Source organism: Pistacia vera, unplaced genomic scaffold (assembly GCF_008641045.1).
Source record: "Pistacia vera cultivar Batoury unplaced genomic scaffold, PisVer_v2 Contig85, whole genome shotgun sequence".
NCBI classification, from domain to species: Eukaryota; Viridiplantae; Streptophyta; class Magnoliopsida; order Sapindales; family Anacardiaceae; genus Pistacia; species Pistacia vera.
In genome coordinates, this window is record NW_022196723.1 from 538801 (window position 1) to 610889 (window position 72089).

Below are 72089 nucleotides of genomic sequence, written 5' to 3' on the forward strand. Positions count from 1 at the left end.
TCAACAACCACCTGCATTACATATCTAGCTTTGGAAGTGGGTTTTGAGTTAAAATCTGGATTGATCCATTTGCTCCCAACTTTTCGTGGTCTTGAGAATGAAGATCCTCATAAACATCTAAAGGAATTCCACGTGGTGTGTTCAAGCATAAATCCATAAGAAGTGACCGAAGAACAAATCAAATTACGTGCTTTTCCATTCTCGCTGACTGAAAAAGCAAAGGATTGGTTATTTTATTTGCCCCTTGGCTCTATAACCACATGTACGGAGATGGTGAGATTGTTTCTTGATAAATTTTTCCCTGCCTCACGAGCTGCTGGCATTAGAAGGGAGATATGTGGAATCAAACAGAAAGATACAGAGACCCTTCATGAGTATTAGGAAAGATTTAAGTAACTTTGTGCAAGCTGTCCACAACATGGAATTTCTGAACAGCTCCTCATTCAATATTTCTATGAAGGACTCCTACCCATGGAAAGGAAGATGATGGATGCAGTGAGTGGAGGTGCCATAGTGAACAAAACTCCTCGTGACGCTAGAGATTTAATCTCCATCATGGCCGCTAACTCACAACAATTTGGATTCAGGCAAGACACATCCAATAAGGGTGAATGAGGTAAGTATATCTTCCCTTGAAAATCAAATTTCCAATCTAACTTCTATTGTTCAACAGTTAGCTATAGGAAATATGCAACAAGTGAAAGCTTGTGGAATTTGTGCTACCACCAGTCATCCAACTAACATGTGCCCTACACTTCGAGATGATTCCTATGAGCATGCTAATGTAGCTGGAGGATTTCCAGGCCCACCACAAAGGAAATATGGTCCCTATTCAAATACCTACAACCCAGGATGGAGGGATCATCCCAATTTCAGCTATGGAACAAGACCACCATTCCAACACTTTCAGCCTAGACCATCTGCTCCACCACAACAAATCTCCACAAGTTCAGGTATGTCTCTAGAAGAAATTATTAAATCACATGCAACTAACATGCAGCAATTTCAACAGGAGACAAGAACAAGCACTCAACAATTTCAATAGGATACAAGAACAAGCATTCAACAATTGGAGAATCAAATGAGCCAACTGGCATCTTCTATGAACAGATTGGAATCTCAAGGTAAATTGCCCTTAGAAACTGTTGTTAACCCAAAACAAAATGCTAGTGCAATTACCTTGAGAAGCGGGAAGGAGTTGAAGGAACCTAATAAGGCAGCACGTGGAGAAGAAATTGAAAAAGAAGTAGTTGCTCCTCAACCTCAAACTGACTAGCCTGGAGGACTCGATAGTGAACAACCAAAGGCATTGGTGACAAATCCTCCCTTTCCTACTAGATTGACTAAATCCAAGAAAGAAGAGGAAGAGAAGGAAATTCTTGAAACTTTTCGCAAGGTTGAGGTAAATATTCCCTTACTTGATGCAATTAAGCAAATGCCTCGATATGCTAAATTTCTCAAGGAGTTATGCACCAACAAGAGGAAGTTGAAAGGGAATGAGAAGATAAGTATGGGGGAAAATGTTTCAACCATCCTCCAGAAAAAATTACCTCCAAAATGCAAGGACCCAGGTATGTTTACTATCCCTTGCAAACTAGGTGATGTTAGAATTGAGTAAGCAATGCTAGATCTAGGAGCTTCAATAAATGTCACGCCTCTCTCTATTTATTCATCTTTGAATATTGGTCCATTAAAAAAAACATGTGTGATTATTCAACTTGCTGATAGATCTAATGTATATCCTGAAGGAGTCTTGGAGGATGTCTTAGTACAAGTTAATGGGTTGGTCTTTCCTGTTGATTTTTATGTTCTTGACATGGAAGAAGATGACTCTTTTAATTCAACACTAATGTTATTAGGAAGGCCATTTCTAAAAACATCTAGGACAAAAATTGATGTGCATGATGGTACACTCACAATGGAATTTGATGGTGAAATTATTAAATTTAATATTTATGATGCCATGAGGTACCCTAATGACGTGTCTTCAATTTTTGGAATGTCTGACTTATGGCGATTAAGAGGTGGTAACGTCTAGCCAAAGACGTTAAAGAATGGCGCTTTTGGGAGGCAACCCAACTTTTTGTCTTCCTTTCCTTGTTTTCTTTATTTTATTTAGATTATTTTTAGTTTTTTTTATCATTTTTCAGAGTGCATTTGATTTTCTTTCCAATTTTTTTGGCAGAAGATGATTTTCGTAACCCATGGGCACACCTTATGGAAAATCTTGAATCATGGAATTGGGCAACAAACCAGACGAGATCTTTGAATACAACGTGCCCACGCCTTATTCCAATTGTTCTCTTGGTTGAAAGTCCGCCTCCTTCACCCAGCTTAACAGCACACCACCTTCACCCCCAAGCATGTTACTGATATCTTGGTTGATGCTCAACATTTTCAAGGGAGTTTTCTAATTACTCTTGTTCTTTTATAGTATTTGAGCATCTATTTTTTATACATTGCGGACAATGTATGGATTAAGTGTGGGAGAGGGTCTTTAACATATGAATTTGATATTGCTTTGAACTTCACTTTTAGCTCCCTTTTGATCAATTTTTGCATCATTTTCCAAGAAAATTTTCAAAAATCCAAGTGATACTTTAGTTCTTGTTTGTGATCTTTCTCTTCTAATTTCTAGATTCTGTCGATGCTTGTCTTAAATGATCTGGATTATTGTGAATTATTGAGATAAATTGAGGCATAATAAGAGATTAGCGTGAATAGTTGAATTCTTATTTACTACACAGTGATTAATTGCTCTTGATGATTGATTGAATGAAAAATGTGTGGGATCTAATGCACATAACCCTTTTTGTGCGCTTTTGAGCCAATGTGCATTCATATTATATTATGCTCCATTTTCTTAATTGAGTGATTGTCATACATAGTTGATTTTTCTAGAACTTGCTTTGTTATGCATGTTAGGAGACTACATTGTTGAATTGGATGCATTGAATTAATAAGGGCATTTAGGTGGAGCCATTTAGCTTTCTTAAAAAGCCTACCTTGATTTTTACCTTAGAAAGCCAATTTTGAACCTTGGCCCTTTTGGTGGAAGTTAACCATGATATAAGCAATGTCAACCCATTCTTTTGTCGATTTCCCTCTTTTGAACCTTGAATTGAAGGATCGTACTAGCTGTTCACATGAAGCTTCAAATTATCTTTGAAAGGATTGAAAGATGTTGGGAATAAAGTGATTCAAGCAACAAGTGCCTTGGTTTTTTAAAACAAAAAAAAAAAAAAAAAAAATAGGGGGCTTGGAAGAAAGAAAAGTTGTGCAATTTTAATTGATTGAAGAAAACATTTGACGTTATTGAGTTGCGCTTTATGTGAAGAAGTTGGTATAATTCCTTTGATAAAAGTACCTAAAAATTCCTTCTCACCACACCTTACCTAAGCCTCGTTACAACCCAGTTAAGACCCTTAGATTTTTTTGCATTCAATTCAATCCATTGATGATAAAGATGTGATATATTAGCAAGCTTATGGTAAAGATCTTCTATGTTTTGACTTGAGAGTTCATTGATGCCCTAAACACTTTGAGCGTATTGAGTGAATACAATGAGAGGGTGTTAGATCCTATTGCATTTTGATTTCGAGAAGATCATTGAGGTGATTGTTCATGGGTGTGGTTTATAAGAATCTATTCTATGAAATTGCTTGTTTCTTATTTGTCTTTAGATTTAAATCTTTAAGGCATGATAATTTGGATTATAGAGGACGAGTAAAGGTAGAAGAAGGGACGATGATGAGAAAAGGTGATGAACTTGAGCTATTGTATGCTTGAGGACAAGCATTGTTTAAGTGTGGGGGAATTTGATAAGAATTCATAATATCTATATATTTGTTATAATTCCTCATGTTTTAATGGCTATAAATGCTTAAACCTTGGATTTTGATTATGTTTCGTATTTTGTGGAGTAGATTAAGGAGTTAAATCAAATTGAATTCAAAATCAAGAGATTTGAAGAGAAAAAATCGGAGCTCAAAAAGAGATACATTCCAGAAGCGGATTTTGATTAAAGCGTGAGCACGTCCTGTTTTCCCAGAATGTTCACAAAAGTAGTCAGCAAATAAAGGGTGGGCGCGTCTTACTAGATCCGAGATTTTTGACCTAGGGTTATGAATTTGTTGGAGAAAAAGATATGTATGACAGCTGGAAAGATTTATTTACCCATTCTTAATCTCTAGGATTTGCCAAGACTCTCTATTAAGGTGGGATTTGCTTTTTAATTAGTTTCCTGATCTAGATAGGGTAACTATTATTAGATGGAGTTATAAATAGGGAGATTATTCACAAGAAAAAGAGAGATCTATCTCTCACTCTACCTCTTCTATTTTCTTTAGGCATTCTTTTAATTATGAGTAGCTAAATACTTTTCTTCTAGCTGAAGGATAATTGAAGTTTTGGTTCTTCAAGAATTGTGAGAACTAAATAATTTTTAGTGTTATTTTATTTCTTCATTATTTATATATCTTCTATGTATATTAACAATTATTGTCTTGATTGATAGATGCAAAGGGCCCGTTGTTCAATTATCAGGTTAATAAATTGCCATTTAGGACTTTAAATCCGTAATTGTTTAAATGTTCTAATATTAGTGGTAAAATAACATAGTTGATTATAAAGGGATTTTCGATTTATGTTATGAAGATGTATAATCTAGTCTAAATGAATCGAGCTTGTGTATTTGTTGGCTAGAATTGGTAGTCTCTCTAATTATTAATGATGTCGATAGATTAAATCCTAAGAGCTTGTTTAGGGTTGTTTATTAATAAGGGAAGTAATCAAAGAGCTTGTTTTGGTTATCGAGAAAGTAAGGAGAGATAGGTTGTTAGAGCTTGTTAATAACCATAACCAATTTGGTGAAGAATAGAAGATTTTATCCTTGTATCTGTGATCAATTCTCTGAACCAATTCTGAAATTATACCTTTAATTGGATATTTGCCTGATATTGATTTCTCCTTAATTTTTAGTTGATTATAATTGCTTTTTTTTATTTCACTTCGAAATTTCAAAACCCCCTTTTCTTCGCTTTAATTTTCATTAAAATAAATCTACCCAATCTCTGTAGATACGACCTTGCTCATCACTATTACAATTTGTATTTTTCAGAGTGAGAATTTTATTATTTGTTGGATTCGACACCCACCAACAAACATATATACTCCATTATAACATGGACATATTTACTGCATTATGAGATATAAACATAATTACTACACTAAATACTAGCAAAACCATTCAATACTCATAATTAAAACATCCCTTCATGCTCATAGCGTCCCTCGGAATCCTCTCCCAACTCATAATTAAAACATCCCTTCATGCTCATAGCGTCCCTCAGAATCCTCTCCCAGCTTCATGCCTTAATCCTTACCTGCAAAACATTTTAAAACATTTCGTGGGGTGAGCGTTAATCGCTCAGTAAGGGAATATGACCATTTATAAACTATTAAGGTTCATTATACAAGTATATTACTTAGGACCTTATCTACCTACAAGACATGACCTTCATTCATTGACATTAACAATTTCATAAAACATGTCATACACTTTGGACTTTTCTCATAAACATAAGTCATAACATAACCATACATAAAATAACATGGGACATATATGACTTATGCAATATTCATAAACATGGCATGCCTATTTCTTTTGTCTTTGTACTTGATGTTTTCATTAGTCTTTATCATCCGATCGGATTCATTTGAACCATTACCTTGTTCTTGGTCATCACCTCCAAGGACTCATGGTTTCCATAAGATTTGTATTCCTCTGATCTTGGTTTATATCTCAAGAGACTCATAGAATTCATTCTTTAACATTTCATAAATTTTTCATAAGTCAACTAAATAAGCTATATGCATTACCATTATGAATGCAAACATATGGAATAACATCTCCCATGCTCAATCATACTATTCATTCATTTAACATGTACCCTTGGCCAATTGCACAACTCATCAATCAATTTAGCAAAACTCCATGACATGAATATTCTCCTACTAAATTCCTTAACTTAATTCATTCAATTTCTCATACAACACAAGGAATTTCAATAGTAAGATTATTTAGGGGTTTATTAGAATTAAAAAAAAAAGGGGGGGGGGGGGAATTTCCATTAAGAAGGTGGATGCCATATAGTTCGTCACTTTTCAAGCAATTTTTCCCCCATCTTCCAATTCGAATAGATTTTTGGCTAAAACATAAAAGTTTTAGGTCTATTTCTAAAATTTTTAATACTTCAGGAATCAACTCAATCAGACTTCTATAACTTTAGTTATGACTGATTCAATGAAGCATGTACAATATAAGTCTTAAAAAGCCAAATCCGAATTCTATTAATTTTAACCATGTCACCTTCATTTGCACATTCAAATCATTTGCCATATAATTCTAAGTGTAAAAGGCCATAAAAACCTCCCTTTTTATAGAACCAAAAAGTGCCAAAACATCGTCCAACTACAAATCTCTTAATTGGCATAATCATCCTCCATATGCACACATACACCAATCAACACACCCATTTAAACAATCCATAACCAAAACATAGCATCACACTCATATTAACATAAATAAATGTAAGTTTCATAAACCCTAGGTGTTATCAATTGTAGTCATAAGGGATATTTTTTCCTTACCTTAGTATTCAAAGCACAAAGACACTCCTTCTTAGCTTCAAAGGTTCACCCTTTCTACCTTACACACATAACCACTTATGAATTTCTCTTTTAACTAAAAATCAGAACAACTAGGGTTTTGTAACTCACCTTCAACTCTAAAATTGAAGTTCTTTAATTGTGGATGGTGATCTCCTTTGAAATTCACTTGAAAACCTATGAAAAATTAAGAGAGAGAGCTTGAATTTAAGCCTTTAATGGAGGAGAATGGGACTTGAAGAAGAGAGTTTGATTTTCTAAGAGTGTTGGCCAACTTAACCAAGGAATTATCTTATAAATATTTCACTTTTTTTTTAATTCCCAAATGGGATTGGCCATCAAAGTTAGAGATATGGGTCATTTGGTATAAATTTTGCATATAAGGGCATTTTGGTCATTTCTACTGCAACATAATGATTAGCACTTATTTAATGCCGTTTGACTTCTTTAAAACACTTACTAATTAAGCAATCCCCTTAGGTAAATGACTAAGTTACCCTTGGTGCACTTTTATGGATACTTAATTCATATGAATTTGTATGCAAATACCATTATACCCTTGGTTACCGTTTACGCCATTTAACCAAATCAATCAACTTTATGACCATTCTACCCTCTTTCTCTTCAATGATATCACCCCTTACACTTTATAATGGCCACATCTCGAAATACATGTAAATTGACCATTTTACCCTTCCATTCAAAAAAAGAAAATTACTTGAAAAAGTAAATTTCATATCTTGGGGCATCGGAATAACAACACGGGGTTTACACTAGAATAACTATAAAGTGGATTTAGAAGCTAAGAGATCATTAAGTTTTATGGAATTTGTTAGAGCCTTATAGATCGCGGTAACCTATCTCTAGCGTTCACTCAATCTATAGTTTTATTACTTTGGACTAATTAGGTTTCATCTCTCAATCTCAACCTAACCCATAAAAGCATTCAACTCTTGGGCCCATTAAGAATTGAAAGTATTAAATGCAATAATAAAACTTAGAACAAAACTTAATAAAAATTAACAACAAATTATTCAATGCATATTCATAAAACTAGGCTACATCTTAGCCCTAGAAAAGAATTCAGTTCATACTTTCAGTACTAAACACAACCATTGTATTGAATAACATGAGTACAAGAAAGAAAATAGAAAAACTTCTCTAGTTGGTGAACAAAAACTCCAACAATTCTGATCTCCCAATAGTGGCTGCTCTTCTCTCTTTCTTCTCTCACTCCAATCTCCTCTAAAACTAACTAAAGACTTTTTCTTATACTGCTAGGGTTTTTGGGTCAAATAGGAAAAAAATTAATATGGCTAAAACAAGTGAAATTCAGACCAGACTTTACATAGCCTATACAGGCCCAATCTCCATCGTTGCAACGACAGAATTGGTCGCTACAGTGATGGTTCTTCCCATCCAACGAGCCTGGTATATTTAGAATTTGATGAAGTCATCAATGAAAAATTGTAACTATCTGAATAAGCTTTCCAACGCCACAAGAATCGTTTAATTCCGAGGTCTATAGCTCAAGTTATGATCAAAACACTTAAGCATGTTCATCCTTGAAGAAATTCCAGGATCAAATTCCCATCTTCAACGCACAATAACTTTCTCGTTTCAACTCCAACTCTTGCACTGTTCATTCCTACTCATCGAAAATTCCATCGACATCATTCTTCTTCTTTGAATATCCTTTTTAGCCATTTTCAACCTAAAAACACTTAAAACAATCTCGTGATCCCATAAAAGATATTTATGAAATAATTAACTCAAATTCCACAATTTAAACCAATTTTCCCACAAATAGTCTAAATAAATCACTAAATAATCATGTATTTTCAAGCTTCTATCAAATACATTATTGTGACAAGTATTATAGAGTGTAAAATTAATTCTACGTCTACAATCACAGATACTCAAGAGTCGAGACTTTTCCAAAGTGCTTGAATCTTTGCTTCATCTTTAAGACACCATGGTTTAGGCCTTCAAAATGGAAAGTACACTATGACTCTCTGGTTTGCAAAATTGGCTAATTTCAATACTAGTGAATGGGAAATTTTTGGAAGGCATGTTTTTTATATATATGTTCAGGTATTTATTACATATTCATATTATTTAGCCAAATTCGCCTCACCTATACATCACATAGGTTTGTGTTGAGGTTGAAGCATGATGAATGACCTTAAATGTAATATGTTTCCTAATATGTTTCCTTTCAACTATTATTCATTTTTTTCAACATTTAAATCTGTTTATTCAAGGGAAATCTTGTTGAAAAAAGATTTTGACATAACAAGGGCAATGAGTGGAGTCCTTAGAAGAGCAACTCAAACAGAATAATGGAAATCCACTTGTTTTAGCCTGGGAAGGGGACTTGCTGTATTCCTGACTATGGTACATATGGACCCTCTAATTAGGACATCAGTGCTACCCTAGGTTCAATGAATAGCAACCTCCTTTTTTTTCCTTTTTCCACTTTCTGGTTGATTTCCTTCCATTATATAAGATATTGAGTCAATTACTGAGCTTGTTACTGATTTTGAGCCTACTGTAAGCCCTCCAAGTGGACCAAGTCAAACCACTGAGAAGAATATAATAGGCCTAATTTTGGGGATTGTTGTTGTTGTTGTTGTTGGGGATGTATTTCTGTTACTTGCAATTTTCTTCATTGTCCGAAGAAGAAAAAGGCCACAAACTGTTGATGATTGTAAATCAAAAGATCTTCGCTATCACTAACGTGTTATCTATCATATTTACTAGCTAGAAAATATTGTTGTTAGTCTGCATATGGGTCTAGTCTTTTATTTTGGTTAGCATCTCGGCCATATGCTGACTTAATCTTTTCTCGCTGGTTTTGTTGTTTCTTGTTGCCTAGGTTGTACCCAACTTTATGTAGATTAGGAGGTGGTGAAAATATGCAAGTTGTCATGTTTTTGGCGAGGTAGTCAAGACCATATTCGTGTCTTTGTGTAGGGTGTTAGAGTTGGTTAACTCACATTGGTGTTAGGTTACCTATTTTTAAGTGCAGCATAATATTTTTACCAAGTTGATTAGGAGATTTCAAATTTGAATATATCATCCACAAGTGCATAAAGTAAAGAACACAACCATATACATGGTTCAACAAAAATCCACTTTTAGCCTACATCCATAGGACCTTGTCCAAATCGAAGCAATCCACTAAGTTAAAAACACATTACAAGACAATGTTCAAAGTTGATCTAAGATACAGTAAAAAAAACTCCCTGTTCAATTTTACACTTAGCACCACAATATGAATCCTTAATGTGTTGAAACTCCTTGGATCTTCTTCACAATGGGAACACACCCGAGAACAGCTTGTGAACCACCAAGCTTTAAGCACCGATGCCACGCACTAGCATCAGCAAAGGAATCACGTTCTAGAAGCCATCAAAACAATGAAAGATATGGTGAGGTTTTGGCACAAAATGAATAGAAACTTTGAAGTGTAATATACTCTAAGGAAATTTCAAAGTACAAAGAAGAAGAAAAGATCAAAAGGTTATATTCATATACGCAAGAAGGATATTATATATTGTAGGGTTTCTTGTTCAACACTATTGTGCCACGTCAGCCAACAAAGGGCTGACCCATGTTTGTCCAAATAAGGAAAGTATTTCTTCTTTTGATTTAGACCACAAAACAAATCGGGAAAAGCATCTTTATTCCCTAAAACCACTTAAGGATAAAATGACACTTGTAAAAGGTCCTAAAAAGGAAGCAACAAATATAAACAAATATCTTTGCTTCTTTATCAGACATGCAACTTGTGTTGGGTTGCAAAAATCTGAAGCGAGTGTGCAAGGACAAACTATTATGCACACACACTCAATATGAAACACACAAGGTTGGTAGCCAGTGTGCACACATCATTGTTGTGCACACGCAAGTCATAAGTTTGACAAATATGAATATTCTACATAGGGTTGTATCTAGCCGTATACAAATTAGGAGGTGGCACAAAGATGTAGGTGTGGAAGTTGTCTAAGTTGGTATTTGGCGTTGTTGTGCGTGATGGCAGTGTGTTGTGTTCTTGCCATTGGAATTTTGAGCAGGCTTTGGTATTTTTGTCAAGGCAGCCAAGACCATATTCCTGCTTTTATGCAAGGTATTTTTGTGAAGCGTGATATGGGAAGTTGGTGGTGTCATTCTTTTTGTTGTTGGAATTTGGAGAATTGCTTGTATATCCTATGTAACTATTCTAGGAAGTGCAATTGTTGTTTTTTGTGCAGTTTTGTCTAGTATGGGCAGCGCTGTATAGACTTGTCCATATGGTCATTTTGCTGCCCATGTAAAGGGTTTAGATGCAGTGATTAGAAACCCGACCTGTGTAATGGCCTAGCCAGGCCACTGGGTCACAGGTTGAGCTATTTAACTGGTTTGACTGGCAGGTCAAACATGTGTTTGAATGTTTGAAATCTAACAAAACCACCCCTGAAAACTGTTGTAAGTCCCCATAGGTTTGAAATCTTGCAAAAACACCCCAAATACCACCGTCGACATTGGCAAATAGGGCATGTTTCCGACAACAACAACACTTCCCATTACCACGAAAACACTCCCCATCTCACCCCTCCCTGCTCACCTCCCCGATCATTGGCAACAGCAGGCTTTTTTCGGCAACATTGGTTTGCAATTTTGGTCGATTCACTCACTAGAAATTGATGTCATTGCCACCATTATATTCACAGGTCATTCCTCTTCAAAAGTCATAACATTGCAACCTTCAATTGTTCATAGATTGACGTCCTATTTTCTAGGGTTTTGAATGAATAGAAAAATTCGTAACCCAGCCTAGTAAAGGCGACGGGTCACGGTTAAACCAGCTCAACTATTTTGGATGTAGAGTGCCCAAGGATATTGTCCCGTTCCTTGTGGCCGCAATCTTTTTCTGATGTTTTTGTTAGGCTTGACCCTTGGGCTTGTCTAGGAGTCGGCTCGTTAAGGATGTCCCTTTATTAGGATGCATTGTTTATTCTTTATAAAATTACCAATTACCCAAGAAAATAAATATTGGAAAAAAAAAAATGTTTTAGAGTGTATTTGATTCAAAGCTTATGAAAATAATTATCCCAAATTTAAGGTAATTTTTGTAGCTTTATTTAAGTTTGTTTCTTGCTTCAAACATAGTTATCACACAATTTGACCAAATTGGACAAAAATGGAATATCATTAATTGATGAACGATTACATAATAACAATATTCCATCACAACTTAAGACGTTCTTATGTAAATTTTCTGAGGACTATACTTAAATATCATTGGATTTATCTGTAAATATATCAATACCACTAAATTGCCTCTTTCGTAACTAGTGAACTCTAAAACAATTACGAAGGACAAAAAATCCAACTATATAAATATATCGTCTCTACTTATAACTTGTTATATGGGTTGAATCCAACAACTTCACTTATTCTATAATTTTATTTTATTTATTTTTACCAGCTAGATTACTTATTTAACAGAATAGGTAAACAAAAAAACAATTAAAAAAGACTAGAAATGGAACACAATATTAAGATATTATCTCGACTTGTAACTTCTTGCCTGGATTGCGTCCAACAACTTCATGCATTATTCCAAAGAAAGAAAAAAGGTGAATTTAACTATTAATAGCATTGCAAATATTAACAATTTAAATTTAAATATGGAGTGAAAGTAATGTCTTTAAGGTTAAATTAATTAGGTTTATCACTTTCTCACCACTTTAAGACTTCAACAAATTAAAGTAATTGACTTGAAAATTTGGGTTGCTTTCATACATCTTTTAATCATGTAAAATGTGCTTGAGCTTGTTTTCTAAGTAAAATAAAATGATGAACAAAAAAGCATATTTATTTATAATATTTTTGTTGAATTGATTAGATAAAATAGTCACTAATTGATTCGAAAGTCTACAAACTTCATTACGACATATGTTTATCACATGAGATAAGACTATGATCCTAAAGTCTTGATTTCTAAGAGACTAGCAATATGTATACAATTTTTACCAGATTATATAGATAAAGCACTCTTTAAATTTGAATTTTATGAAGTATATAATTTAAAATAATCTGGTAATTTTAAAATTTTTTAAAATATTTAAAAAATCGTTAGGGGAAAAAACATGATTTGAGAAAATAGAAAATATGTTTTATATGTCGTTTTAGAGAAAATATAGAAATTTCTCGCTACTATTTCCATTATGAACTATAGAAAGTACCATCCATATTCTAATTTTTAGTTTATTTTATTTTTACGAAGAATACTAATTGAGAAACCGGTTTCATATAAAGACCTGGAATAAGTGAAAATTAGTAATAAATTAAAGAGATTATAGTCTATTTTATTTATTAAAAAAATAGTGGTTACTATTAAAAAAAAAAAAAAAAAAAAAAAGAGATTATAATGGATATTGTGAGAATCGTATAATAATAATAATATCACATCATTTTTATACAAGTAATGTTTAACTATAAATAAAGAAAATATTAATAGATTTAACTTCCCCACCCCCACCACCAACAATTACTTCTTTAGAAAAGGTCTTTAATTTGTTCTACATTAACTACTATAATAATTGGATTTTATGAAAAAAAAAATTACATATATGAACTTTTTTTATTGAATTAATACATTTATGATATATTAAAACTGTCTAAGAATTTGTCACTTCATGGCCCACATTCCTCCCTCTTGCAGGACAATAATTTAGGGAAGTAAATTATTAATTTAGAATCAATTATTATTATTTTTTTATCCCACAATATTAGTATTAAGTAAAGGTAAATTTTGATTTAAAAATCAATTATTAACACAAACTTTTATGTTTATGGGTTACTCTACCAAATAAAGATCTACTTTGATATAAAGTAAACAAGCTAATATCTGTAATGGTAACTAGGCAGCCAAGGATTACTATCTTTGAGTCAACTAAAAAACAATTAAAAAGACTAGAATGTAATAATATATTAAAATATTTACTCCACTAATAACTTTCTAAATGGGTCGAGTCATTGAGTCCCACAACTTTTCAGTATTTAGAAGAAAGCAAAAAAGGTGTAATTTAATTATTCATAACAATTACAATTTAAATGTATAAATGTAGAGTCAAGTTATAGCTTTTTGACTATGAGAATAAAAAGGAAAGAAAAAATAGCAAAAAGAATAAAAATTTGATAATATTTTCCCTTATTGAAGACATGGTCAACTATTGTGGACAGAAATCACTGTCTTGTTTCAAAGAAAAATGAGTGTCATAGAAGTTCTTTTGACTCAAGGAAATAAAATAATTTACGAGGCTTTAATAAAAATGTACCTTCTTGGTTCCAATTCGTTTGATCAAGTAGTTTAGCTATTAACTAGTTTATCACTATTATAATATTTCTTAATCCTGTTAATTTGATTTTACTGTATTATTTATGAATCATGGAAAAGAGAAAAATATTATAAAGCACAAATTAACCGAATTTATATATTTATATGTTATTTTATGTGTACAAAAATTGTACATTTAAATGTAAAATTAGATTGGAAATTAATTCCCTAGGTTAGTTGCCCAGAAATCGATTATCGAGGAATGATCATAAACCACAAAAAGAATGAGAAAATTGTTAAGTTGACCAGTGAAGTTAATTGGGACAAACAAGTCTTATAATAACGACATAGCATTAGAGCTGTTAATCAAGTTATAATTACACATTATTATTCTTGAAGAAACAATATTAAAGAATAGTAATATTTGTTTATACATGTAATGATAATGTTCATGAAATCAGCAGCTTCAGTTTCAGCAATTGTTTGCTTGTATGTCAGTTGCATTTTCTTGCACCTTCTTGTACTTGATGTAGCTCAAGCTCAAGCTGAAGCTACTACATCTCCTCGTGAAGGTCTGCTTCTAAGTACAATTTTACTTATTTTCTTTTTATTATTTTAATTCTAAAAGATGCTTCACATTCAGACTCTGTCACTCACTTCATTCTTCTCATTTTTTGAGTTGCTTCTCTTCTGTAATAGTGGCAGCATTGAATATAATTTTTGAAAAATGGGGGAGTTTTGCAAATCAAAATCAATGGAATATAAGTGGAGAGCCATGTAGTGGAGCCGCCATTGCCTACTCCATCGCCCTTGATACCGATGGTTACAGCCCATTTATCAAATGTGATTGTTCTTACAACAAAAACACTCTTTGCCACATTATCGGGATGTATGTAGAAAAAGACAATTTTAAGAACTCGAGCCTTTCTTCAATTCCAGGGTTGCTTACTTTGACAATTTCTTAAATTATAGGAGCTTTCACGCACTGGAAGTTGATGGTGTGATCCCAGATGAGCTATGGAGTTTGAATTCCCTCATAGAACTGTATGGTTTTGTATATTTCATGTATGCTTACTTCAATTGTGTATAATTTTAGATCATTAGATGAGGGTGAGTGGTTATTAAAATATTTTACTTTATTTTATTGAATTATGTTTAAATCTCTTGACACCATACTGTATCAACATCATAAAATGATTTGAGCTTTGTGTTCTTAAATATTAATCTTATTACCAGTTGTTTGTTTTGAATAAGAACATGACTAGTAATAGCTTGGCAGGTTCACTTTCTCCATCGATCGGTAATCTAACTGCATTAAAAATCCTGTAGGCAGCTATTAAAAAGATTTAATTTTGAAACTCATACTATTTTTTTTTTTTTTTTAATGCTAATTAGTTCTCATTTTGACCAGGGACTTTAGCGTTAATAGATTATCTAGGCAGCTTCCACAAGAGCTTGGGATGCTCTTTGAATCACAATCCCTGTAAGCTCAAACTCTGTCCCCTTCTTAACTATATAACTTTTGATAATTTACTGTACGAACTCCTTTTTCGTAATTGCATTACAATTATATAACTGAAGAGCTAAATTCTTTAGGATGTAGAAATATTGAAAGAAACAATTTCTCTGGTCCTCTGCCATCTGTGCTTGGTAAGTTGACGAAATTAAAGGACTTGTAAGTTTTTATAGATTTTTCAATGCAACATTATGCTTATATTGAGCATATCCTATACGAACTCTCTTTTTGTAATTGCATTACAATTATATAACTGAAGAGCTAAATTCTTGGGGATGTAGAGCAATTGGAACAAACAACTTCTCTGGTCCTCTGCCATCTGAGCTCGGTAAATCGACGAAATTAAAGACATTGTAAGTTTTTATAGATTTTTCGGTTTCATTTTCAATGCAACATTTTGCTTATATTGAGCATATCCTGTACGAACTCCTTTTTCGTAATTGCATTACAATTATATAACTAAAGAGCTAAATTCTTGGGGATGTAGAGCAATTGGAACAAACAACTTCTCTAGTCCTCTACCATCTGAGCTCAGTAAATTGACGAAATTAAAGACATTGTAAGTTTTATAGACTTTTCGGTTTCATGTTCAATGCAACATTTTGCTTATATTGAGCATATCCTACTCTATAATCTGTACAAAGATGCAAAAGGTGAAAACCCCAGCTAGCGATCTTAGCTTTACCATAAACCAAATTCTCAGTTACTTCACACAAGATTATAATATTATGTGTCACGTAATTTGTTTACTTGGTGATGGCTTTTATCGTCAAGATACTGAATAATGATGGAATTTATAGATATTCTTTACCTTGGCAGATATATGGACAGTGCTGGAGTAAGTGGTGAGATTCCTTCAAGTTTTGCTAATCTAAAGAACCTAGAGTTACTGTAAGGACCTCTTGATTATGTTAATTTTCTAATTGGAAATTTTTGAATCTTAAATTCAACAGAAGAATTTTCTCCTACGTAAATCCACTGCTACTGGAAAAAGAGCTTGCATCAGATCTTAAATAAACTCTTTTTATTGTGCTCAGTGTACGATATACAATCGAGCTGGAATAAAGCAAAAAGAATTTGGGAGAACAAATTATCTTGTACTAACTGGCTAAGTTTTTGATACAAGAGAAGAAGAACACTGTTCTTTTTATACTGATACAGAGAAAAGAGTAAAGTCAAAGTGAGCTGAAAGTTCTACTTAAAACGACACCACTTTGGCCAATTACCAAAGCACCCAATTACTTAACAACTTTGCACTTTCATCCTCTTGTATCAACATCTCCCCTCAAACCAAACCTGGTTTTGGATCTTCATTCCCAGGTTCAGTTCTGACTTTTCACTGTCAACTTTAATACACAATCCAGCAACTTTCATCCTCTTGTATCAACATCTCCCCTCAAACCAAACCTGGGTTAGAGTCAACATTTCCAGTTTCAGTTATCAAAAAAAAAAAAAAAAAAAAACTCATAGTGCAATTCTGCTCAATTCTGATTAAAAATCACAACTCTAATCAAAATTACCAATTCTTGCACTGCAAACCTATCAACACAGCAGCACAATCTTCTAAAATATCAGCTTGCCAAATTCATAACACATTCATAACACATTTTGCACTGCCAAATTCATAACTCATTCTGCACTTCTAAATGCATAACACATTCTGCACTTCCAAATGCATAACACATTCTGCACTGCCAAATTCATAACACATTTTGCACTGCCAAATTCATAACCCATTTTGCACTGCCAAATTTTCAACACAGTAGCAACACTTCTAAAAAAAAAATATCAGCTTCAGCTTGCCAAATTCATAACACATTCTGCACTCAACACATTCTGATCCTGCACTGCCAAACTCCCAACATTGTAGCATAACTTCTCAAATTCAAGTAGGCACTCTAATCCTGCATTGCAAAACTATCAACACAGCAGCATAACTTTTAAAGTTCATAACACATTCTGCCAAATTCTTTACTGCCAAAATGAGTTATAAGTAACTCCACCAATATTCAACCATCAAAACTTCAACCAAAAAAAAAAAACTTCATCAACCTTCACTTCAGCAACACTCATTGATATTGACAAAAATAAACCATCCAGCAGTTTAAAAAAAAAAATCACCAAAAACTGACTAGAAATCTGCACTACCAGTTGCAAACTCAATCAGTAAAAAAAAATTAAAAATCAGTAACCTGAACTCAAACCTGGCATCATCAAATTGCTTCAGAACCAGTAACCAGAACTCAACCTAGCATTATCAAATTACTGCATAATCAGTAACCAGAACTCACACTAGCACCATCAAGGACTGTCATTTTTTGTCTTAGCTCACTAAATTGAGCAGCTGAGAGGGGTTTTGTCAGGAGATCAGTAATTTGAAGTTTTGATGGCACATATTGAACCACCAGCTTCTTAGCTAAAACTTGTTCACGAATGTAGTGTGCATCCAGTTTAATATGTTTGGTCCGTGCATGGAAAACTGGATTAGAAGCAAGCGCTCCAGCACTCACATTATCACACCATACCACTGGAGTTGTAGGAAAATTTAGGCCCAATTCAGAGAACATATTCTGTAACCAGGCCACCTCAGTGGCAGTTTGAGCAAGTGCTCTGTATTCATCCTCAGTTGAGGACAATGCAACAACTTTTTGCTTGCGAGAACTCCATTGGATGAGATTTGGACCTAAGAAAACACAACACCCACTTGTAGACCTTCGATCATCAGGACTACTTCCCCAATCGGCATCAGCATAACACTTAATATTTAATGATACTGCTGGCTTAAACTGTAATCCAAACTGAAGAGTACCTTTGATGTATCTAAGGATCCTCTTGCATGCCTGCCACTGCAGATTTGTTGGGGCTTGCAAGTGTTGACTGAGTTTGTTAACCAGGAAGCTAATGTTAGGACGAGTAAGGGTTAAATACTGCAGAGCACCAATAGTGCTTCTGTATAAACTGGGCTGTTCAAAAAGTAGGCTGTCTAGGGAAGATAACCTTGTACCAATAGCCATTGGAGTGGAGCAAGCATGAGCTTCAAGCATATTAGTCTTCACAAGTAAATCAGTTGCATACTTAGTCTGTTTAAGATGAATACTAGCTGAAGTTCTGGTTGCTTCCAATCCCAAGAAATATTGCAAAGATCCCAAAGTTTTCAACTCAAATTCATCATTCAGATCTGTCATCAGTTGACTAATATAAGTAGAATTTGACCTTGTAATGAGAATATCATCAACTTATACCAAAATATAAGTGACAGCAGAATTTTCTTTTAAAATGAACAAGCTAGAATTTGAGATGGAGTTCTGAAATCCCTTAATCTGCAGTGCAGTTTTTAACTTGTCAAACCAGGCCCTGGGAGCTTGCTTCAACCCATATAGAGCTTTATTCAGTTTGCAAACAAAAGAGGGATAATCAGATGATTCAAAACTAGGTGGCTGACGCATGTAAAATGTCTCATTCAGTATACCATTAAGAAAGACACTGTTCACATCAATCTGCTGAATGTCCCAAGCATTAGAAACTGCCAACGTAAGGATGATACGAATGGTGGATGGCTTGACAACTGGACTGAATGTTTCAAAGTAATCCAATCCTGGTGTTTGTTGAAACCCTTTTGCCACTAACCTGGCTTTGTACTTTTGTAAACTGCCATCTGCATTAAATTTAGTCCGGAAAACCCATTTGTTCTTAACAATGTTCATATCAGAAGAAGGGGGAACAAGAGACCAAGTGTTATTCTAGACAAGAGCATCGAACTCTATTTGCATGGCTGCTTTCCAAGCTGGACTTGCAAGTGCTTCAGCTGCAGATTTCGGTTCAAGTTCAATGTCATCCTGACCAGTGGTAAGATAAGCTGAATGCAGCAAAATGTTATCTTCATTTGGAACTGGACCAGCTAAACCATATGCATCAGATTTATTCTACATAGCTGCTATCAAGGCTAAACTTTCAAGAGCTAAACCATATGCACCAGATTATTCTGCAAAGCTACTATCAAGGCTGAACTTTCAAGAGCTTTAACTAATTTTTGAACAGTAGCACCAGACTTGGATCTTGTAATCATGGGGTGCAAATTGGAGGCATTTTGTGATGGCATCAGATCAACAGTAACTTGTGCTGATGATAAATCAACTTCAAGATGGCAAGTGGGAGGAACACAATCTAATCTAATTACAGGTAATGAAGAAACTGATGGTAATGGGAAGGAGTCTAAAGAGCCACCACAGGATGCTGTATGTAGTGGTTTTGTAGATTGTGAGGTAACAGTCATGGGTGCAGGTGTTAGTGGTAGTGCAGGTGAGCTGATATGTTGGTTTCGAGGGTGTATATTTGAATTATCGATTGTATTAGAAGAAGTGATAAGAGTAGCAACTGTAGAATCATTAAGGACAGTCTTGTCTATAGACTTTGTTACTGCATAAGGATCAGAAGAAACTGAAGAAGAGACAGGTAGGATGAAACAAGGTAAATGAGACAAGGAAGAGGTATTGAAACTATCCTGTTTATTAAGAGAAATCTATTGAAGGGAAGAAATATCGTAAGGATCAATAAACTGTTTATTTTGGAATGGAAATTCTGTTTCATTAAAGGTGACACTAGGTGTAACAAAAATTTTCCCATTTTCTTTTAGACACTTGTACCCTTTATGAACTAAACTATATCCTATAAAGACATACTTGGAGGAATGAAAACTGAACTTATGTCTGTTAAAGGGACAGAGGTAAGGAAAATAGGTACACCCAAATACTTTAAGACTCTCATAAACAGGCTGTTTGTGAAACAATTTGAAATAAGGAGTATCACCATGTAAGACATCAGTAGGCATTCTATTAATCAAGAATGTAGCAGTCTCAAATGCCAACCACCAATAATGCAGGGGCATGGATGCATGTGCAAGCAATGTTAAACCGGTTTCTACAATATGCCTATGTTTACGTTCACTACGGCCATTTTGTTGGTGAGTGTAAGCACATGAATGTCTGAATTGAATGCCTAAGTCATTTAGACAAGGAATAAGAGTTTTATACTCTCCTTCTTGATCAGACTAAAGACACTTTAGTTTAGTGTTAAATTGCCTTTCCGCGAGGTGATGAAATTTAATAAATACATATTTAACTTCAGCTTTTGTTTTTAAAGGAAAAACCCATGCAAATCTACTGAAATCATCTAAAAATTGAACATAATACCGAAAACCTTCGACAGACACTGCAGGGGCAGGTCCCCAAACATCACTATGAATTAAAGTAAGTGGTTCAAGAGCATGTGACTAGGAGGCAGGAAAAGTGTTCTGATGTAGTTTGCCTAATTGACATGCATCACAAAAGAAAGTTTCAGATTTTTGTAACTGGGAAACTTGTGGATGAGAACCTGAAAAATTGGTCATGATTTTTCAAAAAACAGCAGAGTTCGGATGTCCTAATCTTCTATGCCAAACCATATGGGTAGAAGGTTGTTTATTAACAGCAAGGCAGTGAACACTGGGTTGAAGTTCAAACTTAACATGACTCATCTCATGCAGATTAATATGTGAAACATTGGATGCATTTTGTGTAGGGAATTCCACATTTTCTGGCAAATTTAGGTTATTTTGAATATCATGAGACAGTTCAGACTTAGAATATAAAGATGCATCACTAACGGATTGTGTTTTAGGTTTATTCAAAGTAGGTACACAAGTAGATTGAAGCTGATAAGAATTATGCATGTTAGAAGTAGACATATCAACAGCAGATTTAAAATCAGAAACTAAACCGGATTGTGAATCACAAAAATGATCAATTTTATTATTACTAAAGACATTGTAAGTTTCTTTACATGATGTGGATGAACAATTATTAGTAGTTTGCATTTGAGACTGATTACAACTGAGAGTATCAGCAGCAGATACAGCTAACCTATTTTGAATACTAGGCCTATGGGACTGACTAAACAATGCGTCTCCTGAGAATTGGACAGAAGGAGCTGCTTTATTAGATGATGAACTATAGGTAGGTGACAAGTGTGAAGCTTTGGAGGTTGAAACAGCAAAAGGAAACAAGGCAAGTGGAATATTTAGCTGGTATAGACCTCCCTTAAGGCCTCCTTGCAGTAACATTGCCTGTATGGATTTGTCCTTAACAACACAACAATTTGCATCTAACTCAACAATAACATTATTGTCTTTGGTAAACCTAGAGATGCTAAGTAAATTTTTTGTAATGTTTGGCACACAAAGTATATTTCTAAGATGTAAACATTTAGAATGTAGTGAACTAGGTAAGATAGAATGGCCTGTATGAGAGATAGAAAGGTGCTCACCACTGCCTACTTGAAGTTGAGCATCACCTGCATAAGCCTTGCTGATTTGTAGCTATCCAAGATCAAAAGTAACATGATTAGTAGCTCCAGAGTCCATATACCACGCTGGATCAGTGGAAGAGAAGGTTGTAGCACTATCAAACAAATGAGAAGGTGGACAGTAATGATTCTCAGATTGTCCACAATTTCCACCAATATCAGTATGAAATCCAGCCCCTGGTCCAGTAGAAACAAAATGGGCTTGACTATAGCCAGAGTTCTGCTAACTAGGTACTCCAAAACAACCAACACCTGAAGTAGGAGCAAATGTATTGCTTGACTGTCTAATTGTGGAAGAAGGATTGAAATGTGCTGAACCACTGTTTGGGACTGATGACGAGTGGTCATTATGTAGTTGATTAGCAGCAGAAAAAACATTGTTTTGAGCATGCCAATGATGCTGAGCAGGCTGAGAATAAATAGAGCTCTGATAATGCTGATATGCCACATTTTGGTAGCCTGGATGAGTAAAACCAAAGTGCTGCTGTTGAGGCACATGAACAAAGTGCTGCTGCTGTGAGCTACCACTGTAAGCTACATTAAACCGATGGTAAGACTAAACAGTAGAGTGTCCAACCTTATTATGGACTTGACAAATGAGTCTGTTTCTTCCATTACCACGACCTCTACCTCTTCCATAAACAAGAGGTCTAGTCCAGTTTTGAGTCAGTCCATTACCAACAAAAGGCATAAAATTTTGAGGCTGAGAGGATGTAAAGGCTGGTGGAGTGATATAAGTCTATGGATGAGGATTTCCCAGAGACATTAGGGATGGTACAACATGTTCAACGTTTGTAGCTGTGTTATAACTAGTCTGCTCTTTTGTTCTAGAAATGCCTGGTACATTAGGATGACTAGCTAAGGCTACATTAACAGATCTATTATAGAGATCAATTGAGTTAAATTTTTCTAATCTCAACTCATATTTCTGAAGTAAAAATTATGCCTCTTGAAGTATAACATTATCAACTTTGGACTCTAATCTGGAAGTGAGAGTCATAACAACAGCATCATACTCAGGTCCTAACCCATCTAATACGTATTGAAGCAAATCCTCATCAGATACAATGATTCCACTTACTGCTAAACTTTCAGAAATCTCTTTCATCTTTTTAACGTAATCACTAATACTAAGATTACATTTTTGAGTAGTTTGAAGTAAATTTCTAAGATGAAGAGCTCGAGGCTGGGAATTTGTTACAAATTCATTTTCTAAGGCTAACCAAATTTCAGTAGCTAATCTATATTTTGAAACAACACAGAACATGCTTTCCGAAATTGATGCAAGTAGCCAGCTAACTAAACATTTATCAAATCTTTTCCACAAAACATAAGCTGGATTAAGTTGTTCACTAACCTCAGATTCATCGATTAGAACTGGCGAGGGACAATGAGCTCTACCTAAGAGGTGGTCTTCCAATTCATGAGAGCCAACAGTAGATAACACTTGAGAGCTCCAAAATCGGTAATTATTTCGTGTTAGCTTAGGGTTTATAACTTGCAAACTCGAATTGAGAGCTAAAGTCGATCGATTTAAAGAATCTTACAACACTTCTTGATTGCTGTTAAGCATGTGAGAAGCAGAGGAATCCTTAGCCATTGACGGGAGTCTTGGCTCTGATACCATGTACGATATACAATCGAGTTGGAATAAAGCAAAAAGAATTTGGGGGAACAAATTATCTTGTATTAACTGGCTAAGTTTTTGATACAAGAGAAGAAGAACACTATTCTTTTTATACTGATACAGAGAAAAGAGTAAAGTGAAAGAGAGCTGAAAGTTCTACTTAAAACGACATTGCTTTGGACAATTATCAAAAGCACCCAATTACATAACAACTTTGCACTTTCATCCTCTTGTATCAACACTCAGGTGGGCCTTTGACAATGAATTTACAGGAAGGATCCTTGACTTCATATGAAACGGGCCAAATATGGAAGAATTGTGAGAAAACTATTCTAATTTTTTTTTTTTTTTTTTTTTGCTAAATCACTCTTTAGTCATTGTTGGTTAAAACTTTTTAACTGAGAATTTCATTTTTTTTCTTCTCATACAATTTACTGGAGGAGGTTTCAAGGAAACTCTTTTGAAGGGTCGAGACCATCATCCTTTTCCAAGCTGACAAATCTAACAAATTTGTGAGTGTTCGCCAACAATATTTCATTGATCATGTTTTACTATTGCAATAATCAATATTAACAATCTTAATCCCATGAAAAATAAAAATGTAGGATAATAAGCGATTTATCAAATAGGAGCTCATCGTCGTTGGCATTTATAAGGAACTTGAAATCTTTAACTACCTTGTAAGGCAACACTGTCAAAGTTGTAATATCATGTGTTGAGTTACCTCATCTATGCCTTTTGTTTTTTTTTTCTGCCTTTTGTTTTCTTTCTTTCTTTTGTTTCATTGTTCAAGACTGTTGGTTCCATATACTGCAGAGTACTAAGGAATAACAAAATTTTTGATTCAATTCCATCTAACATCATTTACTACCAGAGTTTGTAGCATTTGTAAGTTATTTATTCCCTTTCTCTTTTTTATTTTCACCTCCATTACTTTTTGGTTGTTAGCAAGTTTCTTCATCTTATAATTGTAAACTCTAATATTTTTTTCTTCAGAGATTTGAGTTTCAACAATATAAGTGGATAGATTTCTATCTCGCTTTTCAGTTTGAGTTCATTGGCTTACCTGTAACCTACCATTTCTGATTTGTTGTGGCTTTTACTTCCCACAGTCCATAGTGTACTTATTATAGTGATACATGAATTGCTAGTTTTGTACTTAGGTTTCTTAGAAATAATAAGTTAAATGGTACCCTCCCTCCAAGAAAAGTTCAAAACTTCTCAATATGTAAGTACTTTTGACATATTTGCATTGACCTTTTTACAGCATTCCCAAAATAGAATGCTCAACTAGTTGTACCAACTGAAAAGGTGTAGTTATCGGTCAAGTTTTTCCAAGAACCCTAGTTTGTAGCCAAAGTCACTCTAGCGAAAGGCTAAACTTGCATTCTTGATCTAGACTTTCAAGTGCATAGCTTCTCCTGGATTAAAGTGAATTACTTAGACTTGTGGGGTTCCTAGGAAAAAAAATTGGGAAGTTGAGGTCTTAGATGATTTCAAAAGCTTATAAAAAAAAATAAAAACAGTGTGATTTCAATAGTGCCTAAATTTTATACTCGCAAGCAGCTGCATTGTGTAGTTAACATCCTCCTCGCCTGATGTTGGCAGAGATGTATCTTACAATAATCTATCTGGTAGCCTACCTTTTTGGATTCAACAACAAAATTTACAATTGTATGTCCTCAATTTTTTTAAACATATAATTTATTTAACATCTTTACTATACATTTCACATTTTACTAGATAAGTTTTTACTTTCCAGTATAGTATTTACACAATGATGAAACTAACATTCAGAATGTTATTGGTGCAATGTGCAGTAACTTAGTGGCCAACAACTTCAACCTAGAAAGTTCTAATTCCAGCAGGTAATTCTCTTGTTCTATGTTTTGTTAAAATGCTTGAGACTGTCTATAACAACATAGAAAATGAATAATAATGGATAACTTATGGAAATGGGTTCTTTAGTTGCTAGCTCCTATTATCTAACATGATTTCTCTGTTCTTCCCCTTCTTTTAGTGTTCTCCCGTATAGGCTGAACTATCTCCAACGCAATTTTCCTTGCAATCGAGGTTCTGGAATCTGTAAGTACAACTTCTCCATTTTGTGGTTTCGAGAGTTTAGGGCTAAAATTTAGGCAGAGTAACCCCTATTTTAACACTCGTCCCAAATTTAAATAATCTATTATAAACACTTCTAATAGCCATTCATCAACCCACAACATACATAACAAACATGTGATCTCCGGCCACACCAATATTTATTAAATACATCAATTCATACAACTTCAAATTAAGGATATATATCTATGCTCATGGCTTTAAATAGGGTCCAACTAAGTAGATATTATCCTCTGGATTTAATCATTTGGATGTAGGCTTGCATGCGTTTGCTTTCAGGCTTCACACAATCATGAAACACCCAAAATGCGTCTACTTAGTGATAAGGACCTAAGCCCTATAAATTGAATCCTAAACTCATTTTCTAGCAATGTGGGATTAACAAACTCTTTACCTTATGGACCTCATATCCTCGTGAGGTCGACACACTACATTGTTGAGTCACAAACCGACTTTGATATAATTTTCAATCTGAAATCCAGCCAATTAAATATTTTCCAACTCTAGTATCTTGTGTGAATCTCTATTTTAACCCAACCCAATTTTTTACTATTTCTCTTTTTCTTTCCTTCTCCTCATTCTCTTCTTTTCCTTATTCTCTTCTCACTCATAGCTAACTCTTTGTAAGAATGAGAGAAAGCTTATCAAATGAAATATAAATACCATGATTGTGGCTAATCACTGAGATTATGCCAGTCACCCAAAATCACTCAATTAATTTATCAATTCCTTGATAGTATAATTACATTATTGTGATTGACAATCACCCGAAATCACTCAATCAATCAATTCCCGGAATGAGTGTAATTACATTATTTTCTTTTTGTATTGTATAGCTAAACTTTTGTATAAATACATGATGTATTCACAAGTCAAAATAATTCAATACAATACAATTGAATTCATCTAAAGATATCTCTCGGACCTACTACGACTTTCTTCAAATTGCCTCTTTTGCCCTCTCAATTCTAACATTATCTTCTTTTCTTTTCTTTTGCTTTCTATTTGGCTAAGATATAAGACACCGAGATTTTTCATTTTTCTTTGCAATTAAACTCCTTCTATATATTACCTATCTTAATTCATTATTTCCTTAGTCACCCTCACTCAAATTTTTAATTCACTCCTAAGAAAGATATATTTTTTTCTTAATATACCCTTCTAATACCCTTTTTCTTATTATTGAAAAAGAAAAATGATTAATATAAAATATATACTCACAACTAATTAAATAAAAGTAAAATAATAAGTGGCTAGATATTTTAAATCATACTTTTAGACATACATATTCTTAATGTTTTACCCTGATAAGAGGTTACATTGGTATGCAGGTTCGAGCTTTGCAATTAAGTGTGTCGATCAAACAATTACATCTCACGATATTGTGTATGAGAGTGACATTGAGCCTCTTGGTCCTACTACATACTATTTGATAGACACAAATAGATGTAGAGTTAGTAATGTTGGATACTATATTGAGAGCAATAATTTATAGTATAAGATTAATTATGCGTCTACAGTCACAAATACTCAAGAGCTGAGACTTTTCCAAAGTGCTTAAATCTCTGCTTCATCTTAAGATACTATGGTTTAGGCCTTCAAAATGGAAAGTACACTATGACTCTCCAGTTTGCAGAATTAACTAACTTAACTACCAGATGGGTGAGGCGTGTTTTCGATATATATCTTCAGGTATATATTACATATTTAGATTATTTTAGCCAAATTATACATCACATACGTTTATGTTGAGGTTAAAGCATGATGAATGACCTTAAATGTAAACGTTTCCCAATATCTTTCGTTTCAATTGTTATTGGTTTTTGTTTCAACATTTAAGTCTGTTTATTTTAGGAAAAACTTGTTGAAAAAGACTTTGACATAACAAAGGTAGTGGGTGGAGTCCTTAGAAGAGCAGTTCAAAGAGAATATCCGACTTAGGTATCTGAAAACTACATGGAAATCCACTTGTTTTGGGCTGGGAAAGGGACTTGCTGTATTCTTGACATTGGTACATATGGACCCTCTATTTCGGCCATCAGTGCTACCCCAGGTTCAATAAATAGCAACTTCTTTATTGTCCTTTTTCCACTTTTGGTTGATTTTCTTGCATTATATAAGATATTGAATCAATTACTGAGCTTTGATACAAATTTTGAACCAAGTCAAATCACTGAGAAGAATAGAATAGGCCTAATTGTGGGGATTATTGTTGTACTTAGGGTTGTATTTCTGTTACTTGCAATTTTCTTCGTTGTCCAGAGAAGAAAAAGGCCACAGATTGTTGTTGATGGTAAATCAAAAGATCTTTCCTATCATTGGCATCTTACCTCTCATATTTACTAGCTATGAAAATACTATGGTTAGTCTGCATTTGGATCTAGTCTTTTATTTTGGTTAGCATCTCAACCATATGCTAACTTAATCCTTTTAAAATGTTTGAATAAGAAGTTGAATTACATAATTTATCAAGTAACTCTGGCTCATGTACAAGAAAGCTATTGTACATAGAAAGGAACAATGTATTTTACTAATGCTTGTTCAATTCATAAAGCAGAGTTCCATTAGTAAGTTCTTTAGTGCATTACAAGATAAGAAGTTGGATTATAGGATAAGAACTTGGATTCTAGGTTAATTAAAAGGAACAAAACTGTGCCATCTTTTTGAAACATATGGAACTCTTGGTCATTTTAGTTTTCACCAAATTGCTTACCCTTCAAGCACAAAACTGTGTTACAATGCCATAATTAGACAATTGCATTTGTTATTTCTAGCATTTCACATTTTTGACTTGATAACCCCGCAAAAGTATTTGATTAGACAAACAAGTTCCTGATAGCAAGCTAAGTTTGTTGTTGAATTATCAGAGCTTCTTGACATGGATGTTAGACCATACACTTTCAGTTATGTGGAACTAAAGACTGCTACAGAGACTTTAGTTCTGCAAATAAGCTTGGAGAGGGAGGATATGAACCAGTTTATAAGGTAAGTCATTATTCTAGTCAGTGCCAAATGAGCAGTGAGCATATTTGGTGCCTTAAGATTAATATTTTTTCAAGAACTAAATACAGGTTTCAACATTACTTTTTGTCCTAGATTGACTTCAAAACACAATATTTTTGGCTCTATATTAGTAAATAGTCAGGCCATCTTTGAGTTATGTTCTCTTTGGTTCATTAAATAAAGACTGGATGTGGTATTTGATCAATAATAAGCATATAAAATTGGTCAATTGTTAACTGATTTTTCTCACCATTTCAAGTTAAACATTTTACACAATAGGGAATACTCAGTGATGGAAGAGTAATTGCTGTGAAGCAATTATCTACAACATCCCACCACAAGAAGAGCCAGTTTACTGCAGAAATTGCTATTATATCTGCCGTGCAGCATCGTAGCCCAGTAAAACTTCATGGATGTTGTTTTGAGAGAGCACAACGAATCCTTGTTTATGAATATCTAGAAAACAAGAGTCTTGATAAAGCATTATTTGGTATACGAATAGCATATATGTTGTATTAAGCTTTTCTTGGTAGTCTTAGCATTATTTGTCATGTCAATAACAGTTTAAACTTTTATGACTTTTGCAAAGCAGGAAAAGGAAGTTTGCACCTTGATTGGTGAACGCGTTATAATATTTGTTTAGGAGTAGCAAGAGGTCTAGCTTATCTTCATGAGGAATCGAGGCTTCGAGTTATACATAGAGACATGAAAGCCAATAATATTCTGCTTGATGGTAATCTCATCCCCAAAATATCATATTTTGGTTTGGCGAAACTTTATGATGATCAGAAGACTCACATAAGCACTCGTGTTGGATGGACAATGTAAGACTTTTAATTTACACCTGAAATTTATTAAAATATTATGTCTTTACATTCATTAGATTACTAAAATGAATTTTGCCTCTATTGTGTTGATGTAATGGATATCTTGCACTAGAGTATGCCATGTGTGGATATCTTACATAGAAGACTGATGTGTTTGCCTTTGGCGTTGTGATTCTCGAGGTTGTTAGTGGGAAGCCAAACTCAGATTCAAGCTTGGAAGAGGAAAAGATGCACCGAAGTATGCCATTCAAAAGATCTTCATTATCACTGACGTCTTATATGTCATGTTTACTAGCGATGAAAATATTGTTGTTAGTCTGCATCTGGGCTAGTATTTATTTAGCTTAACATCTCGACCATATGCTAACTTAATCCTTCTAAAATGTTTGAATAAGTAGCATAGTTATTTGATTAGACAAATAAGTTCCTGATAGTAAGCTATATTTGTTGTTCAATTTTCAGTGCTTGTTGGCTTGGATGTTAGACCATACACTTTCAATTATGTGGAACTAAAGACTGCTATAAAAGGCTTCAGTTCTGCAAATAAACTTGGAGAGGGAGGATATGGACTAGTTTATAAGGTAAGTCATTGTTCTAGTAAGTGCCAAATGAGTGGTGAGCACATTTGGTGCCTTAAGATTAACTCTTTTTTCTAGAACTAAATATAGGTTTTTGCATTACTTTTTGTCCTAGATTAACTTGAAAACACAATCTTTTTCACTTTATATCAATAAATAGTCGAGCCATCCTTGAGTTTTGTTCTCTTTGGTTCATTAAATAAAGATAGGATGTGGTATTTGGTCAATAATGAGCATCTAAAATTGATCAAATGTTAACTGATTTTTCTCACCATCTCTAGTTGAACTTTTAACACAATAGGGTACACTCAATGATGGAAGAGTGATTGCTATGAAGCAATTATATGTAGCATCCCACCATGGAAAGAGCCAATTTGTTGCAGAAATTGATACTATATCTGCCGTGCAGCATTGTAACCTAGTAAACCTTCATGGATGTTGTTATGAGGGAGCACAACAAATCCTTGTTTATGAATATCTGGAAAACAACAATCTTGATAAAACATTATTTGGTATGCAAATAGCATATATGTAGAACTAAGTTTTTTCTTGGGAGTCCTAGCATTATTCATCATGTCAATAACAGTTTAAACTTTTGTGACATTTGCAAAGCAGGAAAAGGAAGTTTTGACCTTGATTGGTGAACGCATTATGATATTTGCTTCGGAGTAGCAAGAGGTCTAGCTTATCTTCACGAGGAATTGAGACTTTGAGTTATACATAGAGATGTGAAAGCTAGTAATATTCTCCTTGATGGTAATCTCTTCCCCAAAATATCAAACTTTGGTTTGGCAAAACTTTATGATGATAAGAAGACTCACATAAGCACTTGTGTTGCAAGGACAATGAAAGACTTTTCATTTGCACCTAAAATTTATTAAAATATTACGTTTTTCCCTTCATTAGAATACTGAAATTAATTTTGCCTTGATTGTATCGACGTAGTTGATATCTTGCACTGGAGTATGCCATGCATGGATATCTTATGGAGAAGACTGATGTGTTTGCCTTTGGCGTAATGATTCTAGAGGTTGTCAGTGGGAGACCAAATTGGGATTCAAGCTTGGAAGAGGAGAAGATGTATCTTCTTGATTGGGCATGAATGACATTGTAGTACCCTTTTTTCTCCTTTTATTATTTTCTAGTACTTGATAAACAAATTTGAAAGGACCAAATGAGGCCAAACACACACACACACACATCTTTGTGTGTGTGTGTGTGTGTATAGCCTTTTTGTTTTTCTTTTCTACTTCTCGTCCTGATCCAATCACTCATATATCATAACTTCTATCTTTCTTGCTTAATTCCCAAGCTTGGCACCTATACGAGAACAACCACCAACTCAAACTAATGAACTCAAAATTGTCCGAATTTAGTGAGGAAGAAGTAAAAGGTCTGATAGGAGTAGCGGTTTTGTGTACTCAGACATTGCCCTCCTCGAGGCCATCAATGTCCTGTGTGATTACTATGCTTCATGGAGATTTGGAAGTGAGTACAATAAATTCTAAGCCTGGATACTTGACCGAATAGGCATTTGATGATGTGACCACATTTGTCAATGATGATACAAATGAAGAATTTTGAAGATACTAGCCATTACATCTCCTCAACAAGGTTACGTACAACAGATAGAACTCTAAAAATAAGTGCTAATGAAGCCATGTTCCCTTGATTGGCTTTTACTTTAGATTCCACTTTTATTTCATGTTAGTTCAACACAACTGTTATTTATAATGTTAAAATATTTAAGACCAATAAACTCTAGTAAAAAATATATGGAATATATTTTGAACTACTTCTTGTTCAACACATAAGACTGAATCTTCACCAGGAAGTGGAAATTGATTTTGAATTACTTCTTCTTCAACAAGCATAGGGATTGAAATAAAGGACTTCTCCATGACATTATTGGGCAGCGTAGACAACAAATTAATATTGTTTTGCTTGATTGGAGTGTGAGTTGTTGAAGCTTCTTTTATGTATATTCTTTGATTTGAAAGGAAAGTAAAGGTGCTGTTCTATAAGCTTAGCCCAATTACCAAGCTTTAGCTTAGTAATGTAGGACACAATTGGGTTGTTACAATCCCCCATGTTTTCTACAACCGACAGCCGCGATAGTCCATTCACTTAATTAGATTTCGTCTTTTCAAACAAGTTAGGAATACTAATTAAACATCCATTTAAAATTTTTTAAACTTTAAATTCAATTACTTTTAAAATAAAAAATAAAACAATCAAGAATTCAAGATCACCTCTTAAATCAAATTTAAAACTTCAAATTTCAGGGTGTTACATTTTCTACTCACTAATAAAAATAAAGTCCATGAAATCTAATTTCAACATCAACTTGATTAAAGCTTAGGTGAATGACTTATAATATTATGTATATGATAATACCAAAGTTAAAGAATCTCTACATCCATTGATAGAACGTGATCTCCATATATATATATGGAGAAAATATTCTAGCATGTTAATTATGAAAGAAGTTATCCCAATATAATAGTCATATGTTACCCACAATTTATGTCCAATGTGTTAACTGGTTTGTAGAGTCAATTGTCAGGAAATTTGATAAGAATTATTCATAGTGGATCTAGAGCCTCACGGCAACGGTTATTGGAGAGAGGTATATTTGGTGAGTGATGTGATGTTTGTGCGCATGAGTATAGTTTGTATTTGGTGTTTGTAAGTTATTTGTCAACTTTTGAACCTAGAGTGGTAACTCTCAAACCTGGTATGAACACCTTACCTTGTCTTAGCATAATCAATTTTGTTTAAACTTCCAATATGACCATCTCGTGTTTAAGGTGACCACCTTCTCTTATGTTGGTTATCTGTAGTATCAAGTGAGCACCTCTAAGTCAGAGTGATCGCCTCGTATCTGACAGTTTTATTTGAATTACATGTGTTATGCTTCTAGAATGAATGAGCTGTTATATTCTCTTTTGAGATATATGTGTGGTCCATAACACCTATCAAATTTATATTCAATGTGCTAGAAAGTTTTATTCTCTTTGATAGGTAGCATCTTGATATTGGAATTAACTTTTATAAAGGTAAATTCAATAAAGGTTTGCTTACCACCTATCCTTGCATTAGCTGGCTATTTTTCTATATAATCTCTTCTCCATTGCACTTTTCTCAAGCCTGATATTTCTCTGAAAAGTACACTAAACATTCTCTAAAATTTTACTTTGCTTTTTATCAGGTTTCTTTGCTTAGGTAAAGCTTTAAAATACCTCATTCAAAGTACCCCAAATATGTCCCTACTCACTATGAGATGTTGAAGCATGTTGAGCATCCTCCACTGAAGTGCATCTTCATTTCTGGTCCTTGAGAGAAGCTCAAGGTTAACCGTGTTTGTTGTGTGTTATTGTAAGCTCACTATGGTTGAACGTTGTTTAACCAAAGGGTAGAGATTGAAACGTTGCAAAACAGGGGTGTTTTGGCAACTGAGGCTTCATCTTTGACTTTGTAATTGAACTGTAAAGTAAACCTAGTGGATTAGCTTCATTGAGGTCTCATGGATGTAGGCATTTTGTCAAACCATGTAAAAATCTTGTGTGTTTTACTTTGGTTTATGTTCATTGCATTATGTTTATGTTTAATGGACTATTAAAATCAACATTGCAACCATTTTCGCTTAAGTTTTAATTCACTTGGTAAATTTATAACTTTCAATTGGTATCAGAGCTTGTTTTAGAAAGTTATTTCAGTTGATCCTTGCTTATTGATTATTTTTTAATTTGCTTTGTCTGGTTTATTTTTCACATTTTTTTTCGCAATTTTTTTGCTTCAAACCTTGTGTGATCACCTCAGGGACTATGTGATCACCTTGTGTTGTTTATGTTCCTTTTGTCTTTCGTCTTTCGTCTTTGTTTGTAGGTAACTACCACAACCTTGTGTGATCACTGACGGTTTGTTCATCATGGGTTCTTTTGGTGAAGGAGGATCTACCACTAGACCATCTTTGTTGGAGGGAACCAACTATACATTTTCAAAGCCTATGTTGCGTGCCTTCCTAAAATCTATTGATGAGAGGGCTTGGCATACGTGTTTGGTTAATTGGCAAGAACCTAAAACTGATGAAGCTAATGGGAGTCAAGGAAAGTCACTTGATAAATGGACCAAGGAAGAGTTTGAATCATCTAATTTTAACTCTAAGGCATTTCATGGCATCTTTAATGTTGTTAATATATGACAAATGAAAAACATTGCAAATTGTGAAACGGCTAAAGATGCATGGGATAGAGTCCAAATTAAAAACCATGGAACTAACATTGTGAAAAAGACCAGACTAAGAAGATTAATCATGGATTATGAAAATCATGTCATGCATGATAATGAAACCATTACTAATTTTCATGGAAGATTGTGTGATATCACTAATAAGTGTTTTGCTTTTGGAAAAATCTTTTCTGACGCTGAACTTGTTAGGAAGGTGCTATGCTCCTTGCCTCAAAGATTTATGTCCAAAGCAATCTCTATTGAAGAATGCCACAACCTTGATGAAATGCAACTTGATGAACTGATTGGGTCTCTGCAGAGCTTCGAACTTAACTTGAATCGATGGGAAAAGAAATCAGGTAAAGGGCTTGCATTAAAGCATGAGGTAACTTCTAATTCTCTAATTATTTGTGATGTTAGTGACAATGAAGATGATGAACTTGCCTTAATGACTAGAAACTTTTCAAAATTCTTGAAAAAGAACATGAGAAAGTAGACTGTGGCTAAAAAGGGAAAACAACCTTTTGTCAAAAAAAATTCTAACCAATCTGGTCAAGGAGGATTTTTGAAAAGACTTCCTAGGGAAAATGAAAAGAAAAATAATGTAATCAGATTTTTTGACTATAAGGCTATGGCCATATTCAATCTGAGTGTGCAAACACTCTTAAGAAAAAGGGAAAAGCCATAGCTGCCACCTTGAGTGAAAGTGACGACTCTGAAAGTGAGGGTGATGACACACTAGAAAATGAACAATTCCTTACCCTTATGGCTAACCAAGAGGACAGTAATAGTGTGTCCTCGGATGACTCTAGTGATGTTTACAAAGAGCAATAGGAGGCTTATGACAAGATGTACAAAGCTTGGTTAAAAGGCTTTAAGAGAATTAAATCTCTTGAATCTAAAAAATCTCACTTGTTAGAAGATAAGAAATTTTGAATGAAAAAATAAAAGTCTTGTTTTCTAACTTGTCCAATAAAGAAATTTTGTTGAATCAAGCTTTAAATGAACTAATTGAGACCAAGGCCGTTATTGAAAGGTTAAATGCAAGTTCATACAAGCTTGATGAAGTTCTTGGACAAGGGAAGATGTTTGGTGATAAAATAGGTTTGGGATTCTCTGCTGGTGCTAGCACTTCCAAACCTGGGGTGACCTCCTTTGTGAAAGCCACTAAATCAGTTCAAAAATTTGTTGCCACCCCACATGATCAAACCTTGATGGAAAAACATTCCATTACTATCTATCATTTTTTCCAAAAAGAAAGGTCATATCAAACCAAACTATTTTAACTCATTTTGTATTTGAAAAGATGCATCGAAAATAATGATTTTAATACAGTAAGGTCACCACCTCAGTTTTTCGGGTCATCACATCAAAAAAATTTGCTCAAAAACCATAAAATGTGGAAACCTAAGCTTAGTGTAAGTTGTCTTGTTGCTTATACTTCGTTACTTGCTCTTCAAAATGATTTATGGTACTTTGACAATGGATGTTCAAGACACACGATAGGTAACAAAGCCTTATTAATCAATCTTGAACTTGTAGAAGAAGGTCATGTTACCTAGTGATGGGGAAAAGGGTAAGATCCTTGGAAAATGTTCCAAGAAGGATGTCGTGAAAGGATTGCCAAAGCTTGTGTTTCCCAAAGGGAAAGTATGTGGACCTTGTCAACAAGGTAAGCAAATTAAGAGCTCTCACAAATCTTTGTCTCATTTCACTACCTCATGTGTTTTAGAACTTTTCCATATGGATCTCATGGGTCCAATGCAAACTGAAAGTTTAGGTGGTAAGGGATATGTCTATGTGTGTGTTGATGATTTTTCTAGATTTTCTTGGGTTGATTTCTTAAGAGAAAAATCCAATGCATTTGCAGCTTTTAAATGTCTTGTGAAAAGGTTATAGGTTGAGCAAAATTGCCCGGTTAAAAAAGTGGTGAGGATAAGAAGTGATCATGGGAGGGAGTTAGAAATTTTTGATTTTTCTAACTTCAGTGATATACAAGGCATTTGGCATGAATTTTCTGCCCCTAAGACACCACAACAAAATGGTGTTGTGGAAAGAAAGAATAGAGTCCTTCAAGAGATGGCAAGAGTTATGTTAAATACAAAGAAGTTGCCCATAAGACTTTGGGCAGAGGCAATCAACACTGCATGCCATATCTCAAATAGAATTTTCTTAGGGAAAGGTACATCTCAAACTCCTTACGAGTTGTGGAAAGGTAAGAAGCCAAATGTCTCGTATTTTCATGTTTTTGGTTGCAAGTGCTATGTGTTGAATGATAGAGATCATCTAGGAAATTTTAATGCTGAGAGTGATGAAGGAATCTTCCTCGAGTATTCATCTAATAGTAGGGCATATAGAGTTTTTATCATAAGAACCGATTGTATCATTGAATCTTTTAACATGGTTTTTTCTGATTTATAAGATTTCTCACAGTCTTCATAGGATGATGAAAATGATGATACATTTGCTCCTACTGAAGTGACCATTGATCGTGATGAAGTGCCCACCGTGACTGCTTCTGGAACAAATTCTAAAGATGAGGTGACCACCCCAAAACCTGAAGTGAGCACTACTACTGCTCAACATGAATCTACTTCTCAAAGACAAGGAATTGACTTAGTTGTTGATTTATCTAACGAAATCACTCAGAGAAGAACTCCCAAGACTAAAGATCTTCCCACCTAGATCAAGAAAGCTCATCCACCATCTTCTATCACTGGAAATCCTAAAGGGGTAATGGTTACAAGGAGAAAAATGTTTAATGAAATTAATTATCTCCGCTATGTTTCTCTTTCAGAACCAAAAAATGCAAAACAAGCTCTACAAGGCGAGTGTTGGTTTGCTGCCATGCATGAAGAGCTTGAACAATATGAGAGAAATGTTGTGTGGAGTTTGGTTCCTAGACTTGAAAGGATCAATATCAAGGGAACAAAGTGGATCTTTAAGAACAAGACTGAAGAATTTGGAAATATTGTTCAGAACAAACCAAGACTTGTTGCTAAAGGTACACACAAGTTGAGGGGATTGATTTGATGAGACTTTTTCTCCAGTGGCAAGGTTGGAAACAATGTGGTAACTTGGTATAGCAAGAAATAGAACTCCATCTCTCTCTCAATAGTTGAGGTAGAATACATTCATGCAAGAAGCTCCTGTACATAGGTTTTGTGGATTAAACAAATGTTGAGTGACTATGGTTTTGATCAAGAATGTGTTACTGTTTTCTGTGATAATACAAGTGCAATTAACATTTCAAAGAATCTAGTTCAACACTCTAGAACCAAGCATATTGATATTGGGCATCATTTCATTAGAGACTTAGTTGAAGATAAGGTGATTACCCTAGCTCATGTGAACACTGAATCTCTACTTGCTGATTTATTTACAAAGGCTCTAGCCTTTCAAACTTTTGTGAATTTGAAAAAGTTCGTAGGACTAACTCAACTTGAGTAGAGTTTCTTTTTAATAAGTTATGAGAACATATTTTCCTTGCTTTTATAAATACAAGTCTATGTGATCTGTGCTGAGACTTAAAAGAATTGTTTCTATCTTTGAAATATGTGTGGTAAGTGATGTGTCCAATTTGATTTTCACCTCAAGAAGTTTAACGACTTTCTTTCATTTTTGAGTTCTTAATGCATATTTCTTGTCATCATGTGAAAGAGCTACCTTGTGTGTAGTGTGAAAGTCATACTTCAGTAATTTTCTACGACGTAGAGACCCTTATGTCCTTAGAAAATCTACCATGTAGAAGGCTACCTACTTGTAAGTGTGAAAGCTACACTTGATTACTTCTTGAGAGTTATGCACATTAATCTCTTTTCTATGAAAAAGAAGCCAAAATGTTGAGATTAAGTTCAAAATAAAAAAGATTTATTCAAATGAAAAAGGGCATGAGGGAAGGGAAAGTTGTTTTCTTTTCAATTGACCAATGAGTCAAACTCACCCCTTGAGGACACTTCACACAGATACGATTACGAATGTTTGCTTTATTGCTCATTTTTTGAATTAAAGGAGTGACCACTTTGAGTTGTGATTTTCTTTGATGAGATACTCCTTATGCATTTCTTTCATAGGTTAAGAAATGATTCTTGTGACTTCTAAACCAAATCAATATGACTTGTCTTTTTAAATCTTGTGAGAATTTGGATTAAACTCATGACCATGTTGCCTTTATTATTATTATTATTATTTAAATTTAAAATGCTTCTTGTTTGTTGCCTTTGCATTTAAGTCGCCATCTTAAGGTTTCATGTGTTTCTATAATGCTTACTTTGACTTTTGTGTCACCACCTGATGGTTTTTGTTGCTGATCTTCTTGTTATATGTGCTCACTTCTCGAGTGAGGTCATCACCCTAACATTGGTGATGCTAAAGTGTTCACCTTGCATTCAAAGTGCTCACCGTGCCTTTAAGTGATGGCTCTCTTTAAAATTCCTAATTTTTCTAGGGTTCGCATTTAAAAGGTCACAACCTCAAATTCAGTCACAACCTCAAGTTTCTTACATTTGAATTTTTTTGTGCCGCCTTATAGTTTTTCTCTCATTGTTTTTCGCTGTAAGAGGTTTTTTCTTTGAGTGTTCATTAATCATGGAGCATTAAGATTCTTTAATTGCTAACATCAAGAGCGTGTCAAATTCAAAGAAGAAGTACTAACTGATGTGACCACCCTAGTTGCACCTCCTCCTGTTGTTGACACTGCTGCAACTCATCCAACTAAACGTCAAGTGTCTATCCCAACAAAGACACACACGAAATCAATTGCTGGAAGACATCTCCCCATCAAAAGATCAAACAAGAACAAGGGATGAAGAATTATGAACAAAAAGGGGGAGTAAAAACCAAAAAGTTGTCTAAAAAAACTCCCTACCTCTGCGTGTGATGTGGTGGTCACTCTGAGTCTTGAAGTGATCACCTGCCTACTATCCTGAACTGAACTTGAACTTTTTAATTTCTGAATTTTTGTTTTGTTTTTGGTTTAGAACTTTTTAAAGTTTCAGTTGTTTACGTTCAGTTTTCTAATCTTAGTAGCTTTGATATTTTTGAAGTCTTTATTGTTATGTCTAATGATTGTTCTTTCATGTGCAGAGAACAATTTCTTTTATGATCTTTACTAACCCTCATGTGTGTTAGTTGATTGTCTTTATTGTCTTTCATTTCAGCTTTGTATTGGTTAGTTACTCAGGGGAGTATACTAATTAAGGGGGAGTATACTAATTAAGGGGGAGTAAATTTGCCCTTGTTCATATCTTAGTTTTAATAGTTTTTACCTTTTAACGAGATATTATTGTTTGTTGTTTTTTTATCTATGTCTTTTTGGATGCTGATGATTTTTGAGATGTAACGACTCGATTCTTATAAAAACATGCATAGTGAAAATACACGTAACCATTATATAAAAAGCTGGGCCCAAAATTTTCTTTCATTAAACATATGCATTCTTTATACAAATATATACAAGGTTTGTGACATATGCAAAACTATCAAAAAGGGTGGACAGTGTAGCCATTTCTCTTCGTGTACCGATGTCCATCCAACTGTGTCCCTCATCTAGTACCTGCAAAAACATAGGGAACAACTGGGTGAGCACAAACAAGGCTCAATAAGTAAACCCCTAAACTCAAATTATTCCCGTAACCCTTTCTTTTCTCACTGTCTAATTATTCTTTCTCATAGCTCCTCTATACTAATTTTCTTTCTAGTAAGTCACGGCCCCATCTGACCGGAGGCATGGCTGGGACTCGTTCCCACTCCCGGTGACTTCTACTTGTTCTAGCCGATCGGACTTGGTTATGCATGGATTTGGAACCCTTGGCCATGTGAGTGCATAGAATCTCTCGGGTAAACTTGGGTATAGCCCTCATCCGCATGTACACTACGGGCTACACCACTTTTCATTCTGATATTCTGGCCGCTTTATCGATGCGGCGTACATGCGGGAATACTCTACCCGTACTCACAGGTTCCCCATCGCACAACCTACTCTATTCTCTTATTAAGCACTACTCTAGCTTTACTCTATAGTGCTCATTCTCTTTTTCTTTCTACTCTTAGAGTAGTCTAAACTCATAAGTCTCTACTCTTTCTCTACTCTCTTTTCTAATGCATAAGTAAAGCATAATTAATGCACATCAATGACTCATACTCATTAATGAATTATGAAAAGTAACTATGACATGTAGCAACAATTAAGGCTTTCTACCCTTATTCATGGTTCTCTTGAGCATTTCATCATACAACTCATGTGCATGAATAACTCTACTCTCATTCTAACTTTTCTATTTTCTTTAATCAACCAAATGGGAGAAAACTCCCTTATAAACCCTAAATTCCCTGTCAAAAGAGAAACACTTCCATAATCTTGCTCAAAACCTCCTCCAACTCCAATCAAACTCAACCCAACATCAAGCAAATACCACACTTCTCATAACTCATAACTCAAACATAATTACTTCTCTCATTCAACAATTTAAAGAAAACACATATGTATTTCAATCCACTCAAAGGAGTTCTTAAATCTCAACTTAGGTTGAGTTTACTTACCTTATGAGAAATTGGCTTCTTTAACACTTCTCCTTTCCTTTGGAAGCTTGCTTTTCCTCTACAACTTAACCAACAATCACAACATGAGATTCTAATCAAAACATAAGAAAACTCCCATCTAAAGTACAAATCCTTACCTTAGGAAGCTTTAGGTTAAAACCCCACTAAAAGTTTCTCAAAAAGGCTCTTGGAAATCCTTGAAAGATTGAAGGAAATTTGAGAGAGTTTAGAAGAATGAAGGAGGCGGTGGAACTGGAAAAATGAAGAACATTCAAAGACTAAACCCTTTTTAATACCTCTTAAAACTCATTCTTCCCATTTGCCCTTGCTCTTTTATGGAAATTCCATCCATATCCTTTGATTCCTTACCAACACACCCCCATACTAACATGTTCTCCTTGAAAATTCCTTACAATTTACTCCCCACTCTTCCTACTAATTAGGGGTAGAATGGTCCAAAAGCCCTTAGTGAAGAGAATATCTAAAACTTAGTAAACATTTTGGTCGGACTGTCGCCGCGGCGAAGAACCTTCTGTCGCCGCGGCGAAACTTTCCAGAAAGTTTCCCTTGGCCTCCACACTTCTTCGCCGCGGCGAAGATTATTCTTCGCCCCGGCGAAGTACGGCAGACTGAACTTCTTCTGTCTTTTCAACCAATTTCAAGGCAAATATTCAACACAACACTCGTACTAATGTTAATCAAACAATAATACCACGATACCATCTCAACTAAGAGCAACCGAAAGAACAGTAACTACGTACCTCAAGTGGGGCGTTACATGAGACAGGTTCATGTTTGAGTAGATTGTGCTTTGTTTATAAGTTTGATAAAGGGGGAGATTGTAATTTAATTGTCAACTTATGAACTTAGAGTGGTAACTCTCAAACCTGGTATGACCACCTTACCTTGTCTTAGCACAATCAATTTTGTTTAAACTTCCAATATGACCACCTCGTGTTTAAGGTGACCACCTTCTCTTATGTTGGTTATTTGCAGTATCGGGTGAGCACCTGTAAGTCAGAGTGATCACCTCGTATCTGGCAGTTTTATTTGAATTACACATGCTATGCTTCTAGAATGCATGAGCTGTTATGTTCTCTTTTGAGATGTATGCGTGGTCCATAACACTTGTCAAATTTATATTCAATGTGCTGGAAAGTTTTATTCTCTTTGATAGGTGGCATCTTGATATTGGAATTAACTTTTATAAAGGTTTGCTTGCCACCTATCCTTGCATTGGCCGGCTGTTTTCCTATATAAACTCTTCTTCATTGCACTTTTCTCAAGCCTGATATTTCTATGAAAAGTACACTATACATTCTCTAAAATTTTACTTTGCTTTTTATCAGGTTTCTATGCTTTGGTAAAGCTTTAAAATACCTCCTTCAAAGTACCCAAAATATGTCCTTGCTCACTATGAGATGTTGAAGCGTGTTGAGCATCCTCCACTGAAGTGCGTCTTCATTTCTGGTCCTTGAGAGAAGCTCAAGGCTAACAGTGTTTGTTGTGTATTATTGTAAGCTCACTATGGTTGTACGTTGTTTAACCGAAGGGTAGAGATTGAACTGAGACTTAATCTCTAACTTTGTAATTAAACTGTAAAGTAAACCTAGTGGATTGGCTTCATTCTGAATGAGGTCCCATGGATGTATGCATTTTGCTAAACCATGTAAAAAACTTGTGTGTTTTACTTTGATTTGTGTTCATTGCTTTATGTTTATGTTTAATGGATTATTAAAATCAACATTGCAACCATTTACACTTAAGTTTTAATTCACTTGGTAAATTTAAAACTTTCAGTGTTAACTGTTCATGGTGTTACAGTGAGACAAATGAAGGATGCATTGGGTATTGGTTTGGTTATAATGATAGTTATGAGATGAAGCAACTCTAAATGTCTTTATGAGGTATGTTTTCTTATTACTAGCTAGCCTGGTTGTTGTTAGTTGTGATTTTCTTAATTGATTGCCCTAATCTTTTACAATCACTAGGAAAAGACATATGAAGTTATCTGAACTCAATGACACTTCACATGTTCCTGGTAAATTATTACAAGTGTTTTAGGATCCATTGATTTGTAGTCTGATTGTAATTCCTCATTTTGAACCTAAATAATACTAGAAAAAAAATGTTTAAAGTGTATTGGATTCAAAGCTTATGAAAATAATTATCCCAAAGTTAGGGTAATTTTGTAGTTTTATTTAAGGTTGTTGCTTGCTTGGAACATGGTTACGTATTACACAATTTGACCAAATTGGATGAAAATGGAATTTCATTAATAGATAAGCGATTACAAAATAACAATATTCTATCATAACTTAAGACGTACTTCTGTAAATTTTCTGAGGACTATACTTAAAATATCATTGGATTTATCTGTAAAAATATCACTAAATTGCCTCTTTCGTAACTAGTAGCTCTAAAACAATTACAAATGACAAAAAATCCAACTATATAATATTGTCTCTACTTAGAACTTGTTATATGGGTTGAATCCAACAACTTTACTTATTCTATAATTTTATTTTATTTATTTTCACCACTTGGGTTGTGCATTCTTGGGCCTGTTGTTTATTAACCATTGTGTGAAGTCCTTGGGCTTATGTCATTTGAGCTGGAGGGTTTATTTAGGCTTTTGGGCTTGCAGCATTTCTTTATATGAAAATGTTGTATAGTTAGCTTTAGGGCTTTTGTCAAGGCCTTCTTTTTGATAAGGCTTAGCTTGTAGAGGATTGTTTTTCCTATGTTAAGGCCTTTGTTCTTGTTAGTTTGATCCTTCGGTTTGTCCCAGGCTCTATAGGGGAAGGGTCCCTTTCCTAGGTTGTAATTTTTTTTCATTTTTATTTAATTAACCGGTTATTCAAAAAAAAAAATTACCTTTTTCCAGAATAAGTAAATGGAAAAACAATTAAAAAAGACCAAAAATGAAACAATATATTAAGATATTATCTCTACTTATAACTTCTTACATGGGTTGCATCCAACAACTTTCCATGCATTATTCCAAAGAAAGAAAAAAGTGAATTTAACTATTAATATCGTTGGAAATTTCAACTTTAAATATAGAGTGAAAGTGATGTCTTTAAGGTTAAATTAATTAAGTTAATTACTTTCTCACCACTTTAAGACTTCAACAAATTAAAGTAATTGACTTGAAAATTTGGGTTACTTTCATACATGTTTTAAGAAAAATATTATTATCTTGTCGTGTAAAATGTGGTTGATCTTGTTTTCTAAATAAAATAAAATGATCAATAAAAAAGCATATTTATTTATTATATTTTTGTTGAATTGATTAGATAAAATAGCTACTAGTTGATTCGAAAGTCTACAACCTTCGTTACGAGATATGTGTATCACATGAGATAAGACTATGAACCTAAAGTCTTGATTTTTAAGATACTAGCAATATATGTATAATTTTTTTTATAAAATTGTTTAGATAAAGTCTTTAAATTTAAATTTTATGAAGTATAAAATTTAAAATAATCGATAATTTTAAAAACATTTAAAAATCGTTAGGGGACGATTTGAGAAAATAAAAATATATTTTATATGTCGTTTTAGAGAAAATATAGAAATTCCTTGCTACTATTTTCCATTATGATAATGAATAGATAGAAGCATAGGAGTAGAAAATTTATCAAAATAAACATCTTGGAATATCCACAGAAAGTGACACGAATGTGTATGTGTTCCTTGCTTCAAACAGTAGCCAAGCAAGAAGTCTTCAACTTGATTTTCTCAGTGATTGAGGATAATGAAGTCAACATTTAATTATAAAAAGAATTTTTTTTTTTTTTTTTTTTTTTGAGGGGATTGTGTAAGTAAGCTTCAATTAGAAAAGAGAAAAAGAATATATAAAAGGCAGCTAACCTACCTCAAGACAATCCATTGGGTTAAGACCTAGAAAAAACAGCCTATACAAGACTATGTATATACCCAAAAATCTCTTCCTACCTCAAGACATACCTCAGCTCAGGAACACAACCAAAGCAAGATAGAAGACAATGCCCAAATAGGTGACAAAAACCAAAAAACCACCTCTACTCACATAACCAAAGGCCTATAAAAAGATTCTCTAATCACATTTTAAAAAAGAAATGAGATGTTTCAGAAGACGAAGATGAAAAAAGATTAACTAAATGTGTTGTGTAATGAAGCAGGTTTATCATCATATCAATAACTAACTTGTGTAATAGGAGATAGAGGTGGAACAGACCCGCCTAACCCGACCCGCAATGAAGAGGGTTCAACTCGAACCGCCATAGCAACCCCGGGCGGGCCGGGTTGCAAAATGGTGACCCTCGGGTTGCTGTTTTGTCTTTTCTAAGGAAAGGACACCAACGGCCAACTCGCCGGTTGACCCGTGGGTTGGCCGAAAAAAAAAACATTTTATTTATTTTTTCAAATTACCCCTTTACCCTTGAAAAATAGCCGTTTTATAGCCGTTGGAAGGGTCTTTTTCGTCATTTTCTTTCCCCATTTTTTTTTTTTCTATAAATTGGCCCTAAACTCTCACATTTTTCTCACAACTCAAATTCTCTCATTCTCTCATATTCTCTAATCTCTAATCTCTCAAGTCTCAATTATTCATTTATTCTCTTAATCTCTTTGTTATCAATTTGCTTGTATTTTAATTTTTATTTGTTTTTGCAACTTTCAATTCATATTTCCAATTTTCCAAATTCCAAATTCCATATTCCAATTCTCTTTCTTTAATTTTTATTTCTTCTACATCAATTGTTTTTTCAACTACAATTGATAGATATTTCTCTCCCATCAATTTCAATGATGAAGGAAACTACTATCCTTGTCCTAGTCCTGCTGATTTTACTAACATAAATATAGGAGGAAATTCAAATAGTCCCGCTTTCCCAATCTCAGAATCTGATACACCTCAAAATATGCCCCCGATTCCAACAGCTTCCAGTAGTTCTAGAAGTCGTCCTCGTCCAACTTCATCTCAAGCTGAGGCAGGTTCATCAACTGCCGTCAAATCCAAAGATAGACACACATCAGACGTTTGGGCGCATTACGACAAGTTTTACGAGACAGAAAATGGCGTTCAAGTCAAGAAAGTAAGATGCAAATATTGTGGAAATATTTATAAAGCTGATTCAGGTAATGATACTAGTACTTTAAAAAGACATGCTAATAAACATATTGCTCAACAAGGAAATAGAGAAAGCAATCAAACTCAAATAACTAATATGGGTACTACTTGGCGTTATAATTCGGATCTATATAGGGAACAATTAGCTTTATATATTACTGCAACTGATCAACCTATTAATATGGCTAAAGATAAATATTTTGAAAGATTTGTTAAAAATTCATTTTTTCCAAGATTTAAAAGTTATTCTAAAATTGCAACTAGAAATAATTTAATAAAATTGTTTGGAAAAATGAAATTAGAATTAATAAATAAAATACATAGTTATCATGTTAGTGTGGCTCTAACTACCAATATTTGGAGTGGTAGAGTTAAACAAGATTATATTTGTGTGACTAGTCATTATTTTGATAATGAATTGAAATTAAATAAATCTTTATTAGGATTTAGATTAATGGATGTGGATCATAGTGGTCTACAAATTTATAATAAAATTGTTGAAGTTTTAGAAGATTATGATGTTCTTGATAAAGTGATAAGTTTAACTTTAGATAATGCAAGTGCTAATACTACAACTATAGATTTTTTTTAAAGTAATTATTGTTTTTATAACAGTTTGAAGGTTTTTCACCAACGTTGTGTATGTCACATTATTAATTTAATTGTGAAAAGTGGTATGAAAACAATTAAAGAAAATATTGATAGAATTAGGGGTTCTTTAGCTTGGATTACTAGTAGTAATGAAAGAAATGCTGAATTTCAAGACTCTTGTATAAAATCAAATATGTCTCTTAGAACTTTTGCATTAGACATGCTTGTTAGATGGAATAGTACTTATTTAATGCTTGATTCATGTTTACTTTATGCTAATATAATTAGTTATTTTGTAGCAAATAATAGAGGTCTTCATTATTTGGTAGAAAATGATTAGCAGATAGCTAAAATATTTCATTTTTTTCTTAAAATTTTTTACCAATCCACTTTACAACTTTCTGGTTTGTATTATCCTACTAGTCCATTGGTAATACATACAATTATAAAAATTTACGAGTTATTTACAAAAAAACAAAGACAATGAAATTTTAAAGGCACCAATAAAGGCAATGGAAAAAAAATTTTAAAATATTGGGAACCCATTCCTTTTCTTTATTGTTTAGGTGCTATATTTGATCCTATAATTAAATTAGCAAGTTTAGAAAATGGTTTTGACAATTTAAGTGAAAATTTACAAACTGAAGCATATGCCAATCAAATAGGAGAGGTAAAAAATAGTCTTTTTGAAGTATATTTCCAATATGAAAACAGGTATGGGAACCCGCAAAGAGGCCAAAGCATATGCCAATCAAATAGGAGAGGTAAAAAATAGTCTTTTGGAAGTATATTTCCAATATGAAAACATGTATGGGAACCCGCAAAGAGGCAAAATATCCAAGGAAGCTGCATTAGAAGAAACAAATGAAGACTTCTACTCTTGGAGTGCACTGAATAGGCTAAAGAGGACCCGAATCAAAAGCACAGCCTCCTCTTCAGAAGCACCACCACCACCAACAACAACAACAACTAATATACTGTCCTCCATGCAGTTGCAGAGTAATGAGCTTCAACAATATTTGGCAGCCCCCGAAATGTTACTAGTAGATCCACAACAAAGAGCTAACTTTGATCTCTTAGACTATTGGAAAGCCAGAAAATGTATTTTTCCGGTATTATCAAGACTTGCCTTGGATGTTTTCCCTGTTCCTGTCTCAACCATCTCATCCGAACAAACATTTAGTGCAAGTGAAAGAATTTTAAATAAAAGGAGGACTAAACTTTCTCTAAAAATGATTGAAGTCCTCACATGTCTTTGAGATTGGGAATGGTCGCGCCATCAAGATCAATACGAGGTTGTCGATGATACTTTAATATAATCATTTCAATTTTGTAATATAGATGATACAAATGAGGGAGGTCCTAGTGAACCACCCCCAAATTAGTTGTTTTGTAAAATGTAATTTATAAATTAATTGTCAATTATTGCACACTTTTTTCTTTACCAAGTTTTTCTCCCATTGGGTTTTTCTTGGTGAAGTTTTTAACGAGGCAATAATTGTTGTAATTTCTTATTTTATTTTTTGATAAATGAATAAGTCTAATTTTTCTTATATTACAATTTTATTGTATTTAAATTGAATTAATATTTGAAATGTTAACAAAAAAAAAAATTAATTTAATTGGATTATTGAAAAGTTAACTAAAAACAAATACATTTATAATTGTTAATTATTAATTTGAAAAGTTAAATAAATAAAACTAAATTAAATTAAAAAATAAAAAATAGGGCTAACCCGGCCCGGCCCGCCACCTAACCCGGCGGGTTAGGGTTGGCGGGTCGGGCTGGACCAGCCATTTCCTCCAAAATGGCAGGCCTAACCCGGCCTGCCTTTGTTGGTGGGCGGGTTAGGACCGACCCGCCAAATTTCATAACCTGTTGCGGGCCGGGTCAAGCGGGTTACTTTTCCACCTCTAAGGAGGTGGAAGAAAATTTAAATTGATGTTATTGGAGAATGAAAGTCTAAGAGCATGTACAATTAAGTAATTGAAACAAATACAACGAAATTTTAATTGGTGAGTTTTGGCCGAAGAGGCAGGAAAATTATCCATGCTATTCCTCGGAGACTTTGAGAACTAACTTTTGTAGATGGTCTATCATTGGAAATTTAGCAAGTCCAGATTTCAAGAAGCTCCCTGTGGCTAAATGAGCTAAGAAACTCTCTGGCAATTTTTGACCATATTGAGCAGTGTCATAAACCAGTTCTCTTTTCTTTCCCAAGGTACCTCAGCTGCATTTCTCTGGATCAAGAACAAATCCCGAAAACAATAAATCAATAATCAGTAGCGGAAGTTTAAACTTCAGACACCTATGAGCACACATATAGTAAAGTTCAAAAGAATCCATGTAGGACCAGGGTGCTGAAGTTCAAAAATGTTTTGAACTACAAACTTCATTAGTGACTGATAGCATGCAAGAAACATAAAAAAGTGGCAATCAAAACCCTAGAGACTCACACTAAGATAAGAGATAAAGATATTAATTGATTTACATAGTTCTTTACATTAAAATCTGAATCACGCACTTGCGGCATATTCAAGCATAGATAAAGATATTAATTGATTTACATATTTCTTTGCATTAAAATCTGAATCACGCACTTGCGGCATATTCAAGCATGTCATTAGTCCCCTTTAATTTAACCAAAAACCTCTGCTATACTAGTCATGGTCAGCCTCACCCAGTCATAAATTCATACAGTAGTCAATTCCAATAGTTAATGAGGATCCTTAAACTTCAATGATAAAGGGCGCATATTCTCAACAATAACCAAGAGAAACACTTATAAACTAAATTTTACATGCCCTAAAAGGTTTCACCACCACTACGTATCAAAGCCTCGAACCATGCAGAACCAAAACCAAAAAAGAAGTAACAACGACAATATTTTATACATTACTTGAAAAAGATTGCTTTTAGAGCAATTAAAAAAAAAAAAAAAAAAAAAAAAAAAAAACCTTTAAACACTTGTACAATATATATGAATTTATAAGATCACTATCTGATACGGTGACCAAAATGAAAAACAACCAAAAAACAAAAGGCTTTAAGAAGGAAAAAGACTACATGAGAATTACAGGCTTTGAATATACATTGAGTCCCTGCCTGAACACCTCTCCTCTGCTTGGCTCATAACTCACAAAAAATCTAACAAAAACAATACTATTAACAGTGCATATAAGCAGTTTCCCATATCAATACACTATCAAATTATACTTGCACAAATTAAAATACAATTTAAACTGTTGGATAATACACTTTTAAGGACTTAATTAATCTCATCGAATATAATTTATCTAACAAGCATTAATTAATGCCAAATCGACCACATTTGAATACTTGGAAAACTATAAATTTCACTCAAAAGAAACAATTGGTTTCTGTACAGATAAATATACTCAGGAGCAATTCAATGTATTTGCACTTCATGATCTTTATTGTACCTCTCCTAAATCCATACAAAGCATTACCAATGAAACACAAAAATCACATGTTCAAACAACATTCCAAGCAAACCACGCTTTAAGACTACAATTCATATAGATCCTCACCCAAAATTCTTGAGATCACGTTGTGTGTACCTGTCGCTTAAAGCCCAGTCAAACAGGACACTGATTTTCAACTTATGATCTGTCTGAAGCCTATCGACATCACTTGGCACCAATTTCGCCAATCGTTGCGAAGAGATTCGGGAACAACTTGGCAATCTCATCAGGGAAACTAAAACATTTAACAAATATAAGCACACATGTTCTATTAGTTTTAATGATAAGTATTTCAGACGATGAAAATAACCGGGACTGCCGGCTATTTGAGCAGGAGGGACTGTCGACGATTTTGAAAGGGTTCGGAGAATGAAGGGAGAGGACGCACGTGGTCAATATCGCCGTTAGCCGCCAAAGGAGACGCCTAACTCTGTGCAGCTCCAACTATCACCATCACGCTACATTTAGGAGAAAATTTAACTGGTCGGCCATCCCAAGTTTTGATTTAAAAAAATGGCCTTAATTTATTTTTTTTTTTAATTTAGAGTAGCTGACGTGGCACAGTTAGGATCCATTAAACATGTAAAATAGGTTAAAATGAAAAGATTAAAACATACAAGGACAAAATCATAATTAATGAAAGCTTTTAAAAATTGAAATTTGAAAAAGAACCCCACCCATTCAAATCGTTTAAGCGAAACCGATTAAGGAAAAACTCGATTTCTTCAAACCGTAAACGCATTCTGCGCAATTTTCGGCAATAACAGCCCACATTCCTGCAAATTTTCGCACCCAAATTCAATCCTAAAGCTTCTTCCTTTCTTAAAACAATGGTTGACATTCACAATGAGGAGGAAAACCCAACGCCTCTTCGAATCTAGAGTCCGGTGGCGTAAGCAGTTCAATGGCTGCTCCGGTGGATCTTCCGATCAGTGAAGGTGTTCCAGCAGCGAAGACGATGGCGGCACAACAAGAGAGAGAATAGGAGCAAAACGGTTCTGAAGAGGAAGAGGAGGCTGGCCAAAATTCAGGCCAGGAAGAGGAGTCCGGTGAGAGTTCAGGCGAGGAGGAGGAGGCCGCCGAAGAAAAGGTATTTGTACTTGTCCCTTTGCTCTGTACTGTTGATTAAGCGATTTAGGATCGCTTAAGCGATAATGTCCGAAGCATAATGAACATCTGACAAGACCTAAGATCGCTTAAGCGATCTTTTGTATCGCTTAAGAGATTGATGGCTTTTACTCTTGGTCGCTTAAACAATTTAGGATCGCTTAAGAGTAAAAGCAATGAATCGCTTAAGCAATCTTAGATCTAGCAGATGTTGATTCTGCCTCGTACAAGATCTCTTAAGCGATCTATAATCGCTTAAGCGACCCAGAGTAAAAGCGATTCATCCCTTTTACTCTGGGTCGCTTAAGCGATTACAGATCACTTAAGAGTAAAAGAGTTGAATCGCTTAAGCGATACTTCGCAATCTTAGATCTGGCAGATGTTGATTCTGCCTCGTACAAGATCTCTTAAGCGATCTGTAATCGCTTAAGCGACCCAGAGTAAAAGCGATTCATCCCTTTTACTCTAGGTCGCTTAAGCGATTACAGATCGCTTAAGAGTATAAGCGATTATAGGTCTGGGCAGATGTTGATTCTACCTCGTACAAGATCTGTTAAGTGATCTGTAATCGCTTAAGCGACCAAGAGTAAAAGTGATGAATCGCTTTTACTTTTGGTCACTTAAGTGATTTTAGATCGCTTAACAGTAAAAACGATGAATCGCTTAAGCGATATAGAAGATCGCTTAAGCGATATAGAAGATCGCTTAAGCGATCTTAAATCTGGGCAGATGTTGATTCTGGCTCGTGCAATATCTCTTAAGCGATCTAAAATCGCTTAAGCGACCAAGAGTAAAAGAGACAAATTGCTTAAGCGATCTTATATATCGCTTAAGCGATTCGTCACTTTTACTCTTAAGCGATCTGAAATCACTTAAGCGATTTCAGATCGCTTAAGAGATCTTGTATGAGGCAGAATCATTTGCCCATCGCTTAAGCGATTCTTTCGGAGCGTATTTTGTTTATATTTGATTTGGTTTAATTTTTTTGCTGGTATTTTGTTTATATCGATTGTGCAGATTTTCCGAAGCATAAACTATAGAGAGTACAGGTTGGAGTATGTAAGCGATACGGTACCATACTTCCCTGTGCGAGTGTCAGTGAGGTCAAGTTGGGATGTTTTAACGAGAATAACGGGGATTTTAGGGACACTAAGGAATGGTGAAAGGAGATTCAAAGATACTTGTTTTAGTCATTTTTGGGATATCGACACAAAATGGAAAAAGACATTCTGGGGGTCGGGAGTGCATTATATGTTGCTACACTCAATAAAAAGCAACAAAAAGTATGAAATGTGGTTCATGGTGGATGGAAAGCCACTACGTTTCGAGATGATGGAATATGCGTTGGTGACTAGCTTAAGATGTGGGGAATTGCCAGGTGAGGTTGAGGAAAAAAGAATAAAGGACAGTCCGGCAGCCAAAAGGTTGGCTAACAAGGTTTTGGCGGGGAACACGTCTATTAAGGCACAGGAATTAGAGGACAGGTTAAAAGATGGTGAGTTTAACGATTCAGAGATGTTCAAACTATGTTTGGTATTGTTCTTACATTCGATCCTAATGGCTGGTGACTCAACAAAAGCCGTTGATATTGATTGGGTGAAGTTTGTAAGCAATTTGAACTTCTTTAATGCTTATCCGTGAGGACGGGTATCATTTAAGCGAACCATGGATTCCCTGCAAGCAAAAGACCTGGCGTTAAAGCACTCCCAATTGGCCAAAAAGAATAGAGCAGCCACGTACAATTTGTTTGGCTTCCCATGGGCAATGCAGGTAAATATTAATAGTTTTTCGTTATATTTTTTTTAATATATGTGTTTGAATTATGATATGGACTGTTTTTTTACAATGTAGGCTTGGATGTATGAGGTCATCCCTGTCCTAGCTAAGGCAAGGGGGAGGATTAGGGCTTCGGTTGTGCAATAGACATTTCTTAGGATGTTGCGGTGGCACGACCAGAAGTGTACCCATTAGGATTATGAGCAAATAGAGATTGAAATTCAATCAACTCGGTTAAGATTAAAGGATTAAGCTTTTGAATATGCACTTGCTTTAAAATGTTGTTTAAATCTGATTGATTCTGTTTCTTATTGTAGGGGGTTATCCGTCCCTTCCTCACCGCTACTGGGGGTGAAGCACAACAGCACTATGTCACATCTTTCCGAGCATTGGAAGATGAAAGTGATGAAGGGACAGACTACCTGACGCCGGAGCTACAAGGGTTCACACATGTGAGGGCAGTTGCAGGGCCACTGCTTAAGAATGTGGTTGACGTCGAGGAGGATGAAGCCGCAATCGACGAGAGGGAGGAAGAGGTTCGTATGCCTCAGTAAATCAGTACAACAAGTCCCTCTTTGCCTAGGGGTTCGGGTCGGAAGAGTGAGGTGGTTGACCTCATAAACAGTTTGTTTGATAGTTTTACAATAGCTGTTTATGGCAGGTTTGATAAGATGGAAGAGTAGTTGAAAAGGGTGGAAGAGAAAGTGGATAAGGTGGCAGAGAAAGTTGTTAGGGTGGAGGAGGAAGTTGGTGGAGTATTGAAGGCAGTTGAAGTGCAACCTGGGCTGAAAAGAGAGAGCCAAAAGAGTAGGTTTGTGAAATCGCCTAACACCATACTAACACGTGGAATTAAGAGGAAAACAAAGAAACAAAGTGAGGAAGAAGCCAAAATTGAGGAAGTTAAGGAGGTTGCTGGAGGAAGTGGGGCAGTTATAATGGAGAGGTTGAGGCGGGAGGCGAAGGAAGCGGAGATGTACAAATGGAGGAAGCTGGAGGAAACGGGCAAGCAAAAATGGAGTCCACTGTCAATTTGTGTCAGCCAATAGAGGAGGAAAAGAAAAAACCCTTCTATGCCTATTACAATGAATCCAGAAGTGATGCCCTTGTAAAGTGTAAAACCAAGGATTATTCTCAGGATTGGTTTGAAGAGATTTTGACGATGGGCAGGTGGTTTCACGACTCGGTGAGTTATTTTCGCTTAATTTTCCTTATTTTTGCTTATCTTTTCCATGAGATATTGTATACTTATCATGTTGTTTTTATTTGATGTAGCACATCGATGAGGTATTGGCACTGATGAGGCTGCGACAAACCAGCAATGGTGATCTACTGTATCTAGATTGTGCCATCACCGATGTGGCCTTTGGCCAAACGTTGGTATCGACATATCGCAATTTATTGAAAAAGGCCATTGGTATATCTGTAGCAAAAGGAGCCAAACGAAAACGATCGGGCACAGAAGACTTGGACTGCGTCCCTAATGATTTTAAGTTTGATAACAGGATGATGTAGTATGTAATGGGGAACAGGCCCAAATATAGCCATAGTTGGGCAAAGGTTAAGAGTGTCTACTGCATCATCTTGGCCAAGGAAATGCACTGGATAGTAGTCGTTGCACTCTTAGAGGAGAGGTTGCTGAAGATCCTTGACTGCAACCCAACAATTTATTGAGACAAGCAGTTGGAGGCCGAGTTGGAGCCACTGTCCGTGTTGTTCCTACTGCTGTTATGCGACAGCGGGATGTTTGACCACCTTGATGATGAAGCATTGATGGGAAAGTGGCCACTCAAGCGCGTTCCCATCCCAACAAATGAATCAAGGTAAATTTTGTATAAAACTAACTTACATAATACAATTGTTCTATAAGCTGATTCTAATGCTAATGTGTTCTTCCTATTGTAGTGCTGATTGTGGGGCATATGCCCTGAAATTTATTCAGTTCGACATGACCAACACCCCAATGGATAGATTGAATGAGGAAACAATGACCATCTTTCGGGAGTGCTAGGCTGTTGAGTGCGTCCATGGGGAAATGGATCTGTTTTGAGTGACCACAATCCAATCAAAAGGTTTGGAACTTGGACTTTGAATTTTGTAGTTTTGTGATGTTGATGTTGATACTTGGGTTGTGGTGTTGATGCTACAGGTGTCATGCTTATACAAAGTTTTACCGAGATAGACGAACTCAGTGAACTTCTCAATCTTGCACTCCATAATTGGGTTCGTGAAAAGAGAAAATTTTGCATGTTGCTGGCAAACAATGAGAAGGAACTTTTGAAACTGGCTTAGGTTGTCAGAGTAGGCTGCCAGCAAGGCATCTGCAATCAAGGCTGCTGGTAAGGCATGGTACCAAATAATGATCTTAGACAATAATTATACCGAATTTGAAAAATTCTCAAAGTGGCGGCATCTGCAATCAAGGCTGCTGGCAAGGCATGGTACCAAACAATGATCTCAGACAGTGATTATACCAAAATCGAAAACTTCTCAAAGTGGCTTAGGATTTATTCTGTTTTGGCACTATTATGAATGATTTTAAGTTTAAACTTTCAATTATATTGATGCCTCTTACATTTTTATTTGTGATGGATTAGATTGATATAAATGACTTCATTTTGCTGCTTATTCTTTTCGGATTTGGGAGGAAAATGAGTGAGGTCGAAATGTATCACAAGCACAGTTATTTCGAAATTACCTCTATAAAGACATATCATTACATAATTCAGGAGAAATGTAGGATTCTTCTCTTTTTCTCATGATCGCTTAAGCGATATATGAGCAACCACATATATCTCTTAAGCGACCAAGATTTTTCCCTAAATGATCGCTTAAGTGATCTTAAATCGCTTAAGCGACCAAGTTAGAAAGCGAAGAATCGCTTAAGAGATACAAAGGATCGCTTAAGCGATTCTTCATCTGGGCAGATTTTATTCTGCCTCGGAAGAGATCGCTTAATTGACTAAGAGCAATACCAGAGGATCGTTTAAGTGATACAAGAGGATAGCTTAAGCGATCATAGATCTGGGCAGATTTGATTCTGCCTCGGAAGAGATCGCTTAAGCGATCTAAGATCGATTAAGCGACCAAGAGTAAAAGCAATTCATCGCTTAAACGATCCTCTTGGATCGCTTAAACAATCATAGATCTATGCAGATTTGATTCTACCTCGGAAGAGATCGCTTAAGCGATATAAGATCGATTAAGCGACGGAGAGTAAAAGCAATCATAAATCTGGGCAGATTTGATTCTGCCTCTGAAGAGATCACTTAAGCGACCAAGAGTCGTCGGGATGTGTGACAACGGCCTACAAATGACCCGTCGGTGGTAATTCACCGATGTGGCTTTTTTCCACCATGATCGCTTAAGCAATCCGTGATATCACTTAAGCGATTCCTCTGTTTTTCACTTGGTCGATTAAGCGATCCGTGATATCGCTTAAGTGATTCCTCTCTTTTTCACTTGGTCAATTAAGCGATCATGTGATGGGCAGATTCAATCTCTGCCCAGGTGCATGATCACTTAAACGATCCGTGATATCGCTTAAGTGATTCTTCTCTTTTTCGCTTGGTCGATTAAGCGATTGTAAATCGCTTAAGCAATCATGTGATGGGCAGAATCAATCTGTTTTAAGGTGCGTGATTGCTTAAGCGATGAGTGATATCGCTTAAGCGATCCTGTTTGAAGAACTCTTTGTCGCTTAAGCGATCATGGGCAATACATACTTTTCCATCTTTTGTCCTGAATTTTGACAAACTAAAATTACCAACACATATTAATTTCATACTTTCTCCTCAATTTGACAACCTAATTCCAAACTAAAATCACCAACAAATATTTAGGCCATGTAACAAGAATACTAAATGTAAAGAATGATTTATTCAAGGTAACAATAAAATTTAAAACATCAATAATTGAAAACAATAATTCATCAACGGTTGGCCTTGGCAACTCCCTGAATTTCATCCTTCTTCAAACCTAATTTTCTGGATCTGTATGTGATTACTTCTGGCAACTGCTTCTCTTGTGGCCAGGTTGCTTGCAAATTGAGCACTTATTCATCTTCCGGGGAACCTCAAAGGCTGATGGAATACGCTTAACTCTTTTTCTCCCCTTTGTTGTCTTCTTGAATGGCGGATGGATGATAATGTCAACCAACTCTGGCAGCACTACCCACTGCTCTTCTGGGGGTACTGGATATATCATTTCTGAATAAGCTAGCATGTAGTGATTTGCCATATAGAGAGGGGAGCAAAGTTCCACGTAAATTCTTGAACCAAAATCCGTCTTCGGTTGGTGTTTCAGTACTGCTAGTGCATGAGGACAAGGTAAACATTGAATGTCAAGCACTTTACAACTGCAAGTTTTTCTAACAAGGTTAACTAGGGCATCCGGACCATAACCGCGCATAGTGAACTCTTGAGCATTAAGAGGATAGGCAAACAGTGCATTTGACAGTTCCATATGTTCTCGCAATAATTTTTCAGCTGACGGAACAAGGGTTGTAGTAAAATTATCTAACTCCATACGACGCTCATGGAACCACCGCCACAATGTCCTCTGGATTGCATCAAAAAGTGCAACTATTGGAAACTCTCTTTCTATTAACAACTTCGAATTTATGGACTCGGCCATGTTCATGGTCATGACATCAAACCTTCTTCTAGGAAAATAAGCTTTACTCCATCGCTCGAAACCAACATCATGCTCAAGATACTTAGCAACTTTATCATCCTTGATTCGGATTTGCTGGAAGTGCTCCTCAAACTCGTCAACCCGATAAGCTTTTGCTGCCATGTAGTATGTCTGAAGGAGGCCAGCACACTTAAACTTTTGTTTTATGTTCTCACTAAGGTGCCTCATACAGAATCCATGATGTGCTTGACGGTAAATAGTGGCAATCCCTTTCTTTATAGAGTTGTGCCTATCAGATATTATGCACAACTCGTCACTGTCAGGCACTATTATACGTAATTGCTAAAAAAAACCAAGTCCACGACGTCATTCTCAGAGTCAACCACACACCATGTAATAGGATATGTGTGATTCTCGTTGTCCTGTGTAGTGGCCACCAATAATGTACCTCCATACTTTCCTGTTAGAAAGCAACCATCAACAGCCAACACCTTTCTCATGTTTACAAAACCCCTTATAGCAGAACTGTAAGCAACAAAAAAATATTTAAACATCATATTCTTGTCCCACTTCAAAGTCGTCTCGCTACCTTGGTTTGTCAACTCAAGCATATAACGGTACGATTCTAATATTGCTTACCCGTGCTCCGGCGTGCCCTTCACAAAATCTTATGCATGTTGTCTCCCTTTCTAGCATTTCCAGTAATTAATAGCATATCCCAACTCTGTGCGCACAAGTCTCTAAATGTCTTTAGGAGATGGACCTTTCCCTTCAACGAACTGACTTTTGACAAATTGTCCAATAACATCAGTGGAGGCTTGTTGATGCTCACCTGAAATAATTCCCAAACAACATGTGTGCTCACGGGTATATGTGCTAAGAATAAATTTTTCGGACTCCGCCAACCTTCTACGATAAACCCGCCACTTGCACTTTCGGTCACGACATGCTACCGTGTGTGGCCAATGAATTTGCCTTTTTGGTGATAAACTCAAAATGACCTCTCACGGCAACAACTTTTAACTTCCTTACCACTTCCTCTTTGTTGTCAAATAAATACCCTATGCGCAACTCCGATCCATCTGTAAAAACATGAGCTGATTCACTACTAGCTCCAATTGCCCCCTTTGAACCTGCATAAATGACCATAGTGTTCTCTTCCTCATAATCTATGCCTTCTGCATAATCAGGATTTAAAGGAATCTCTACATCTGTGAGAACATGTACGAGGTCCTACTCCTCAATATTTTCATTCTACCCCCCATCACCAACTTCTTCTACAGTGTCCTCCTCACCACCCAATTCACCATCTACTCTTGATTTTTCAACTAACAAATCAATGGCCTCGTAGTTCAAATTAAAACCAAGTAAATCTCCGCCTACTTCTTCGTTATCCCCTTCCTTTGAACCAATTTCCGCCGGTTTTTCTACAAAAGAAACCCTTAAAATCGGCCTCGAACCATTATCGGCCACATCAATCATATATAACTTCACACTTTCATCCGACTTTGATATAGTTGGAGGTACCTTATAATGTTCAAGAACTCTGCTTAAAGCATACTTCACAACTATATCACTACGCAAGCAACTCAAATCACCTCTTCTAATTATTTCATCAATCAACTCATCAAAACTAACCTCTGTGCTCACAGCAATTGGTATAACTTCTTTGCTCTTCTCAATCCACTTCCAGCTACTTTCTTCCTCCACCCACTCACCAAAATATTCAACATCCAAAACAACTTGTCCCATGTGTAATAATAGCCAACTACCTGTAATGCAAGAAAAAAAATATTCTTAAATCCTGTACTAAGGGTTCAAATATTTTAAAAAGAATCTGCACAGTCGCTTATATGGTCTGGTGTATCGCTTAAGCGATTATGGTTATTTATACTGGATCGCTTAAGCGATATATTATATCGCTTAAGCGATCCAGTATAAATAACCATAATCGCTTAAGCGATCTTATGCCGTTTACTGATCGCTTAAGCGATCTGCTCCTACACCAGACTTTTAGCATATCGCTTAAGCGATCCTATGCCACATACATGATCGCTTAAACGATCTATCTGCTGCATTACCAGACCTACCAGATCGCTTAAGCGATCCACCAGATCGCTTAAGCAATCCATCATACCCAGAACACATTTTCAGTCATCTTCACCTAAAATCGATCCATCATACCCAGAACACATACCCAAAACAAATTTTCAACATATTTCACTCCTTTCAACTTCCATTACATCGAACACAGCCCAACAACCTAAACAACTAAATCAAAATCATAACTCAAACCCAACCCACGCTAAATCAAAACCATAACTCAAATCTTTGTAAATCAAAATATGAAATCGAAAGGGAGATACACATACTTAGACGGAATGTCAGGAGGAGGAGGAGGAGAATCTGTGTTCGAGAACATGTTAATGGCGAAGGAATGCGTTAACATGGCGGGAGGAAGAAGAAGAAGGTTTTTGGGTTTGTTTGCAAGATTTTCGACTCTTTGGGAACATATTATAATTTTTAAAAGATTATACAATTATTCATTAATCCTAATTAACCCCAAATCATATATAATTAAGCTTAATAAAAAATAAGGCCATTAGTTAACATTTACAAACTACATAGCCTTTTAATTAAATTTTAACTTCAAATGTCTTTTTAATAAACTGTCCCTACATTTTGTCATTTCTTCATATAAATTTCCACGATAGGTAATAACTAGAGTCCCTAAGCTTATATTAGTTTCATTTTAAATAACAGAATATTCAAATAGTCCCTCAAAGTTTTAATTAATATCATATTTAACCTTGTAATTTCTTAAAATTTATAACCCGAAATCTATTTAATTAATTGAATTTCCGAAAGCAACTAGACACACTTCCAAGGGAAAACTTATATATTCTTACTAATATCACACACTTACCATATGACGCATAGTGCGTTGATGAACATTAATAATTTGCTATCCAACTCAATCTTCTTCTTCTTCTTCATATCTTTCACAAAACTCTAAACAATCTGTAATAATAGAGAACAACATATTAAGGGTAAAAGTAGAAACTGTAGAGAATGCTGCTTTACATTTGAGACTCTAAATGGATGATAATTTATCAATTAAACAAGAAGATGGGGAATTTCCTCAACAACCTCCTCAATACTTCAAAAACACAAATAATCAAGTGTAACTTTCAAGAACAAAAACAATGTTTGGTATATACAAATTAATGTTACTACGCCCTTTGTCCTACTTTCAAATATAAATTGTAATATTGTTGCTTCTCTATTTATACTTGATAGTCTATAATTGATTCACTTAGAGGATTTTAATTAAAGCCAAAATCAATGATAAAGATCATGTAGGATTGACTAGTATTAATTCAATGAAGGAGAACAAGAAAGTCTACAAAAAAAGTATATTGTTAAGTAAATTAATATTTACCATTTTGTAATTGTTGTGTGATTGTATCAAGGTCACTCTTCGAACAACCTTTATAGTTCAACTTTAGTAACCTTGGCATGCTTAAGTCTCCTCTAGAGAAAGTCTTCATCTTGGAGCACTCATATATAAATAATCTTTCCAAGTTTGGGAATTTTAAGGTGTAATTCCTAGAACAAAAACATGTGAGACTTTCTAAATTAACCAGGATTAAGTCCTCCAATTTCTCAAAAGCAATTGTACCTTTCATTGTATCTTCCTCATTTGCTAATACATCTATCATCATTTCACATTCTCTTACTTCCAACTTTACTAGTCGCACTAAACACCTTGCTGTTGAGGATGACACTAAGTTTCTGAATCCATTACAATACTTTGCCTTCAAAGTACTTAAATTTTCAAAAGATGTTGAAGATGGCAACAGAGTAGTCAAATTATGACAATATTGCACCTTTAGCCGATAAAGATTGTGAAGAATTGAGTTTAATCGGGAGTCTTGTTTCCAAATGCACTTTAAATTAAAAAGTCCCAACAATTCTAGAACTTTTAATGTTGTGAGTGTCCCAACGTGTTCCTCATCCTCTTTACATGAGAATATCTCTTTGTATGAACTCACTTTAAGTTCAAGTTCAAGTTCTTCAATAGTGCTAAATTTTTGAAGAATTTGAAATGGAATGTTTGTTGATTCATCCTTTATTAATTGAAGAGTTTTTACTTTGCCAAAATTCTTTGGAAGTTCTCCTTGCCAAATCTGTATGATATCCCCTTCACTCAATCTCAATACCGTCAAATTAGAGTCGACCTAAAGATCAATCATGTGAATCAAATTAAAATAAAATAAAATAAAAAGATGAAAACATGGTTTTTAGATATATAAAAGAATAGTTTTAGAAATTTCTAAGAAAAATATTGACGGACTTTCTTGTATCTTAGTAGTGAAGTGAGGCGTCTAAGTATGAAAGCGAAAAAAGAGAGTACATGATGTAATCTAGTTCAACAATAATATTATGCTTAGCCTATACACAAACTATGTGGTATTAAGGTCAACATTAATTGTTTAGAAGATAAATTAATTTTAATTAACGCTAAAAAAATAACATTAATTTAAAAAAAATGCAAAGATAAATAAATATTTAAACTAATCAATTGAATACATATACCCTTTTTTGGTGTGTCTATTGTATGGTTGTATTAAGCTCACTCCCCCCGTTCTCTAAATCCTTCTCCTCGGTCTCATAATCAATTTTGTGCAATTTTGGTGTGCTTAAAATTCCTTTAGAGAAAGTCTTTATATTGGGGCAATCTCCTATAATTCAGTTTTCCAAAGATGGGAAACTGAAAGAGTAATTCGTAAAACAAAAGCATGTGAGACTTTCTAACTGTTCAAGTGACAACTTCTTCAAATAGTCAAAGACAATTTCAGCACTCGTTGTTGCATCTCCCTCATTTTCAACTATTTCTATCACCATGTCATAGTTGTCTATGCTCATTTCTCTCAGCTGCACCAGGCTTCTAGCTGTTGAAGGTGTTATTAATTTCATCAACCCCTTACAATCACTTACACTCAAAACTTTAAGATTTTCCAAAAACGCTGATGATGGCACTAGACTCATCAATCTATGACAGTAATGTACATTTAGAATTTCAAGATTTGGAAGATCATAAAGGCTCTTGATTTGCTTCTGAGTGGGCCTCCCAATATGTTTCTCTTCCTTTCCACACGAGAATATTTCTTTGTATTCACACCCAAATAGTTTGAGCTCTTTCAGATTTTCAAATCTATGAAAAAATCTAAGTGAAATATTTTCTGACTTATCATATCTGATCTCAAGAACTTTAGATTGACTTTGCCATATAATCCATTTGATCTCAATCTCTAATTCCAATCTCTCCAAATCCGAGTTGATCTAAAAATCACCAAAACAAAATCCAGTTAGTTTTTTATATTCTTAAAACAAAACTTTTACTATAGGCTTAAAAGCCATAGGCCAAAGACAAACTATGGAGTTGGAGTATGAAGGCCATTTTTTTATTTTAAAAAGAAAATCTAATTTAATGTTTTTGATAGTTGAACTACAATCTATTTAGAACTAGTAAATTATATTTTTGTTATTATTTGTAATTTCAAATCAATATTAAAATTGCATTCAAAAGCGATTTAAAAAAAAAAACTACTAAGTAATCATACTTTTTAAAAAACTACTAAGTAATCATACTTTTTAATAATTTTTTAAAATTATTTTGGAAAATAGAAAATAATATTAAGATTACATTCATTTTTATTTCTCGTATTCAAATGATATTTTTTTTCATTTAAATGGTATTATAAATTCTTCTAAAACATGATGTATTTTGTTGATAGCCTTTCTAAATTTTGACTCCAATCCGGCCCATCCAAACTATAAGTTGGACTTTGGACAAGATTTTCTTTTATTTAAATTTTTGTAATTTGATTAAAACTTGGGAAGGCATAATTTAAGTTAGTTTTCTTTTTCAATAAACAATGAAATAATTGAATATTCATATCTTATCATTCAAGAATAGGGATTTTGGCTCCGAAAAATGAAGTTCATCCTCCTCACTGTTTTCTTGGTAGCTCAGATATTTTGAAGTCATGAATTTGTTACAAGCTTTCACCACCAACTATTTTAACATTGGCCATTCAAAAGTATGATAGAAAGTTGTAAATTCTGGTAGAAATTCAAGCTTCAATGAGGTTACATGTCAAAAGACAAAATTGTCATCTTCATTTGCTCCTTCTTCTTTTGCAACAATCTCCTCTAGAACCTTACATTTATATATCTTAAGGTATTGCAGTTGGTGAAGGCTTATGGCAATGGAAGATGGAAATGCATATTCTATGTTTCCACAATCCGATAACATCAAGCGTTTTAGATTTTGATAGAAGGATTTTAGATGTCGATTGTATCAAATTTGTAAAGAATTGATATCTTTGAATGTTCCATAACTTCCATTCAAGGGAAGTGTCCTACAGTAAAAGTTAATAGTTGCTTCAAGTATTCAATGTAAAGTAATTACAAAATTAATTATTGTTTCTAATGGATTAGAAAAAAATGTGACTTTTGTAACTAATCATTTCAGAAAGGCCTAGGCCAAACGAAGAGAACTAACAAATAATAATATAAAGTTAAAAGTCAATAGTTGTTTCAATACAAAGTAATTAAAAAAATAATATTTATTGTTTCTGATGGATTGGAAAAATGTGTATATTTGTAACTCTTAATAATTTCTTAAAGGCCTAGACCCAAACAAAACAAATAACAGTATAAAGCATTCTCCGTCTTCCCTAGGCTTTAAATAAGTAAATATTTAAACTAATTACTTGAATACATACTTGATTTTTGCATGGTCCTTGTATGGTTTTGTTAAGATTATTTCCCTCATTCTCTACCTCAATTATTTTCTTCCACTTGTATTTACTGTTATTCCAACTCTCATAATTGACTCTATGTAACATTGGTGTGCTTAAGATTCTTTGAGAGAAAGTCTTCATATTGGGGCATTCTTCTATAATTAACTCTTTCAAAGATAGGAAATTGAAAGAATAATTCCCAAAGCAGAAGCATATGAAACTTTCTAAGCCTCTAAGTGACAACTTCTTCAAATTATCAAAAACAATTTCAATACTCATTGTTGCATCTCCTTCTCCCTCATTTTCTACTATTTCAATCAGTATTCCACAATTCTCTAGGCTCATTTCTCTCAATTGCACCAAGCTTCTAGCCATTGAAAGTGTTATTAACTTCATCAACCCACTGCATTCACATAAACTCAGAACTTTAAGATATCGAAAAGAAGCTGGGGATGGCCTACCTGAGAATATTTCTTTGTATCCACAGCAAACTAGTCGGAGCTTTTCCAGAATTTCAAATCTCTGAAGGAGTCTAACTAGAATATTTGCTAACTTATAATCATGAGTGATCGCAAGAGTTCTAGATATTTCAACTTATGCTCTAATTCCAAGTGCTCCAAATTAGAGTTGATCTACAAATCCATTGAAACAAAATCTAGGTAGATTTTTATTTTCTTAAAACAAAAGTTTAATTGTTAGCTTAGAATTCATAGGCCAAACAAAAATTATGAAGACATTTAAAAAAAAAAAAAAATCTAATAAATAATTGTGTTTGATAATTCAACTACAATATATTTTAAAACTAGTAAATTACATTTTATTATTATTTCAAATTTCAAATCAATATTAAAATTACTTTTACTGTTATTTTCTTAAAACAAAACTTTTATTGTTGGCTTAGAAAGGCACAAGCCAAAGAGAAATTACTTATTTTGTTAAACGACGTTTTAGCTTTTCTTAAAACAAATTTTTTTAATGTAATTAAAACGTGTGATTTATAATCTATAACATTATAGGCATATAATATTACATTAGATAATGTCTTTACCATAACATAATTCCGGAGGTAATTAGTAGAAATTTCTACTTACAAAGAAATTGGTACACGATTGATGGTCGTTTATCCTAATATAATTTGTTTCATAGGGTTTCAAGTTGCAAATGCTTTTTGTATAATGTTTCCAATAATAAGACGGTTCACTTGTTAGACATATTTCTAGTACAAATAAAAGGAATATTATTAATTGACTCATAATTTTTTATGAAATTTTAAGAAAAAAGACACAGGTTCTGAATGGTTTTAAAAAGGGATAAAATGTTGATGATAACCCAACATAAAAGTGATAATGTCTTTTTTGGCTATTTTAAAACTTGTGTCTTTTTTCTTATAGTTTCATAAAAGGTTGTCCTCCAGTTGATGATAACCCAACATAAAATTACATTTGATGATTTCTAGAATTATTTTCTAAATTTTTGTTTAAAGAAAAAAAAAAAAAAAAAAAAGAGATGTTCTTAATTATATTATTAAGTTCTAATTTACGTAATATGTTAAAGAACTTTTTTTCTTTTCAATAAAGAAATAAACAAGAGACTCATGATGCAACCAAAGAGATTTTGGCCCTAAAATATGAAGTGAGTTTTCTAGAAAGCTTAGATATTTTCAAGTGAATTTTTCACGTTCGTACATCACCAACCTTTTTAACATCGACAATTTCCAACTAGAGGGTTTTCTATTTTTTCTGCTTAAAAAAATTCAAAGTAAATATTCTGCTTAATTAACATAATTTTAAGAGACAAAAAACTATTTATTACAATAAAATCAATTTTTAAATGATGTCATTCAAACATTTTTTTAATTAATTTCTTAAAACAATTTATTAGTTTTGAAACATAATGTGTTGTAGCTGTATTTTAATATTATAAATATGATAATACAATGAATTGTATTTTAGTATTTTAGAAATTTAAATTTAAATATGGAAACCTGTAGGAAAATTCTATTTTGATATTTTTTTTTTTTTCAAATTGAATAAACATTTAAAAATAGACTAAAGATCTTAAGGAAGATTTATGATAAATCTTTAAAAATTAAAAAAACAAATCCTAGAAAAAAATTAATTTTTTTTTTCTTACTTTTTTAGTAATCTTAATTTCCTTAAAACATTATTTTCTACAAATATTGTCGTAGGGAGAATGACAGAAAAAGAAACTATGTTTTTTCATAAACTCCCAAAAAAGAGGATACAAGTTCTTGAAATAACAAAAAGATGACACTTAACCTTTAAAATCTGTTTAAATTAAGTGTGAGAAGGACAGGGGATAATTAACCATATGAAAAGTAAACATGTGGCAAGACTTGCATCTAATATTGGCTTTTAAAATAAAACTTATATATTTTTGCTTATAGTTTCACCAAACGTTGTCCTCCAATGAATAATATCCCAAAATAAAATTATATTGATGATCTAGTACTTATTTATATTGGATGATTTTTATTGAGTATTAAGGGTGTATTTGTAAGAATTGAAATGTTTTCTACTACGGTGTGTTTTGATCTGTTATATAATAACAGCTGTACTGGTTTTGTAACTAATCTTCATGCAAAAATAAACAGATTCCATTTCTTCAGCTTTTTGATATCACGTGTTTTCTTTTCTTTGTTGTCCTTTTCTGGTTTTTCATCAATAATCTTCATGGTATCAGAGCTATAGACACATGTCAAATGGCTCAAATCAATCATGAGTTTTCCAATCTTGCTTCAAAATCAGAAGGTGAGTAGACTAGTAATGCAAGCACAAATAGTCTGGTTGCCCATCCTTCACTTCCCACACTTTCAGTTAAGCTTGTGGAAAAGAATTATGGTTATTGGAGATCACAAATCTTTCCTGCTCTTGTATCTCATGATCTTGATGGCTTCATCACTGGTGAGAGTATCTGTCCACCTATGTTTCTTGTTGAGAAATCTTTTGATTCAGAGGAAGTAGTAAAGAAACCAAACCCTAAGTATTTTAATTGGAAAAGACTAGATCAATCTTTAGTCAGCTGGTTGTTTTCTTTAATATCTGAATCAATGTTCAAATATGTAGCTAAATGTGTGGGTTCATATGAAATCTGGAATACTTTAGAGCTACATTTTCAGTCTTTTACCAAGGCTAGAACATTACATCCAGAGAATATGTTACAAAGCACTAAAAAGAATGATTTAAATGTAAATGAATATGTTCTCAAAATGAAGGAGATAGGAGATGAATTAATTGCCAGTTGAGTAAATCTTGGAGAAGAACAGTTGCTCTTGTATATTTTAGACGGTCTTGGCCCTGAATATGATGCTGTAGTTGCTAGTTTGACCTATAATAGCAGTACAACAAGCATTCAATAAGCTTTGTTTATGTTGTATAAGCATGAAATGAGATTGGAATGCCAAAGCTATTCTTTGACAAATTTTCATGTACATCTAGCATCTGCTCTGTTGGCCACCAAACAACGTGGTTCTCCTAATCCCACTACGTCACAGTTTCTGCATACCGTAAATAAAGCAACACCTACTATACCACACTCCTTCAATTCACCTTCAGAATTTGGTACTCAACATCATCTTCCTACTGGTGTTTCTACTCCAATAATATCTCATTTTGCAGAGAATAGTGGTGCTCCTACAAGCAGTGGTTATCAAGGACAAGGTGTGTTGGGAAGCAATAATTATCAAGGGTCGAATTTCAGACCGTTTGTTCATACTCATACTCAGAATTTTCCTGGTGAAATGTCACAATTTAGCAACAATATGGTGAGAGGCAAAGGTAGAGGCCGAGGATACTTCAAACCAAAGTTAGTGTGTCAAGTTTATGGGAAGACAGACCACTCTGCATTGCAATGTTATCATCGTTTCGATAAGGAATATCAGGGCTTTAATGGTTCCTTTTATAGTCACCAATCCTTATATAATCAACAACCACAGTCTACTTCAGTTAATAATTTTTCTATTGGAAGATCCATTGAATCTGCTTAAGCTTTAATCGCAACCAACTTCAAGCCAAATCCTGTCCAATTTCTGAGCACGTCATTTCTTGGTATTCATGATCATTCAGCTTCAGTACCTTCCAGTTCAAATAACTATGTTATCTCTGCATTTTTGTGTCCAGGAAATTATCAAGTTCACTCTGTTGGTGATACATCAACGAATTCCTCCAATTTTGTTGGTGATACATCACTACAAGTTAGATCTTCTTATCAGGCAGTAGCCACTCCACATACTATTCACGATCAGTCCTTGTATATGGACCCTGGAGCCTCAAATCACATGGTGGCTGATGCCTCAAATCTGGCTCTGAAATCTCCCTATCCAGGAGGCTCTAAGGTGTAAGTTGGTAATGGCGAGTCCATTCCCATTACTCATACAGGTATGTTGATGGTATCTTCCTTTGATAATAATAGATTAATTCATCTTAGGGATATTCTTTGTGTTCCACAAATTGCAAAAAACTTGCTGAGTATATCACAAATCACTAAAGATAACAATGTGATTATTGAATTTCACTCTAACCATTGCTTGGTAAATGACAAAAACAGTAAAGATGTGTTGCTTCAGGGCACAGTAAAGGATGGCTTATATCAGCTTGAGTTGACAAAGACTATTAATCCAAGCATGAAGTCTGTCTCTTGTTCTGTTGCACTTGCTGTTGCAATATTACCGTTTGTCTCAAAGGTGCCTTCTAAAGTTCATTTTCCTCTCAACTCAAAGGTAGTTACTGCTTTTCCTACTACTATATCAGCCTCAAATAAATGTCTTAGTAATAATGCAAACTCAGATTTGCTCACATTGTGGCATGCAAGATTAGGCCATCCTAATAGTAGAACACTTCATATTGTCTTGAACAAGTTAAATGTGAAACAGTCTCTGTAAACTCTTGTGAGGGATATAAATACTATATCATATTTGTTGATGATTTTAGCAGGTCTACTTGGATATATCCTTTGAAACTTAAATCTAAGGCCTATGCTGTTTTTGTATCCTTCCATTATTTTGTAGAAAGACAATTGAATTCTAAAATAAAGTGTTTGCAAACTGATTGGGGAGGAGCGTACAGAAGTTTTACTAGTTACTTGCAGAAACATGGTATTATGTTCAGGCATTCTTGTCCTTATTTACATCAACAGAATAGCAGGGCTGAAAGGGAGCACATGTCAATTACAGAATTTGGTTTATCTTTATTGGCTCATGCTGGTATGCCGTTAAAGTATTTGTGGGCAGCTTTTAGCACAGCCACATATTTGTTGAACAGACTGCCTAACTCAGCTCTTGATTTTGTGTCTCCTTACTTCACTTTGTTTCATCGAGAACCTAACTACATTAATATGAAAGTTTTTGGGTGTAGTTGCTACCCTTATCTTTGTCCCTATAATAAGCACAAACTCTCTTATCATACGGAAAAATGTGCCTTTTTTGGGGTATAGCCTCTCTCACAAAGGCTACTTGTGTCTTGCTTCTATTGGGAGAATATATGTTGTAAAGCAAGTGAAATTTCATGAGACTGATTTTCCATTTAAATCTGGTTTTAATCAATCTACATCTTCAAAGGGTTCAATTTCTTCAAGTGAAACTTGTATCAACTCACCTGCATCTCCTTGGATACTTCCACAGCTTATTTCAAACTCCACTTATTTTTGTTCTGTTTTGAACTCAGGTGCTAGTTCGTCTCATACTAATATCGTCTCTGATCATGTACCATCTTTATCTCATAGTCAACCAAAGACACCTACCATGGCTACCACTACTCCTTTACAACAGGCACCAATGGATAATCCAATTTATATGGCTACTATTCACTCTGAGTTATCACCTGCATCTTCACAGAAGTCATTTGGTATTACTCCAGTACCTATAACCTCTCTAGAATCTCATAATAATCCACGCACAGGGCTTCTGTCCAGTTCCTCTCATTTAGCTTCTCCTCAAGCTTCAGACCTTCCAGGAATTCATTTGGAAGTTTTAATTCCATGTTCTTCAAATCCAGCTTCCGATACCTCAGCTCTCAATACTCATCCTATGGTCACTCGGTCGAAAACTGGTTCACTTCGTCCAAGAGCTTTTCTAACAACCAATTTTATTCTCTCAAAACCAAAAACCATGACTGAAGCTTTACTTAGTCCCGAATGAAAGCAAGCTATGGATTGTGAGTATCAAGCCTTGTTGAAGAACAACACATGGGATCTTGTTCCTTATGAAGATATGATGAATGTTGTTGGAAGCAAATGGGTTTTTAAAACAAAATTGAACTTAGATGGCTCTCTGCAGAAATACAAAGTCAAGCTGGTAGCCAAAGGCTTCCAGCAAACTCCTAGCCTGGATTACTTCGACACCTTCTCACTAGTGATCAAAGCAGCTACCATTCGGATAATGTTATCCTTGGCTGTTCATCACAATTGGAAAATTCAACAGTTGGATGTAAATAATGTGTTCTTAAACGCAGACTTAACAGAGACTGTGTTTATGGTTCCTCTGGAAGGCTATTATGATGCTTCTCAAAGGAAGAGTTCACAACAAGTGTGTCGGTTGAATAAGGCTCTATATGGGCTCAAGCAAGCTCCTCGATCATGGTTTGATAAGCTAAAGTCTGTATTGCTTGAATGGAGTTTTGAAAATTTTATATCCGATGTGAGCTTATTCTATTATAAAAATGACTCTAAGGTGATGTATTTTCTAGTTTATGTAGATGATATTCTTGTCATAGGGAATGATAACTTGCTTATGTCTCGGCTAGTAGATGATTTAAACAGCAGATTTTCACTTAAGAATCTTGGTGAAGTATAATACTTCCTTGGCTTTGAAGCTCAGCGCAATGATACTGGTTTACTACTTACACAGACCAACTATGCTAAGGATTTACTTATCAAAATAGGTATGGCAGAGTCAAAACTGTGTACCACTCCTATGGCTATTGGTTTGAAGCTTGGGAAAGAAGAGAGTAAAATTTTTGATCAGCCTACTCTGTACAGAAGTATTATATGTGGTTTACAATATTTAACATTGTCCAGACCTGATTTGGCGTTTGCAGTTAATAAACTTAGCCAATTCTTGCAGCAGCCTATTAAAGCACATTGGACAGCCTGTAAACGAATTCTCAGGTATGTGAATGGCACTCTTCATCATGGCTTGGTCTTCAACAAACAAAGATCTCTCACCTTAGAAGCCTTTGTGGATGCCGATTGGGCTAGAGATGTAATAGACAGGAAGTCTACCAACGGCTATGTTGTGCTTCTTGGTGGTAATCTGGTGCAATGGTCTTCCCGAAAATAGAAGGTTGTAACCCTATCATCCACTGAAGCTGAGTATAGATCTCTAAGTCAAACTACTACTGAGTTAGTATGGATTCAGAATCTGTTTAAGGAGTTCAGAATTCATATTAATAATGTTCCAATTATTTGGTGTGATAACATGAGCACAGGAGCTCTCCCTTCCAATCCCGTATTTCATGCCAAGATAAAGCACATCAAAATTGATGTGCATTTTGTTAGAGAGCTGGTTACTAAAAAGGTCTTGCATGTACAATACGTAGCCTCTGAATATCAAAAAGCAGACTTGCTCATCAAAGCTTTGCCTGCTGCTAGATTTAATATGTTGAAGGAAAAACTGAATGTAGCGTCAGAACTACCAACCAATAACTGTGTCAAACTAGATGGTGATAGTACATGATGGTAGTGATCAGTGTGCTAACTAGTAGTATGCAGCAGTGAAATGTGTAGATTTTTTATGTTACTCTGTTTTGGAAGTGTTATCTGGTTGTGTATGCAGTAG

General features: G+C 34.6%; 1 pseudogene; it reads left to right on the forward strand.

Moving 5' to 3' along the window:
- Window positions 1-270: 270 nt before the first annotated feature.
- LOC116118623 lies at window positions 271-31537 on the forward strand (annotated as a pseudogene).
- The last annotated feature ends 40552 nt before the right edge of the window (window positions 31538-72089 follow it).